General features: G+C 42.8%; 1 protein-coding gene across 2 annotated transcripts; it reads left to right on the forward strand.

Annotated features, from left to right (window-relative positions):
• Positions 1-14,033: 14,033 nt before the first annotated feature.
• FOXF2 (forkhead box F2) lies at positions 14,034-20,116 on the forward strand. Of its 2 annotated transcripts, none has more exons than XM_066372236.1 (2): positions 14,034-15,600; positions 19,272-20,116. In XM_066372236.1, the coding sequence occupies exons 1-2, from the start codon at positions 14,412-14,414 to the stop codon at positions 19,436-19,438; spliced, it is 1,356 nt and encodes a 451-aa protein (XP_066228333.1). In that variant the 5' UTR covers positions 14,034-14,411; the 3' UTR covers positions 19,439-20,116. The 2 variants fall into 2 exon arrangements, with proteins under 2 accessions (XP_066228333.1, XP_066228334.1); XM_066372237.1 differs by lacking the exon at positions 19,272-20,116 and adding an exon at positions 15,793-15,914.
• Positions 20,117-72,089: the final 51,973 nt, after the last annotated feature.

Consider the following 72,089-nt stretch of genomic DNA (forward strand, 5'->3'; position numbering starts at 1 on the left):
AAGAAACGATGACATCAGATCATTTACAGCAAAATGGTGGGATCTTGATAACATTATAAGGAGTGAAATAAGTAAATCAGAAAAAAACAAGAACTACATGATTCCATACATTGGTGGAACATAAAAATGAGACTAAGAGACATGGACAAGAATGTGGTGGTTACCAGGGGTGGGGGGAGGGAGGACAGGGGGAGAGTTAGGGGGAGGGGGAGGGGCACAGAGAACTAGATAGAGGGTGGCGAAGGACAATCTGACTTTGGGCGAGGGGTATGCAACATAATTTAATGACAAAATAACCTAGACATGTTTTCTTTGAATATATGTACCCTGATTTATTAATGTCATCCCATTACCATTAATAAAAATTTATTTAAAAAAAAAAAAAAAAAGAATACATTATAATAAATTTAAAGCACTCAAAATTACTTACTATTTTCACATCATTATGAATTTGTACATACTGATGTTATAAATTTCTTCCCTAGTCACACTGACCTGCTTCATACATCTGCCTTCTTTTCCTTTTGGTTAAATCCCTATGTCCATAAAATGCACAATAATTCAACTTCATTGTTTTTGTAGCTGATTTACAGATGGAAAGATTTTCAGGCTCTGATTTTTTCTGAGAGCTCTCTAACTGCAGAAGTTTTCCATAGGCAGAAACCACAAAACAAAAAGAACTTTATTAAATTCCACTTCTGCTGAGCTCTAGGCCAGATCTTCTCCACCTGATGGCAACATCCACCCTCTACCTACACAAGGCAGCAGGCCAAAGATGGGTGACGCTTAGACCAGCTTTCCAGGTGGAAAATGCTCCCTAAGGAGACTCTATCACTCCCTACCTACCTCTCTGACACCAGCCCAGACCCACAAATGTATTCTGTCTCCTTACCCAGGTGAGCATCACTGTCCGAAAGACCTACCTCCTCCTCTCCTCACTCAGCCTCCAACCCCAAATCCTGTCTGCCCAGTTGGCCTATTTAACTTTCCACATCCATTTCATTCTAAAACTTGGGTTCTGGAGGTTTAGTTTATATTTTACATCCCCAAACAGAATTTTCTTTCAACAGGAGAAGAAAATTTTAAGAGCCTCTATTTTGATGCATGAAAAGTTGATAAATGAAAACAACTCACTTTTTTTCCTAATTCTTTACATTTAACTCCAAAGACTGGAAAAGTGAGGAGACATGGATCTCCTCCAGTACATGGGTCTTTTTTAAAGCTGAGAACTAGTCACAGCTGAATGTTTCACTGAAATCGCTGCAATAGAACACCCCACCCCACCCGCACTCTGATTTGCTAGCTAATAACCAACAAATGTCAAACAAAAGGGACATTTGCTTTTTCCCAAAAATATATTCTCTAATTGGAAAAATAAAATCTGAATCTATCCTTGATAAGGAAAGTAAAGGTAGAATGTTTCAATAGGACAGCAAAGTTACATATTTAAAAAATATATACTCTGGTCATCAATCTGGGGATTAAAGTTTTGCTGCACAAGCCAGTAATGAAAAGCAGGAAGAAAAAGACCCCTGATAAACAAAGCTACCATATTTCTCTATGTATAAGACGCACCCTTTTAAAAAAAGTTTGGGGAACTAAAAACTGGGTGTGTCTTATACATTGGTTGTGGCATTTCAAATGCAACATAGATGGAACTGAGGATGAGGCAATATATGAAGACAGTGATTCGTCATCAGACATAGATGAGGACAAGCTAATGGATGGGAGTTTTGACAGTGATGAGGAGTTGTACGAATTTTATGATGAATAAAATTTGAGTTCAATAACTTTATGTAATACATTTTTTTTTCAAATTTCAGGTCCCAAAATTAGGATGCGTCCTATAGATAGGAGCGTCGTATACATGGGGGAAAACGATATTTTGTGCCAGATCGTTTTAAGAGTAAGAGTTTTATGAATGATTTATTTAAATTGCTATTACACTGCAAAGGTGTTTATGTACGTCAAATATGCCTATCGGAGGAAGTCAGCAGGTAGCTTCAGGCTCCTGAGGGAAAAAGCAAAGTTCGTTACCAATCGTCTGCTTACCGCGGAGAAGTTGTCGAACCCCAGGGGTCTAGAAAGGTCATTCAAGCCTCAGGTGGACTCGACTGTTTCTCCATTTTCCCGTCCTTGCGCTTTTCTTTCTTTAAAAACTTCTCATTTGGAATTGCATTTGAAGAGGTTCAAGAGGTCACTTCCCCTCACACTCTCCAGCTCGTGGCCCTGCGGAGCATCTGTGTCTGGACCCCCTCCTGGACGCCCTCCGAGTCGCGGTGAACCGCGGCGCCACCTGAAGTCTCGCGCGTCGTGCCCGGCGGCCGCTGCGGGGGCCAGTTTTGCCTTCGGAGAGGCCAGCCTGCCCTTCTTAGTCCGCCCTGCGCCCTTTCCCGACTCCAGGAGAGGCCCGCGTGGATCTCAAGGCGAAAAGCGGCTCTCTACTGCCTGCCTTTCTAAGCCGTGTTTGAAAACAGGTCCTAAGGGACTGGAACCTCACCAAGGATTACACAGGGAAGACTTCGAAGGCACTACTCTTTCGGCTTTCCATCCCCAGCTTTTTCATGTGTCGCCCTCTGTGCCCCACTTCCGTTTCACATCTACCCGTCCAGGACACCCTTCCACTCTGAGGGAGCAGTTGCGCACCACCGCCCAAAGCACCCATCACCCCTAAACAATTTAGCCCGCATTGAGCCATCGTGATGATGCTGTTAAAGCACAGAAACGTAGCGCTAAACGACGCCCAACGCGAGTCCCCAGGCCCGTTCTGCGCGCGAGCTAGGCCGGCCTCAGCGCCAGAAGGGCCCAGAAGCGCCCCGCAGCCAGTGCCTCCTGCTGCGCGTTCCTGCAGCGCGCACCTGCTTCCCCGATGCAGCTCCGGGCTCCAGCCTCAGGCCGGGGGTCCTACCTGAGACTGTTCATACTTTGTCCCAAATCTGTTTATAATTCTTAATTCTTAATTGAATCTTAAAACTAAAACAAAGCCCAGGAATTGGGCAGAGGCTAGAACACTCTCAAGGGACCCAATTATCCCTAGGCCCTTGGGGCCACAACTGGAAGTCACCTCAGAGAAAGTAGGTCGACGGTCAGAGGAATCTGCCTGATCAATGTCACCACCGACGTATCCTGCGCACCTTGCACGTGCTGCTAGCTGTTCTGCGTGCTTAGCGCATATTAATTCGTTTAATCCTGCCTGCCGCTTTACGGAACAGCTATTATCATCCCAATTATAGGAAGGATATTAAAATCCAGAAAAATAAAGTAACTTGTTCACAGTCATGTAACTAGTAAGTGCAAGGTGTTTGGGGGCGGGAAACTACAAAGAAAAAAATTAAATGGACAAAAAAAACATTTGTGACCTTAGTATTTCAAATCGCAGATTACATGTCAGAATCAGAGCTGCCCGAGGAGTGTGGGGTAGAGAGGTGGTGTCTGGCGCTGGCCCTTTGTATCCTGGAGAACTGGAGGCTGGGGGACACACACCCGCAGCCCGGGGCTCCTGGGGCGCTTTGGTTTGGGTGGACCGTGGAGCGTCTTTGCCTGCCTGTTCGCCTTCCGCAAGACGGTCCAGAGCCTGTACTTGTTGCAGACGGGAAATGGGCTGGTAAGGAGGCAATTTTTGTCTGAAACAAACGCTGGTGGCTGCTTTGCTTGCGGCCCACGTCCACGAGGAACTCACCAGGCTGCCACTAATGCAGCAGCACGAGGGTAAGTTTTTTCTGGCTCGCTTTCCTGCTTTCCTGCTGATCTTTCAAGGCCGAGAAACTCCTCGAGTAAAGAACAGCTGTCTGTGGCTCGACCCCCAGTGATGGAGCCCAGGTTCCACACAGCTCGGCCACCTGTGCCTGGCATTATTATGCAGGTGCTTCCCTGAGGCATACTTTGCTCGGGACAAGTGACGTTCTACTCTGCCAAGAGAACTCCTCTCCCAGCGTTCAACTAACACACACACACACACACACACACTGCCCCGGTCACGGTGCCCTGCATGAGCCCAGGGTACTGACCTACCGCTCTGAGGGCGAGCGTCCAGGCCCCGGTGATGCGAAATAGTCGGATCCCTCCAACCACTGCGAACCTCACCAAAGGAAACATACCCCCACGCCGCGAGAATTCGTGCTTCGTGGTGGTGCCATGCGGCCCTGCCCACAGCACAAACACGTGGGAGAGACCCCAGCCCAGCTGAGGTAGGCTTAAACTTATACACAATGGACACATTTTTTCCTTTTTAGGACAAAACCAACGTGCATATCAGAGACTGCTCACGGAAAGAAAGATCCCAGTAAGCGTGAAACTTAGAGTATCCTAAAACAAACAGTTGTTTTTGTTCAACTGGAAAAAAAACCAAACAGGATAAATATGTATAAGGCAATAAATGTTAGTGCTCTTTTTATAATTTTATTTCATCTTTTCAGTCACCATGGGAAGGGGCTTGTTATTATTTTTATTATTTTCATTTTACAAAAAAAAAAATAGATAGTGAAGCTCGAAGACTTACCTAAGGTTACCAGAAGCAAGTGTGTTGTCAAACAAAATCAATGGAGGGCTGCCTATGATCACTACATGACTATTCATCTAGCCAGGATTGCATTAAAGACCATGGAAATGCTAACAACTACCATAACATGTATTTTTTTTGGGGGGGGGGGGTGCAGAAAAATCTGACAAATCAATAAAATAATATTTGTACAGAGTCCTAGTGTGAACTGGTAGTTGAAGGTGTGGGCCAACCAAGCGCCTCTTGGTCCACTGTTCCACCCAGGACCCCCTCACTTCTCCAGCCTAGTTCAAAATCCTCCCACAGTCACTTTGTAACAACACAAAAAGTTCTTTCCTGGCTGGCAACTGCCTGGGTAAAAAATTTAGAAACTATTCTATGGTCCACAGGGATAAACACACACACACACACACACACACACACATATGTATAAATCTATTCAAAGGACACGAATGATCTTGTAACAATGTCATGTGCATGCAATGATCTGGTGTGCATGTACGAAGGCAGTGTGGCATCAGTTGGCCTTTGAGAGGAACATCCTTTTCACAGCTCACTGCTAAAGCACACACCTCTGGCCCCAGTGAGGGTGGGGGAGGGACAAAGCCAGAAAAAAGCCAAGAAACCGGGCTAGAAGTCACTTGGTGTGAAGAGGCAGCAGGATGGAGAATTCTGTTTGTAAAACATACATCCACAATAATGCTCCAGCCCAGCTTTGAACTTCCCCAAGGAAGTGTGCTTGTCTGCACCAAATGTAATTTTAGGTATGAGAGAGCTAGAACTGGAGGGCATGGGGAGGAGTAACAAGGTTCACTTTTAGAACATGATGTCTGGTTTTGCCCTAAAATATTTCAGCAAAAGAAGTAAAAATAAAAAAGAGATAAATGAAACAAGTATGGCAAAACCTTGATGATTGTTAAATTTAGGTGATGGGTCTATGAGGGAGGACTTATTGTACACCCTGTCCACTTATGTATACTGTGAAATTTTTCATAATTAAAAATATTTTAAACAGTAAAATTTCAGCATTGTCAGTTAAAATAGGTGTGTTTTATTGTGTGTAAATTATAACTAAGTCGTTAATTTTTAATTTTTTTCCCTACATAAAAGTCAATTGTGATGGAGAATACCTTATTGTCTCATAAAAGATAAAGTCCAGTTCCTTCTCACACCACGGCACAGAAGATGACCAGTAGGTGAAATCTTTGCCTCAAGTTTTAAATCTTGTGCCTCTGGCTTTCTTGAATCCCTCGCCTAACTGCCCTGTAATCTCTCCTCCACTTTATACCCACCAGCCCCGAAAGGAGCCTCAAAGTACCTTTTTTATCTTGCAGACTTGAAAAGGTCAAGTTTGGGTAGCTGCCTACAGTTTAGGGAGCTTTTCTGAAGTTCAGGAGAATGAGAAATAATAAAGCAAAAAGTTGTCTTCCTGTCACTGTAGACCCAGAAAACAAGTATGGTTTTGGAGCCACTTCACGATGAGACCATCGAGTTCCAGAAAGGCAACGGCTTCTCCAGGACACTTCGCTCCGCTCCAGAAACAGCCGGAACCATCCTCTCCTGGTGCTCATGGTCTATAGTTTTCGACTAGGACCCAAGGACGGCTCCACGTGTAACCCTGACGCTTGATTCGGGAACCACAACACTTGAATTGAATCCTCAATTTCTTCAGTAAGTTTGAATTTCTTCAAACATTCCTAAGCAATGTTTGCAAGGGATAGAGCTCATTTCAATAGAGACGAATTTCCTTTATGTTTTAATGAAGTAGGAGGCGCAGAAAAAGCAGACTATGTCCTAGGTGGCCAACAGAGTACGAGTTATTTAAAGAAATCTGTCCACCTGAGGACCAAACACTGGCCCGCCCAAGGACAGACCTGGGGCCTGCGCCGTGGGCGTGGAGAGCTTTAGACAGATGAAGGGGAGCTGCGGCGAGGGATCCGCGCGGGTCAGCCTCGCGGACTGCGATTCCCGAGAGCCTGGCGCCACTCAGCGGAAACGAGAAGAACTCTCGCTCCTCTCGCGCGAGCGCCCAAGGGAAAGGGCAGGCACAGCCCGCAAAAAAGAAAAATCCCGGGGCTCTGGTGTAGACGGGAGATGTCGCCCACTTGAACCACCGCAAAAAAAAAAAAAAAAAAAAAAATTGTTCCCGGCCTTCTCAGAGAGTTCACCGCTCTCCATCAATCAAGACACCATGACTAGGCTCCAAAAGTACGCGTCCATCAGGCCGAGTCTCCCCTTTCCCCCGATATGAAAATCACTTTCTCCCAAAATGCACGAAGAAGCATTTGGTGTGGACGTTCAACAAAAAGCCGGGGACATGCGTTTGGCTTTGCGTGATAGCAGGCACCGGAAGAGTCAAAGTAGAGGGGGAGGAGGGCTGCGTAAATCATTCAGAGGGATTTTTGGCCCAAGTCCCTGTTTCCGAAAGGTTGCGGGATGGCTTTGACGTTGATTATATAGCTGTTCTCTTTTCATGTGCGCGCCCTCCCCACCGCAGCCCGTCTGGTGTTCGAGGATTGTGTTTGAAAGGGAGGAAGCATTCTTGAAGTGGTGGGTGATGGATTGTCTAAACCCTTCTGGGACATTTTGGGCAGTGGTTTTTCGAGGCAGCTAATCAATAAGACTCCCCTGGAGAGAGGGAGAGAGAGGGAGGACGGCAGGATAACAAACAGTCCCACCTCTCAGTCTCGGCGGCCTCAGGCCTGGAAAGAAATCTTTGTGTGTGTGGGGGGGGGGGGGGGTAAGAACAGAGAGAGTGACCCCTGGGCAGGTGGAGACTTGCCTTTCCTGGAACCTAGCCTTTGGTTGCACCACGTGGGTGACACAGAGCATTTATTTGGGAAGTAAATGGGGACAGCATAAAGTATGCTGGGCTCCCAACACCAAGGTGTCAGGAGAGCGGGGGGGGGGGGGGGGGGGGAGTGGAGGTGCCAAAAGCAACTTCAGGCCACCTTGCTCCCCAAGGTGTTCAACTTTCCCCCCCTTTAGATTCCTACTCCCGCTCCTTAACCACGCTCTCTGCATGTGGTTTCCCGTGTTACAGATTTCTTTTCGAAGTCCCAGTCAAAAACCTGTCCACCTCTCCCAAATTAGAGGAGGAAGATGAGGAGGAGGGTGGAGGCATAAGGATGATCCAGCTTAAGCTATCCAGACAATCCGTGAGCTCAGAACCCCAGGGATCAAGACGTGGACACAGCCTCTGACTCTGCAAAGCTGTATTCCTTCTCGTGGAGAAACAGCTTTCAAAGACGGCCCACTCGGGTTCTTTCGGACCCAAACATGGTCCGAAACATGGATACCTCTGGGCCAGTCCCCCTAGGAGGAGGCTGCCCTGGTGTTGGAGCCCCCTAATTCGGAACCAGGCTTGGTAAGAGGGCAAGGCCAGCCTGGGAAGACAGCTTTGAGGCCTCATCAAGGACGCGGAGCCATCACTCCCCCCTTCCCCCGTCCCCGCAGCCTGGAAAGCCGCGGCGTCCGGTGCTGTCCTGGCCTCTTCTAATGTCCCAGCCCAGGTGCCGCAAGTCCCCAATCGCCTCCCCCACGCGCCGGCCCCGTGAGCCTTTCGCCTTGTAAGGTTGCAGGGGATTACACCAAGGGGCTGTCTTCCTTCCTCCCGCGACCGATAGTCAGACCGCAACCCAGAACGAAGACCAACTGCCAGCCTGCGGATGGGAGCGAGCCGAGGAGAAATGGGGGTTGGGTAGGAGGAAAGGCTCCCGAATGGTAGCTCCTCCAAGGCGGCGTCTGGGCGCCCCCAGGTCCCGAGTCGGGCTCCGGGCGCCAAGCACGTTTTATTTATCCCCACAGAGGATGCTGGAGGACAAAAGAAATATTTGGACGTCAGAGCTGATTTATATTTTTGGAAGAGCTACGTTTCCTTTTCCAAAGAGAAGCGAGCACGCTCCATATCCTGAGCTCAGCGGGGAGGACTGGAGGGGGGTTTTGATGCTCCAGGAAGTTCATCTATTGCTGTGCGACGCGCAGGGCCCGGTGGAGTTCGCTGCCTTAGGAGATATTTATTTATTTGGGGGGAGGGGAGGGCCGGGGAAGAGGAGAACAGCCAGACACCAGAAGAAAATTCGACCCAGGCTGAATCGGGACTTCTAGGGAGCCTCCCTGCCCGTGAACCCGAAGCAGGCAGACCTCTCCTCCCCTTACGCGGGCGTCCTCCGCATGGACTTGCGACCTGCGGACGCGCGTGGCTGGTGTATTACGCAGCGCTAGCCGCTCACTCTGGTTCAGTGCCCGCGGCTAACCGCTCCAGGTCCCGCACCCTCCCGGACTGAGCCCAGCCCCTTCGCCAGCCTTGCCCTGCGTCTAGGCCGGGCCCAGCCACCTTCCTCCGGCGAGGCAGGCGGAGACGGCGGGCACGAGGCTTCCTATGAAGCCAAGAAGTGGGTCGCAGAGGTGGGGTCGGGGAGGGAGCAGGGAAAGAAATGCTGAGTTCAAGGTAACCTAAGGCCCACTCGAAAAACCTGGCTCCACCGGTTTCTTTCTCAACAGCGGCGAGTTTCCTTCCAGCAGCACAAGAGGACCCAAAATTAACGTGCCGGGAGGGCACCAGCACCCACATTTGCTTCCGCCTTTTTTCTCCGGAGACTGAGAATGTGTACAGTACAGACTTTTCCAGTTCTCCTTGGCCACGGGGAGCCCACTGGTTCCTGCCCTCACGGGAGATGCACAGACGTCTATTCCACTATTCCAGCACGGTGTCATTTCTCTCCTTCCCGCGGCATCAGAGCTGCCTTTGAAAAGGAAGAATGCCCGTCCCTGCCCTAGAAACCTTCTTCTCAAGCTTCTGGCTCCCCACAAGTAAATGCAGCAGATTGTAGGCGAAGCCTAAGGTAGGTGCCCCGTCTGGCCCCTCCTGGGTCAGCTGTCAGAGCACCACAAAGTTGTGTCTCTCCACCAAAGGGAACAAAATCTGGGAAGTGCGGAGAAAGGGAAGAGAAGTGGCTTTCCCATGGGGCCCTGGTAATTGGACCCCTTTTACCTCCTCCTCAAACTCCTCAGACCTGACCAAGTGTGTGATCAACTCATGCCCACTCCACCTAGGCCCAGGAGATCTGGAGCTATCCGTGGACCTTTCAGGCTATAAAAAGAGCCCTGCCCGGGACACAGGCTTTTGGAGAGCGGAAGACTCTACCCAAATAAACATTTGGAACTGGGTGGCTGATGTTCAAACCTGGAGGCCTGGGAGGTTCTGGACCGAGGAAAGAGAACAGACGCAGAGAAGGATGCAGAAATTCACTGTTGCTCCTTCTTGCCAAGTTCCTCTCTGCCGCCCCAGCCTCGGAGCCTTCTACTTGGCCTCCTGGCCAGATTTTTTTTTTTTTTTATCGTAAACTAAAGTTTCTAGAGGAGACTCTGAGGCACGCAGGCTCGTGGTCATCGGTGATTTCCTCAAACACACTGACACCCCCTAGACCTCAGCACGGAGTCCCACGGTACCCCACGTAGAAAGTTCTCTCAGGAGCTGGAGAACTCTCCACATACATTTATTTTGTATCAAAATACAGGATGAATAAAATGGTTTCAAACTGAACTAGTAAGAGGCTTTGCTCCAGCCGGGCTAGTGGAAGGAAGGGAGGAGCAAGAAGATGGAGCAGTACCCCAGGAGGAGGCGAGGTCTTAAATGAAGTAAACCGCGTTGGCGCAGATGCGTCTCCGGTGGATTACTGGTTTAGTCTAAGCCCTTTCATAGAAAACCCACGAAGCAGAGGAAGCATGCTAAGAACACAACATGTAAACCGCAATAATGAAGAGATTTCCTAGAATAAGATGCCGTTTGCAGAACAAAATCGGAGAAAGGCAAGCTTCTCTAAGCTAACACTCCTCTACGCTAAAGCAGGGGCAGGGCTTTGGGGTCTGGGGCTGGCAGGGAACCTCCGACCCAGACAGGGACTGTCACTAAAAGGGGGAAGAGCACTGGCTTGGATAGGAGACCAGCTGCACCAAGGCTGTGCATTTCCAGTTAACCAAGGAGCGCTTGGGCTGCTCTCTATATTCATTTTAACGAGCCATATCTTTCTTTCCCCGTAAGAAAAATAAATCAAGATCTTTGTCGTTTGTAAAGCAGTGACAGTCTGGAAGAAGTCTCCACCAAAAGAGGGGACTCTGAGAGGAGAAGTGTCCTAAGCAAGGATGCTTTGTCTCTTGTTTCAGAGACAATCACAACTTCCCTTTTAAACAGTCTGCTAAACAGAAATTTGGATATCTTTGCCAGGGATAAAGAATTTGACACAATTCTTTACAGTACACATTCTTATCCAGGAGGTGTGTATAAATCGGTAATCAAAACAAAATTCAGAGAGGTTTTGCAGTGATGGAGTGGAAGCGGAAATAGAGTGGGACTCCAGGCCTGTGCTACAGATTAGCTTTGTCACTTGCTCAGGTGTGACTTTCCAAGAGTCATCTGGTTTCACTATACTTCAGTTTCCTTACCTCTTAAGGGGGGGGGGGGGGGCAGCAACACGTGACATGATGTAAACTGAAAGGCTTGTACCTGTGAAGTCTAAAAGGTACAAATGCAGAGTCCTTGTAGACCAGAAGGTTTCTGCCAAGGGCACAGTTTCCACAGGCAGAAGTGTGGCCTCCAAGACAAAGTTTTGGCAAAGAGCCCTTCTTGCTCAGAAAGTCACCAACCTTTTTAGCTTTCTGGAGTGCAGGGCAATAGTAAGACCCCTAAAAAGAGAGAAAAATTCCAAGTCAGCTGATCTGCTCCTGGCTGGGGCTCATACTGTCTCCAATGTCCATTGCCCTTCCAGGACTTGTCTAGCCTCCTGTAACATTCATCAAACTATAAGTGATATTTCTCGCAAGTTTAGAGAATTTATATAACATGGATATCCTGCCACTTGGATGGAGATGGGGACCTTTTAAAATCCCTGATAAATCAACCAGCTGAATTGGTAGAAACTAACAATTTGTAGACTATGGTTAAAAAAGAAGAAGAGTATCTGTGGACACCCTAATATTCCAGGAAAAAAGGAAGTATTCTGGGGGTAGGCACCAAAGTTTCTATCATATTCTCAAAAAGATTCATGACCCCTAAACTGTAACTACTAGTACAGAGGGTTATTTCTAGCCCTGCCTGGGTTTTAGGATTGCTGCTGTTTAGTCTCTTGAGTTCTAAAACCTTTTAGGACCTTAAATCCAATGTACATAGAATCCCCTCAGGTGCAGAAAATCACAGAGGGTCTAGTGACAGTAACATTCATTTGCTGAATTTTCTCTAAATTCATTACCCACCACCCTCATCTAAAAATGAAATAATTGCTTGCTTGCTTTCTATGCTTCTTAGCTGGGTCAGTTCTTCACCAACACACACACACACACACACACACACACACACACACACACAGCTCCTTTTAGATACTATCAGTCCTCATTCACTTCCTATTTTATTTATTTTTCAGACAAAGCATTGATTTAATGAACATACTGTATTTACTTTTATATTTAGTTATTTATATTTAAATTATTTCATACAAAATGACAAAAAGGGGATAAGAGAAAATACAATAAAATAAATAGGCATCCACCTCTTAAAAAAAAAAAAAGCTCACCAGTTACTCAGAAAAAAATTCTTAAAAGTGGAAACTACTGCAAATCCCCTACCCCAACTCAATCAAAACATCCCATCCGGAAAGAACGACTTGTTTCTTTTTTCTATTGGAAATGGGAGGTAAACTGAGTTCATTTTGTCCGTGTTTTCTTAGCTGACTCTCAGCTACAATCAAGCCATTTTCGGACACATTCCCATGTAGGTACCAGGGGTGCTCTGGAGGAAGCTGTCGACGCCTGTTCAACTAATTTAGGTTTTCTTTGTCTAATTACTGTGGAGCTTAGGGAAAAGGAGCCCAGCTCAAGGCAGTAAACTGACACTCAGTCTCTGTGTGTGGTATCCAGGCAGGGTTTGATGGAAAAAGCCTGCTTCCACTCAACATCAGGTCACTGTCTGGGGCCAGACCCAGCCCAACCCCCAGCTTTCCCCTCCCACCCTTCCCATTCCTCTGCGTCTGCAGTGCCACCAGCACACTCAACCAGGAGCAGGCCCCCAGGCATTCCAGGGGCACAGATAGCTAATGCCAGCTGCAAGAGGCCTGACTTGGTTCTGTTCCACCCAAGGCTCTTTGCTGCCTACCTTTCGCAGGATCTCAGAACAGTTTCCCCTTCTCTTGCCTCCGCCTCCAACATCTCCCAGATTTCCAAGCACCCATGTTTGCACCTTGGTCCTTTAGAGTAGACACAGAGATGAGTCTAACTCTTATTCCCATTTGGTCTTCTAGTCAGCAGCACCTCCCCTCTGCCCCCCCCCCCATCAGGTCCTGTGTGGCCCTGCCAGCTCTCAGGCCTCCAGCCCTCCACCTCCCACTTCCAGCCTCTGTTCCTGGTCAGACTACATTTCCTTGCACGTGCAATCCAATAACTAACTGTCCAGTCTCACTAGAAATAATCCCTCCCCAGGGCACACTTCACTCCCAGCCAGACTGTTACTCAGAGAGGAATAGCTACACTGGGCTGGAGTACTCTCCACAAAAGGTAGCTTCCCAATGGCACAATTTTGGTTTTGGTGGGCAACATTGAGACTGAGAATGTAAGTCGAGTAACAATCATATATCCTTTTAGGACTATCAAACAGCTTTCTCATTTATCTCACTCAACCCGGCCTTTTCTTTCTTTCTTTCTTTTTTTCTTTTTACAAAACGTTGAGTGGAAAAAATATGCAAAATTAATCCTATTCAACCGATTTCCAGAGTCTCTAAAACTTGGTTTAGCGTTCACTCTCTAAACCCCTCTTCTGAAAGTTCAGCAAAAGCCCATGATCGCCCCAGGCCATAATCCTGGGGTGCTGGGGGCCCAGGGTTCTCGCCCTTTGCTAACAATTGTCGTGGAGCCTGCAGGCTCTGTCAGAAAAAGAGAGAATTGGCAAGTTACCTTTGGGTATCTGGCACCCTGGCGTACTGAGGGCTGCAATGTCTAAATGATGTTGACAGATGGTGTCAGTGCGGGCACCCGGGGGAAGGCAGCTAAGGAAGCTCCCAGCGGCGGCGGCGGCACCAGCGGCAGCCCCACTCGGCCCAGGAGGGTCGAGGAGGAGGAGAAGGAGGAGAGCCGAAGGGGTGAGGGAAAGGGGTGGGGGTGGAGGAGGACAGGGAGCAGGAGGCTTTGAGAGGGAGGCATTTAGGGGGAGGAAAAGAAGGAGGTAGAGGAGGGGTCAGTCCACTCAACGGGGGTCGGCTGATGTCTGGAATAAGAGGTAGGGGTGCTGTAAGGCTTAGTTAGTCAGTGATCTCTTTCTTTTAAAGAGGGTGGGTGAGGGAGAAGGAAAGAGGCCAAGAGAGGAATTAAAAGACAGAGTGGGACCCTGAAGAGCAAGAAAGGAGATAAAAGACGGACCCTGCGGCCAGGTTGGGAAAGGGGGGGAGGTAGAGCTCCGAGGCGGAGCGTGCCCTCCTCGAGGCGGCGGCTCTAGGAGGGGACAGGGCGGGGTAGGGGTGGAGGGAGGGAGAGAGGGCGGCCGGGTGGAGCAGCGGGAGGGAGGAAGTCTGAGAGACAGAGCGAAGAGCGCTCTTGAAGGAAGACAACGGGCTTGTCCCCGGGGTCCCGGCTGCTTCCCCGCGCCCCGCCGCTTTGGCTCCGCGGCCTGGGGCTGTTGCGCAAGGCAAGGGCTCCAGGCTCAGGGGAGTGATGCGCCGGGCGTTGCCTCCCGCTCGCCGCCGCCGCCGCTGCCAAAAGCCCCAGCTGAGCTGAGGGAGGCGACGCCGAAGCGCTGGCTCGGAGTGGCCACGGCTACAGCCCCAGTGGCGGGCTAGGGCGCTCGCCGGGCTTCTGGGCCAACCCCGTTTCGGCGCCTTCGCTCCCGGCCCCAGACCCGCCCCCGCGGCCCGGCCTCTCTCCTGGGGCCCAGATGACCACCGAAGGCGGGCCACCGCCGCCCCCACCGCGCCCGCCGCCGGCTCTGCTCCGCCGCGCGTGCAGCCCGGCCCCCAGCGCGCTCCAGGCCGCCTTGATGAGTCCCCAGTCCGCCGCCGCCACCCTGGAGACCACCTCGTCATCGTCCTCATCGTCCTCATCCTCCACCTCCTCCTCCTCTTCGTCCTCCTCCTCCAACCGGGCCAGCGCCTCATCGACTCCCTGCAAAAGCGCGGGCAACGGCGGCACGGGCGCCGGCAGTGGGGGCGCCAAGAAGGCGAGCTCCGGACTGCGGCGGCCCGAGAAGCCGCCCTACTCGTACATCGCGCTCATCGTCATGGCCATCCAGAGCTCGCCCAGCAAGCGCCTGACGCTCAGCGAAATCTACCAGTTCCTGCAGGCGCGCTTCCCCTTCTTCCGCGGCGCCTACCAGGGCTGGAAGAACTCCGTGCGCCACAATCTCTCGCTCAACGAGTGCTTCATCAAGCTGCCCAAGGGGCTTGGGCGGCCCGGCAAGGGTCACTACTGGACCATCGACCCCGCCAGCGAGTTCATGTTCGAGGAGGGTTCGTTCCGCCGCCGACCGCGCGGCTTCAGGCGGAAGTGTCAGGCGCTCAAGCCCATGTACCACCGTGTGGTGAGTGGCTTGGGCTTCGGTGCTTCACTGCTGCCCCAGAGTTTCGACTTCCAGGCACCCCCGTCGGCACCGCTTGGCTGCCACGGGCAGGGTGGTTACGGCGGCCTTGACATGATGCCCGCGGGCTACGACGCTGGCGCAGGAGCCCCGAGCCACGCACACCCACACCACCACCACCACCACCACCACGTCCCGCATTTGTCGCCCAACCCGGGCTCTACCTACATGGCCAGCTGCCCCGTGCCCGCCGGGCCTGGGGGTGTAGGCACGGCTGGGGGCGGCGGCGGCGGTGGGGACTACGGCCCGGACAACAGCAGCAGCCCTGTGCCTTCGTCTCCTGCCCTGGCGAGCGCCATCGAGTGCCACTCGCCCTACACGAGCCCTGGGGCGCACTGGAGCTCGCCCGGCGCCTCGCCTTACCTCAAGCAGCCTGCTTCACTGACGCCAAGCAGCAATCCTACGGCCTCCGCAGGCCTGCACTCCAGCATGTCTTCCTACTCGCTGGAGCAGAGCTACCTGCACCAGAACGCCCGCGAGGAGCTGTCAGGTAACTCAGCGTGCCCGCTGGTGGCAATGCCTTTAGGCCTACGGGCTCCGTGGCGACTGCAACTTGCAATGGGTCGCCGAAGCCTAGGGGTCTGAAGGCACTGGGAGAAGTTGATGCTGGGGGGCTGGTATCATATTCACGGAGGAGAGAAGATTGGGGTCATATTGCCCTCCCCACACCCTTGGCCCACAGGTGCACCTGCAGAATTTGCATTCTTAGGAGGATGGTGCAAAGTCGCCAGCCTAGGGTCTCAGGGTGTTCCTATGGACTGCAGAGAGAAAGCAATGTAGCCTCAGGGGACCTTGGCCAAGGAGGTATGTCTGCTTCCTTCTGTCTTTTGTAAAGTTTGTTTTGCTGTGTTTTTGCCCCGAAAAAAGTCAGACACGTTCTGTATGCTGAGGGTGTGGGTGGTGAGGGGCTGCAACTAGGCAAGTGTCCAGAGGAGGGGAGGGAAGGAGGGATGGGTACCGGGATCTCTCACAGGTTGTTGAGTCTCCTGCCTCCCTACAGTAACTCACCTTGATGAAACTGAAGTCTTAGGGCAACAGGACTTGAGGTCCACATTATGCCTCCTTTGAGAAATGCCTGCCCTTTGGACACCACTTGTGTTGCTGATGTAAATTGTGTTGGTTGAGGATTATGAAAATTTATTAACTTGCCAAATCTTTCAGTTGCAGGAGATGGACAGTGTAGAGGAGAACTTTGAATGTGTAGCCGGGTTTATCAAGAAAGTGGGGATAAACTCTTATATGAAGTTCCTCTGGGGCACCCACGGCCACAGATTATAATCGGGCTGGTCTCCCAATAGTGCTCTAGTTTACCTTTGTCGTCCCCCCTCCCCATTAGAAAATGGTTCGCAGAATAATGCATACATTATATGTCCCTGAATTGGTGTGCCTCACGAGCACTAGGGGAGAAGGAAAGTCCAGAAATGGGCAAAAGATATCAGTTCCTTGGACGGTGAAATTTCCCAAATAGGTTTTTTAAATACGGGTCTCAGAGGTTAACTAAACAAAGACAGTCTGGGCAAGACCACACCGGAGAGGATTTTAGCCTGACTTAACCCACTGAAAGCAGAGTCTTGTTCAATTTTATGGGAATTTCTACAAGTAACCAATACAGACGACCCTCCTCCCACCCCTCTTTTTTTTTTTTTTTTTTTTTCTAATCCCGGCGGACTGGCTTTCAATCACCGCCCACCCCAGGCGGAGCCCACTAGTCCTCCCGCCCGCCCACCCGCTGCTCTCCTGGCCTTGCAGGCTGTGCGCTCTCCGCTCTCCTGGCCCTGGTAGGCTCTACTCAGCCTGATCCCAGGTTCTGAGGCTTCGCAGCCTCTGTGAAGGAGTGCCCTAAAAATTGAAAACAAAAATCACGCAGGAAAGAGACTTCTAATCCTTTTTGTGGCCGCCCTCTCTTCACCCCACATACCAGGCGCACGCACAAGTCCCAGAAATGCGGGGATCTGGAAACACTACGCTTTGTCTTGGAGAGAACGCAGCGGGCTGGCCTCAGCGGCGGCCTTCCCCAGGAGCCTCGCACAACCTCAGGGCCGAGTCTGGGAACGCTGAGGAGGCCGTGGCTCGGCCCAAGCCAGAGCGGCACACTCTGTGCCTTCTTCTCTGATACTCTGGCTCCCGTGCCTCTCGACCATCACTCCCTACCCCAGTTCTAGTTGGCATCTCGCAGGCGGGCCGGGTTCGCGGCGCCCCGCGAGACCTGGTTAAGAGTGAGTGTACCGCCTTCCAGGCCCCGGCCTACTGAGGGTCCAGGGCGCAGCGGGGAGGTCAAGCAGAGCTGAGTCTATGAGCCAAACTGCGCGAGTGCGCGCGCGGACACACACACACACACACACACACACACACACACACACACACACACTGACTCCCCCACTCCCCTAGAAGGCCCCACGCAAGTCCCGCCCTCCCACTCGGTACAGGGCGTCCAAGGCCTGTGTGCTCAGAGAGGCCCCGAGTCCTTCCTTAAATTCTGTGAGCCTTCCAAAAAAGAGCTCGGGCCTTTACCGTCTTGCATCGACCGCGGCCCTGCGCGAGTTGTGAGCGTTCGCTCCGTGTCCAGCGGGGACAGCTATTAGGGGATCCACCGCAACGTGCTGTAACTTGCTGGGCGAGCGCACGTGTGTGCAGCACCACAAACACACATCGCGGACGCATGGGCCAGTTGTTGCTTTGTGAGAGCATTGCAGCGCATGTCTGGCAACGTTAGGTGTTATTAGGCAAGAACCGTAGGCCAAATCACCCGCTATTTAGCGTTGGGATGCAGCCAGGTCAGGGCCGGCGCGACGCAAGCCGGACACACGCGCTGCAGGCGACAGGTATGGTTTTAACACACTCAAAAACTAAATCAGGTCTGCACCAGTGTACAGCTTACAGTCGCCACACAGCACGGGTGACTAGAAAGACTCAGGCCTGACCCAAACTGGCACGGAGGGAGGCCAGGTTCGGGGAGAAGCCCAGGTGCCAGAGCGCGCTGGACACCCCTGGCGGATTGCGCCCCAGGGTTCGCAGGCGCGGAAAAATCAAAAACGAAGGAAGGAGGCTGATCAGCGCCCGGTGGCCACCTGACTCCGGCTCTCGGCTAAGGAGCGGCCCCAGGGAAGAGAGGTACAGGCCTTCTCTCTCTGTCTTCCCTGCGGGGTTCTCTGCTCTGCCAGACACCTCGATGTGCAGAATAGTCTGCAGCTGAGCTCTTATCGAAGAGCGTTCTCTGCTCCCTGGAGTCTTGGCTTTTCTACAGGAAGCATAAGAAGTTCAGGACCTGCGAAGGCGCACGCTTTCTTTCTTGGCCCTTTTATAGCCCTGGGACTTTCTGGCCCCCTCCTTTTAGGCTCAGGAAATATCCCTGCTGTGAGCTGCTACTCTGACCGGGCCAGTTAGTTGGAAAATAAGGTGTGAGGACGACAGTGGTGTTTTGGGGTTTGAGGATTTGGGCTTTGGAAAGAGCCTTGTGCTCAGGAACCTGGAAAAAGAACCTAGGTCAAATGGTTCCGGTGTCCCTGCTCCTCTTGTAATTGAATCACCGGTCTGGACTTCCTGGAATAGCAGAATTAAGATACAAAAGAACCTGATTTAGAGGAAGCCCTATGTTTGTGAGGACATCAACACAAAACATAATTATCCCAGAGTTGTCCTGTGACTTATAGTTTAAAATTTGGATTAACTTCCAGAGCTGGGTTTCCTCTACCAGGTTTATAGCAATAGACCAACCCCCCTTTTTTTCCTGAGTCAAAAATAAGACACCAATTAAATTAAAATTTTAAAAATAATAAGCTCTCCTGACCAGGCGGTGGTGCAGTAGACAGAGCATCAGACTGGGATGCCGAGGACCCAGGTTCGAGACACCGAGGTCACCAGCTTGAGCGCAGGTTCATCTGGTTTCACCAGCTTGGACCCAAGGTCGCTGGCTCGAGCAAGGGGTCACTCGGTCTGCTGAAGGCCCGCGGTCAAGGCACATAAGAGAAAGCAGTCAATGAACTAAGGTGTCGCAACTAAAAACTGATGATTGATGCTTCTCATCTCTCCATTCCTGTCTGTCTGTCCCTCTCTATCCCTCTCTCTGTCTCTGTAAAATAATAATAATAATAATAATAAGTTCCATCTTCACGTGAACAAACTTGTTCTTGAAAAGAGTTTTTATTTTCTTTTTTTTTTCAGTGGGACTGCCTCGATATCAGCACCACTCTACCCCAGTGTGTGACAGAAAAGATTTCGTCCTCAACTTTAACAGCATTTCTTCTTTCCATCCCTCTGCTAGCGGGCCATATTATCACCACCACCATCACCAAAGCGTCTGTCAGGATATTAAGCCCTGTGTGATGTGAATGGAGGGAAAGAGGCTATGCCAAGGCCACTTTCTTAAGGGTTGGGGGGACTGAGGTGGACTCACATAAAGTGCACCCCATAGCAGTAAGTAGCACGTCAGTCACTTAGAATCAGCAGGCCAATGTTGTTGCTCACTGACACTTGTCTACCATTGGTAGAAGAACAAGCCCTGACATGGTAATGCCCTGTGTTCAGGCTCCCATGCCAGGGGAAAGTTAACTGAGAACTAACTTCTTAGCAGAGATGGTAAAAAGTTGCCACATGAAAAACAAACATGTTACTCTGGGATCTTCATTGCTTTAAGTAATCAGGGTCTGAAAAACACAGACAAATTTTCTGCATGCTTTTCTTTGTCTATGAAAATTTGTGTGCTTTTCAAAAAGGCATTGCTAAACTCAAGATTTCAAGAAAGCTGCATCTTGTTGCCTAGCTGAGGAGAGAGCTCTGTTTCTCCAAACACTACATTTGGATACAGGTGACAACATTATTAAGAAAGTATTTAGAAACAATGTGTCTAGTTTAAGGACGTGGTTTTCAGTATTGTGATAATACAACATTTTTTACAAGGTTATTTTCTACCACCATATTTTAAAGATATTTTTATTATCTCATGTATACTCACACTTTGCTTGTATTTTAAAAGGAAGATATATTTGCACTTATGTATACTTTTACAGTTTGCCAAACTATTTTGATGTAAAAAATTTTTAATAAAATGTATATAACAAATAGTCATTTTAGGGACCTATTTCCTCTGCGGCATCCTGAAATTGCCAGGTTGTCTCCACCAGCCAGCAGTGCAACTCTACACTTTTTGCCCCCAAGTTGTATAATTGACGTGGTGTGGGGTCTGTTCCCTGAGTAACACAGGCCAGGTTTTGATTGTGGATCTCTGAAAAGAGAAAGAGAAGAAGGAACATGTTCTGCTATTTCTTTTTTTCCTTCACTGTAGCTCTTTCTGGCCAAACAAAAACCAGAAGGTGAAAGGAACTTAAAAGAAAACCAGGCAAGATAATGAAAGGCAAAGAGTTCCTTCTATCTGAAGAAATGAACAGTGTATTTTGTTCTCTTCCGTGCGCTTAGGGAAAATTTTGCCATTTGCTCTTTCCTCTGACCCACCAGCTCTGAGCAGGCCGCAAGGATTAGGTGCCAAAAAACATGAGCTGCTTGCCCTTTGTGAGTCAAATGTTTGCATGGATGCTGACCCTATTTTGTTAACAGGTGGTGATCAGATCACAGAGTCCAAAAGGGGAGGCTGCAGGAGTAACAGTGGGCAATCTCCAGCCGTACAGTAACAGAACCTGGCCCTCACAAGATGTTCTGGGCCAGCTCTCTGTCCCTACCCAAGTCAGAGCCTGGTTGGCCCTTCTTGGCTTTGGGACCCACTAAGTCCCACATTTCTCTCCCTTGTGCTCTATAAGCCCTCCTTCCTTTTTGAAGGGATTTGACATTTTCCCTCTGGGTTACCTTCCCAGCCTTTGTTCTTATCTTGCTTAGCCTCCCAAAGCAAGGGCTAGTGAAGTTATGAATGACAAAGAGAAAACAGGCCCACGGGCAGGAGGACTCGCTCTTCCCCCACCACCCTGTCTGACCACCCCTTCAAACTCAGGGGTAGCAGTGGCAACCATAGGTCTCAGCAGGAGTAGAGTTCTCTTCCACAATCACGCTTCCATTTTCTTATTTGACTCCAGGCTGAGTTTTTGTTTTGTTTTTGTTTTTGCTTTTGAAAATTGTCCTTTGTTCTTTTGTTCCCTAAGAAGTCTTTCTGCCAATTAATTAGCAGGCACTTAATACCCCTCATTCCATATCTCACACACATGCTTTGGTATTCCAAATGAATTTCATTCTAAAGACAAGTCTTCTTAGTCAAATCTCTGTCTTAAAAGTCTTAGCTATATTCTTAATTCTTATGCTTTATTTCTATAGTTCCAAAAATTAAACAGTGATTTAAACATTTTTTGTGTCTCTATTATCATCTTTGCAGTCACACAGGGCTTTTTTTTCTTCTTTTATACTGAGCTACTCAAGGCCTGCTATAAATTATGCAGTCAGTTTCAGAGTTCGCTCCGACCACAGTGCTGTGTTTACATTCCTTTCGAGGCTGCCGGCATGGTCGTAATTTATATCCTAAACACTTGAACGTAACTTGTTTATACAGAGAATGACAGGACCTCAAAGACAGAAAACGCTGCGTCTCTCAGTGACGGCATTGGAAAAGCCAGCGCGCCCCCTAGTGGTGTGAAGAGACCCACAGCTTCTCCCACTCCCCCTGCATGCTGTGATTCAGGGTTCTTTCGTGACCGTTTTGTGGTGTTGTTTCCCTAACCCCATGAGGTGAGGATGTTGATCTTATTTACAGATCAGCACTAGATCATAGCTATCAGGAGTTCGACCGATGTTTTCCAATTTCTGTATATTGCAGATGTTTTCCCTAACATTACATGTAAGAACTTTGCATCTGATGTTGCAGACACAGGCATAAGGTGATCTTCACTCTGAAGCATGGGGTTCTCAAACTTGAGTGGGCATCAGAATCATTTGGAGGGCTTTGTTAAGTATGGGCTGCCGGGCCTACTCTCGGTTTCTGATTCAGTCCATATGGCGCAGAACTCAAGGGTTAGTAATCCAGCAAGTCCCCAAGTGGTGCTGATGTTGGTCCAGGGACCACACTTTGAAAATCACAGGTGTAGAAAGGCAGTTTGAATTACAAATATTTTTAGGTTCAGATGAGTAGGTATTAAGGCTTATTTATTAATTGGTTAAGCAAAGGTCTAAAAAGGTTTTTCGAAAATAACTTGTCCACCCAAACACTTCTCTGTGGTTGATTACTGGTCCCTGGAGACATATAAGGCCTAATTTTGAAAACAGCATCAGAAAACAGAACCTCTCTATTTTTATTCAAAGCAGTGAAGCTTTTTTTTTTTAATTCCACTAAACTCTGCAAAGAGAAGTCAGGTGGAATCACTGAAGTTTGCCTGCCTCAGTTGAACAATCAGTTTAGGTACTTTCACATAACAATAGTGTCAATATTCTTGGAGGTGGCTATTACAGTAAATGGAGAAAGAAAATTGTTTTAATAGTTATGAAGTCTTTTGAGGGTAGAACAAAGAGAAGGCAAAGAAAGGGGACTGCAGTCTCAGCGTATACAAATAATAATCCCTAGATACAAATGGGTCAGGCAGAAACACAAAGAGGGGGCAGAGAGAAGAGAGGTACAAAGAGAAGGAGGGAGGAGAAGTGGGGGAAAGGAGAGAGAAAGAGAGTGAGGGAGAGATAAGTACAGATGAATAAAAAAAGACAGGAGAAAGGGAGACGGATGAAGAAGGGAGAGAGGGAAAGAGTGGTAGGAAGAAAGGAAGAGGAAAAGAGAGAGAGAGGAGAAAGAGATCTAGAGAAGAGGTATCAAAAAAATATCTCAAGAGTTCCTGTCCGAAAGTGAGAAAAGCAGTCTTTGAAGTTGAGCTGGCATCCTCTGAGGCCACAGTTATCTCTCCAAGTCTCCAGTGCCAGGCATTGGCTGAAAGCTCACGTATTTTCGTTTTACTTGGCATCTGCTTGGATTCTGGGGAAGTAAGAGAATTCTCTAGTTGTGCATGCTCAAATTTTTTGATCTGCTGCAGCAACTTCCAGAGAATTGAGGAAATAATCTTAATGACATTTTAGAAAGTGGAAGTCTGATTTTGGGAGAAAATCTTCTGGCTCATAATATTTGCCACTGTACTGTATTAAATAGAATTAGTACCTCCTTCTTGAATGAAAAACTCTCTTGTTCATTCATCTATACCTAATTACTGTGCATCAAGGTGATTAATTCAAAACAGGCACCAACTTATTTAGAATGGAAATATATTTTAATATATTTTATCAGAACGGAAATACATTCTACCAAACCTGCCTTCATGAAACACTATCTGAGCAAGGAAAAACACCACAGATGTAGACATTGGGCCAGGGAGGGCCACGGCACACAGTCATCAAGATCATTTAGAAAAAAAAAGAAAAACTCCTGGAAGTTCCTTTGGAGTTCAGAGCGTCCTGAGTCCACAGCAACTCTGCTGATAAATATTCAGCTCTTCAGTTCCTAGTTCTTAGAGGAGGCGTCCATAGCAGAGCTGAATCACCAGTCCCCTTGGCATAAATTTGTGCAAAAGATGAGAGGAGGTCTGAGGAGCATCTGGGAGGCCAGTGCCTTCAGTGGCATTCCCTCTGGAAGGGCTCCATCCTACCCTTCCAGCCTGGGAGCAGCTGTCTCACAGATGAAAAGACACCTAACAAGCCTTGGCCAGAGCCAGGCAGGAACTCCCTTTCCCAAACAGCACCATGTCACCTTCCAGAACTTTGAATTTGACTGAGTCTGGGCTCTAGGGTATGTGGAATGGAAGACTGCCTTCCTCTCCTCCTGATGATCACTGGGGGTTGCCATTTCACCTCCTACTCCCCAAAGTCAAGCTCTCATCTACAGAGAAAGTTTATTCTCATCTCCCACTCTTGTCATTAGGTGCTCTAGCCACTGTCATTTGCACTTTACCCAGGACCTCCCCACCCTCATTGCCGGTGCTGTCCTCCTCATGACCTATGAAGCTATTACTGTCACCTCTGCTTCATTGTGGAGGAGATGGAGCCAAGGCTTAAGGAAAGCTCCAGTCAGAGGGCTCATGAGGCCACCCATGCCTGTCCCCTTGTTTAAGTGGTCTTTTTGAAAGCTAGATTTTGTTTCCTTCAGCTAAAAAAAACACTCTAGAACCAGCATGTAGGTATGCCCTAGCGCAGTCAGCTTGTGTTCTCATGAGCAAAGCTTCTGAGGTCCCACTCCTCAGTTCCCCCTGGGAGGCCTGTTGTTCCTGAAACTGCATCAGACGTGGGCCCAGCATCCAGGATCATACCCCCAAAGATGAGGAAGGACAGGGAAAACCATTTCCCTTTTGAGATGTGGAAGACTTGTGTGATGCCCACAGTGTTATGAATATTGAGAAGCAGCTCTCTGCTAACTGGCAGGCAAGACCTGTCAGTTCTTCAAATAGTTTCACAAGGTTCACATTGATAAGTCCATTTTCTCGATGAGCAAATGTGTTCACCACCACACAGCTAGTGACTGAAGGGGGTTGAAACCCCAACCCAAATCCATCGGACTTCACACACCTGAACTGGGCAGTTGGGAGAGGACAGGGTGGCAGCTGAAGTGGGAGAGGTTTTGCTGAAAGAGTAGGCATGCCCCATGTGCCAAGGCATTCACGACAGCATCCTGGCAATTCAGGAGATGCACATGGCATATATCACGGTATCTGTCCAAGAAACTTGTAAATCACCTAATGCACAGTCCACACCATTGAAACATCCCCACAGGCCTGGAGGAGACAAGGTCTACCAGGCCCCTTGGAGAGGGCTAGGGTCCAGTGTTTGCTAGGACTATAGTTTTCCTGAAGATCTGTGTGCCCCTGAAGACCAGGCATTCTCCCAAGCGGGTGCTCCTGGTTGATCTTGCAAGATTCTGTTTCTCAGACCAGGTGGAGACTGAGTCACTGAAAGGATTTTAATTTGGAAAACAAGATCACAAAAGAAAAAGAGAAACCACAATTCTGTTAGCAATTACATGCAGAACAAGGATGAAGTTACAACTTTCATTTTTCTTCCCCCTACCTCAGTACTGACGTTAGAGGAGGCTTTTCAGAATTTCTGAGCAAGCTTTGTTCTCACGGAAGAGAGTCAACTGCGAGAAGGAGGTGAAAGTTTGGTTCTGGGTCTTCTATTTTCTTTACCATCAAAGCCCAAGTGACATGTTAAATTTTATTGAACTACTGGGGCAGGAGAGAGCATGAGGAGGCTTTTTAGAACAAATTAGGCAACAAGGATTCTCTCTGGGAAATAGGCATTAAAAATCTGACAGCAAGTGTGTCTTGGTGGAAAATAACTGATAAGAGAAATTGAAGTCCTTGAAGCCACACCAGCTTTTATTTTGGACTATAGAGGAAGGGTGGGAGATCCCAGCCCTCCTTGGACTGTGGCTGGAAGACCACCCAGCATTCTTGCCTCTGTAATTTTTAAAAGCATCCTTTGAATCTCCGGGCAGATGCTCAGCACGGGGTCGGCAACAGACTTTGTTGTCCTGTCTTCCGGCTAGTCCTCTTCCTACTCAAGCTGCCTCTGTCACTGCCTTGCTTGATACTTACAAATCTGGCTTGAGGCAGATGATGGGGCCACAGGAGGAGAAACCTTCAGGGTGTCTTGTTTGGTTTGGAAATATTTAAATGTCTGCTGCATTTCCTCCCAGAGAGGAAAAGTCAGGAGGCCTGGTGGGAGAGCCCTGCAGGGACCCCAGCTCCTCTGTCCCTGCCCTGGGACCGAATCCCCAGTGCACTCCCATCCTCAGAACCATGAGAAACTCAAGACCAACCCAGACTTCCTCCACAACCTGTTTATAGTCCAGTGACTTAGCTTGTCATTCTTTTTAAGCCAGTGTAGCAACTGTCCATGATTACAGAAAACTTCTCAGCTCCCAGAAAAATTGTCAGTGCCCTATTAACCGCCACTGCGGGACACATGTTCTCCATAAATTTAAGTGTTAGTGGCCACCACAGATGAACATAGGCTTTTAGAATGAAGAGCCTGTAATTAAGACATAATCTCTTCTGCTTTTGTGATATATTAAGCAGCAAATGGCTGCAAGGATTGATTAAATCCTTTAGCTTCCCGCCTGACCTATGGTGATGCAGTGGATAAAGCGTCAACTTGGAAATACTGAGGTTGCTGATTCAAAACCCTGGCTTGCCTGGTCAAGGCACATATGGGAGTTGATGCTTCCTGCTCCTCCCCCTTCTCTCTTTCTCTCTTTCTCTCTCTCTCTCCCCCCTCCTCTCTAAAAATAAATAAATAAATAAATAAATAAATAAATAAATAAATAAATAAATTCTTTAGCTTCCCTTTGGCACAGACGCACCCCATAGAGCCGTGGAACGTCCCTGCCCTCCAAAGGTGCCTGTGACCCTCCCCTCTTCACAGCCCATGGCCGGTGAGTTTACAGCAAATGACACACTTCTCCTGGGCAGATCTGAAATCTGTACTAAGGCCCACCTTCAGAGCACAGCCAGACTGTCAGAGGAATGTGGGAAAGCAGGATATGACACTGACTAACTGATATGCAGTGGGCTTCACTAAATCAAATTATTGATTGATGCAAGAGCTTGTGATAAAAGGAGACTTTGATTGTATAAACACACAGCTCAGCGTCGAAGCTTCCTGCACCAGGCCCATGCCTGGCTTTCCAGGGGTGCTGAGCTCAGCCTGGTTTTACATGGTGTCGGGAGTTTTCTGAGGCTTGCTGTTGACAGGTTCAAAGATGGAACACTTTTCCTTTATACCTCTCTATCTTTAGGAGGGAAATCCAATCATTTTATGTTTCTCTCTCCAGGCAGTCAACATGGGCTGAGGCTGATCATCAAGTAGGTGTATTTGCCCCTTCTCGACAGTTCAGAGTCTCTACACTGAGGTTCCTACCAGAGATGATAACCTTAATCTCTGCTGTTCAAGTCTTAGCAAAAAACCTAGTTTTTAAGAAACAACATTTATAAGAAATTAGCCAAAGATTTGCAGTCCATCTATTCTACATTCCATCCTTCACTCATCAAACCACCAGAGAGCATAGAACTTGGGAAATAATTTTTTACACATATAGAGTTGCTCCTCTGTGTCATATCTGGGGATTTATCCACACTGAGGGACCTTACAGGGAACAACTGTTTGATTCTTACTAGTATCAGAGGCAGAGTAAATGGTGGACGCACCTGGTATATGCCCTGGGCCCTGACTTCTGAAGGGCCCCGCAAAATCCTAACTTTAGACTTTTTTCTAATGACACCAAGTTTGGTTTCATATGTGCAATTTTAACATTAATAGTACATAATATTTTTTATTTATTTAAAAATATGGTTAACATGTATTTTTATTTTTCCTGTCTCTCTCTTTTTAAGGGGCCCAATATTTTCTTCTGCACCCAGGGCCTCAACTGACCCTAATCTGCCTCTGACTAGTATGCTTATTGGAGAAGGGTTTTTAAGAATACACCCTGGCAGCGTTGGTGTATAGTGGTGAGCATAGCTGCCTTCCAAGAATATGCCCTGCTCCATTGTGGCATCCTATAAGCTTCGATTTAAGCACCAGGTTCTAACCAAGGACTACACATCACGCAAGTGATGATCACATCTCACCCTTAGCTCTGGGCACAGAAAATTTCTGAACTCAAGCCCTCCCATGCCCTTCCATAGCTCTAGAGCTTTGATGTGCCTTTCATGTTCTTGACGCCCCCTCATTTTTCCTCAACCCCAACTTTCTCTTTCCTGTTACGTACAATGTAGGGCAAAAGTAGGTCTACAGTTGTGAGTACATACATAAAACAGTTTATTCTTGCATTATAATGTACTGTATGATTTTCCATAGGAACAACTATAAATCTGCTTTTGCCCCACCCTCTATATGTCTGCAAGTTCCTTCAACCTTTCTTTCTTTATTTTTCCTTTTTATTTTGGAAAGCTCTGGTTTAATTTTTAGTTTTTTTATTTTATTTTGTTTTAAATATTATTATATTTTTAGTGAACACATACACATCACAGACATGCAGCAGATCCATTAGTATAGAGGATGAAAACTAACCCCTCCTGCTCTGCCCTCTACCTGGCAGAAGTGATCACTGTCTTCATTCTCTTGGTGTCTCTCAGAGACCACCTAACACACATACAAAAGCATAAACATGAAAATGACTTTAGCTTCCTTATTATAATTTCGATATGTAGTAAGACTTAGTAAAAATATTCCATTGATTGTTTCCATTTAATTCTACTGTACTTATGTATAAGGCCTTAGAGATCTTGCGGAGAAGATCTATATATTTTCATAAAAATACAGATATACAAACACAAATCATGACTTTTTTCTTGTGTAGGAATTGATAAATTTTTTTCTACCCAAAGAAAAGTCAAATCTGGAAAGAGAGGAGAGGAGCTTGAAGCAAAGGAATTCAAACAGACCCTGTAACCTACTGCAGTGGAAGGCAGATTCATCCATCAAAAAGCAACTCCGTGCGTCTCTGAAAGGTTGGTTAAGCTTCCAGTCCTGGAAGGAAGTACAAGGACATTTGCAGCTGGTGTGTTTCCTCAGTCTGCTGGTCTTTCAGCCTCAGGGAGTTGCTGTGTCCATGTGGTCAAAGGGGAATGCACTATAGGAGGGAAACCTCACGTCATAAGATTTTAGAGCTTCAAACACAATCTTGTGGCTTTGGGATTTTTGACCAGAATCATAAAAATAAATATACTTTATTGATCTGTAGATGCAGATCAATAAAATGATCTGTGTTATAAAATGACAGTCTCAAGAGGGTTTGGGAGCGTGCCGTGACAAGTGCTGGGCCTGGGCTCTGAGTCATCACTGGGACCATTCAGGTGAGCTCACTCTACTCTTTCAGAAAATAACAAATCCACCCAGGTTTAAGGAGAGAGGATCTCCAGGCTTTGTTTCAGTGGCCAAGTATCCAGGGTTGTCTGCCTGCAAGTAGCGACAGGTCACTATTGTTCTAACTGTGCTCTAACCTACTACAACAGATCATTCTGTGTAGGAGCTTACAGGCGGCACTCAGGAGGCAGTAAGGAGGAGAACCCAAGCAGCCAGTTCACATAAATTATCTCATTTAGTCCTCGGTTAGCCTTATGAGTTAGGTCTTCCATTAGAGGCTAGGACTGGTGAAGTGAATCAACCCAAGGCGATATGGCAAGTTAGTCAAGAACAGAGAGGAAACCGGCTTCTCTCTGCTTTGATTTTGAAAGTGTGCACATTGCTCTCTAGGGGTCCTGAGAGGGGACACAGGTTTTCCTGACTTACCAGTCACTTTTGAGATCTTTTTTCTTTTTTTCTTTTTTTTTTTTTGTATTTTTGCGAAGTGAGAAGCTGGGGTGGGGGTGGGGTGCAGACAGACAGACTCCCGCATGCGCCTGACTGGGATCCACCCAGCATGCCCACCAAGAGGCGATGCTCTGTTCCTGCCAGAGCCATCTTGCGCCTGAGGCAGAGGCCAGGGAGCCATCCTCAGTGCCCGGGCCAACTTTGCTCCCATGGAGCCTTGGCTGCGGGAGGGGAAGAGAGAGACAGAGAGAAAGGAGAGAAGGAAGAGTGGAGAAGCAGATGGATGCTTCTCCTGTGTGCTCTGGCTGGAAATTGAACCTGGGACTTCCACACACCTGGCTGACTCTCTACCACTGCGCCAACCGGCCAGGGCAACCTTGAGATCTTTACAGATGAAATCTCAAACATTCTGGCATAATCAAAAGATCTCAGAGGGTCTACAGCAGTGGTTTACAACTGGGGACAATTTTGCCCCCCAAGGGACAGTTGGCGATCTTTGAAGACAGTTTTCATTATCATGCTGCAGGGGAGTATGCACTATTGGCATCTAGTGGATAGATTCTAGGATATAGAGACACACTCTACAGTGCACAGGACAGCCCCACAAAAAGGCTTATTTGCCACAAGATACCACACAATTGATGAGGTTAAAAACTCTGGTCTATTGACATAAAAAAAGTCAAACTTTATAACTGTTTTAATATTTTTAAAGAAGTGTTCTAGATCTTTAAAAAGAGTTGCTTTTCTGTCGTCACCTTGTATCCCCAAATTAAATTTTCTGGGTTTTGTTTTTGTTGTTGTTGTTGTTTTGGTGACTGGTGTACTCCTGTTAGTTCCTATCATGGGAGATCTTACTGCCCAAGTAAGTGTATTCTCAATACAATCGAGAAACCTTCCTTGTTTTACACAGATCTGCACAAGATGACTATGGATACCATCAGGCCAGGTCGGCACTGCACAGCCAGAGAGAGGATGGGCTACAAGCAAGACAGCAGGGCACTTTTTGTGCATGAAGCAAATTAACTTTGAAACTATCTAACAAATGATAGCAATTGTTAGGGACTCTTAATAAAATGATTTTCCCAGAATGTCCTGGGTTTATCATGGATGTCAACATCACTTCTCAGTGGCAGCTAGTTGATCAAAATTCCACCTCTGTCTCAAACACTATGCAGTTTGGGCTGAACAAACCCCAGGGTACCCAAGAGGAGCCCCAGCACGGTGACGGCTCATCCTCCCCAAGATGAAAAAGGAGATGTTTGTAACATGGCTGCTTCCCTCACGCTTTCCTCCAGGGCATTCTTACGTCTGGCAATACCAGAAACCACAAGTCACACACAGAATAACTCAACTAACTAACAAAGAAAGGAGCAAGAAAGCCCCTGGCAATCTAAATTATCATTTCATTTCTCTTCTTACTTTTCCATGGTAAAATTTTTACTAATTCTAAAAGTGCTATTTGACTGAAAAGAACCCACACAGATTTATTATTAAACCTATAACAAATTGGTCAAAACCTCTTGTTTTTCTTCACTGTAATAAAGACATCTTTGAAATAACATGAATTAAAATTTGACAAAAGAAAACAAGTCACTTATAATACAACATTTTCAGGGATTTAAACACTAAACACAGAAGGAGAGGGGCGGAGGGAGCCTGCAAACAGGAGTGGGCATGACCTATCAAAAGCTCTCAGCTGTGTTCAGTTTGGACCTACAGGGTACATTGATTTTCACAAATCCAGGTTATTTTATACAATCTCCCAATTTTTAAATATTGGCTCATACCTTTTAAAGCACTGTGACAGCTAAATAAAACACATCTACAGGTTAAATTCAAATGACAGCCCACCAGCTGGAAATCTTTCATATATAATTTTGCATACAAGTAAGTGTGAACAAAAGCCATTGGTTTGAGTTTATATATTTCAATAATTTTATAATCAGAACACATTGGAAGAAACAGTCTCAATAATATTAATGGGTCCTAGGCCTCTGAACTTATTAAAAGGCTATCAAAATAATGTAGCTACAGAAAAGATATTGGTGAAACTCCTTATATATTTCTATCAGAAAAGCATGTCTTGATCCACTACAGTTGCCTGCATGAAATTTAGAACTCACTTTACCAAGAGAAATCTATTAGTAACATAAGTGTAAATCAACTGGGGATGAAATTGAGAAGATTCTTGGACAAGCAATGAAGTCACTATGACATCCTAGGGCTCAGACTCCTGGTGCCAACATGACTGGAAAGAACACCTTTGAAGGATTATGCAATTCTTAACAATAAAAAAACGTGCCTTTTCAATGCTCAAACCAAAGGAATTAAGTTGTAGCTCATATTATGTGAGTGTAACTGTGGAGTGTTGTAGACCCAATTCTGCAAAAAGATTTCTATCTTTACAGTAAGGGGAAAAGGCTGGCCATTTCAAGTACAGACATCAGAGGTACCTGCCATAACCTGGAGTTATAAGTTTATTTATTCATAATTCAAAGGCTAATGTTTATCCATTTATTACACTTGAGCATCCAAGACCCTACCCTCATAGAGTATATGGCCTGGTGGAGGATTCCTAAACTAAACACGGTTATCCAAATGCCTATATAATTGTAAAAAAGTGGTAAGTGCAATGAAGATGCTAATCAGCTTATGGAAATGATAGTGGTCATGTCTGCATAAGCAATTTGAAAATATATGGGAATCCATGGCTTGGTAGCTCAGTTGATTAGAGTGTTGTCCATATATACCAAAGTTGCAAGTTTGAATCCTGATTAGGACACATACAAGAGTCAACCAATGAATGCATAAATAAGTGGAAAAACAAATCAATGTCTCTTTCTCTCCCTCCTTCTCTCTTTTCTTCTCTCTCTAAAATCACTAAATAAAAAGAAAAAGAAAATACATGGGGGAAAAAAATCAAGACAATTATCAGCGTTATAATTTGCACCCAATTTACAGCCCAGAACTCTTGCCTAAAGCAGTTAAAGTCATAAAGGTTCTTTAGAGATAAAAGTTTAAAAGTATGAAGCTGTGAAGGTGAAAGTATTAGAGAAATATTTAGACACTGTAATTAAAAGCAAGTATACCCTTTAAAAGGAGTAATGCATTACCACATCGAGACAGTTAGGATGCCCTCAGATTGTATCAGGGACAGTCACTCCTCATAGCAATGACCTTGCACATTGAGTGTGAGGAGACAGAGTCATTCTTACCTCTAGCCTCAGTAAACCCAAACACAGACTGGTATTCTATTAATATAATAGACTGTGAGTCCCTGAGGGAGGCTATGCAGATCATCCCCTGTCCTAGGATGAGAAAACCTCCATCCCATCCCTAGATGATTTATTAAGTACCTGCTCTTCTGAGGCAATTTTATCCTGAGCTCACAATCCACCATCACCAAAAAAAGATTTGCTGTTGAGGACACACAGACAACCTTGATAGGTAAAATAGGAGCATCCCCAAATGAAGATTTATTTTTGTTTCCTGCTATGCAAGCTTTGAGTAAGGAATTGTCCATAAGGTGCTCCCCGGTGTGAGACCAGCCAGGTGTCTTGAGGGTAACTCCTGTCACATGAAAGACTAAACTGCAAAGTTCTTTCTGTACTGTCCTTCCATCTTCTCTGTGGATGGAGGTGAGAATCAGGCTGTGTGGTTCACACAGGCAGCACAGATCTTTTTTCTTTTCCTTGTAAAGTCATTTTATTTAGGTTGCCAACAAACCAAAGCAGAGAGAAGGGGTGACCACAATTTAGCCGTCCACTTGTGAGCTGAGAACCCCAAGTCTCTAACTCCAGCTAGCAGGACAGTAGGCAAGGATGAGGTCTGGAGTTGGGGTCCCTTGGGCCACCTTGGCCCCCAATCCAGCCTGTCAGGTGCCCAGACCAGTGGAGCCCTGGGGACGGGATGCAAGGGCCCCTCCTCTCTGAAGCAGAGAAAATCCCATAGCAGACGCAGGAAAGAAAAGAGAGGCCAAGGAGACCACACAAGAGCACAAGAGTAGTCAGGAAGTGCCGAGCCCACAGATGGCCTGGGGAGGTGGACTTTGTAAGTTCATTGGGCCAGCGGGGGGCACGGTGTCACATCTCCTCATCCTCATCATCCCCAAAGCAGCTGTTGGCTTCAACTTCACGTTACCATCCTCATAGCAGTCATCCTGGTGGGTGCCAGGGGCCTTGGACTTCACACAGTACTGGCCAGTGTGGTGGGTACCGCCAATGCCCTGCTGCACTCCACCTGGGTCCCTGGGACCTGTTTCCTGGCAATGTGCACTCCCGGTCCTGGCCTTGAACTCTTTCCTTTTCCTGGACATCATAGAGGCGTCCACTTTCACAGATCTTAAACGTTTTCTCCCTTAGCTGTTTTATTGCCAATCACAATATGGGGTCTAGCAAGGCTGCCAGAAGGCTTGCAAATTTCCACTTCTTGAGGTGGACAGTCCAACTGATAGAGCTGGAGAAGGTGGAGATTGAAATGTAAAACATGGACAGCTGCCTCCACAGATTCTTGCTCATGTTTTGAGCATCTGCAGTGTGCAAGCCCCTTCCACAAAGCTGGGCAGAGGGGGCACCTATGGTGGGGACACATGGGAGGAGAAGACTCCACTGCTTCTGTTCCCTTATCAGAACAATGGGAAGGAAACAGGCTGCTGTGAAGACAAAGAAAGAGTATTCAGTAAATGATCATTTACTCTGCTAATTCAGATCATTCATAGTAGGTGCTCAATAAATTTAGTCATGATTATAATTTCTTGCTCACCATTCACTGGCTACTTTTCTTTGGGCTTTTCCTCATCAAAAGCAGAGAAGAGACCTGACCTGTGGTGGTTCAGTGGATAAAGTGTCGACCTGGAACGCTGAGGTTGCCAGTTTGAAACCCTGCACTTGTCTGGTCAAGGCACATATGGAAGTTGATGCTTCCTGCTCCTCCCCCCTTTCTCTCTCTCTAACTCTCTCTCCTCTCTAAAATGAATTTTTTTAAAAAGCAGAGAAGAGAGTAGGTCAAGTGATTTCTAAATTTCTTTCTGGCTCTGAGACTCTAAAACTAATAAACAAGAACCTATTTTCAGAGCTTTCAGAACAGAAGTTTCTTCTGAAATTATTGGGCCCCAAATAAAGGTCTCAAGTTCCAGACTAAAATAGGGGAGTGTGGTTCAAATAACCCATTTGATGCGAAGATTCCGTACAACCTCAGACTCCCGTGGGATCATAAGTGTCTTAGCCCATGCAGGTGACAGAAGGCATCTCCTTTCAGCTGGCAAGAAAAATGAGTAATTCACAAGTTATTACATTTATATAGATAATTTTTACCTTTCTACTAGTCACCATTATTGAACACTTATATGTGCTAAATGCCTGAGTAGGTGTTTTATATACATTTTTTTTAAATTTTCCAAATAACTCAGTCAGGCAGATTTTGATGGATAAGGAAAAACAAGGCTCAGAATGGTCAAGTAACTTACCCAAGGTTACAGAGCTATTATCTCCATGCCAGTGGTGCAGCTTGGAGGTGTACCCAAGCCTATGAGGCTTCAAAACCCATTTTCTTTTCATCGCATTATGTGCTCCAAGTATTTGTTGATTGTTTTTACAAGAGGAGCTTTCATTAATGTGCGTAAAACAACAGTATCCTGACCACTTTCATCAGACCACCCCAGGGAGCCCATGTGACTGAGGGGTCAGACTGCAGACTCTGCATGAGCTGCAGAGTCTGCTCAGACCAGGTCACAGGGAGGCAGTCAGGGGTCAGCAGGGACACAGTCTTTTGGGGAATCATTGCCCATAGTGGTAAACAGGAAGGCCGTTGATGCTGACTGTAGAGTGAAGAAAAGCCACTCTCAAATTTCTACCACATGTGCTTTCTCATGGTTGGAAAAACCAAGCCCAACAGTGTCATCCACCACGAAAGAGAAAGGCGCCCCGAGGCCTTGGAAGATGGGCCACCCATGAGAAGTCTAATCAGAATCAGGCTTCCCAGCACTGGGGAGGACAGGGTGCACCAAGATGAGACAGTCACCACTGTAAAATGCCTTCCAAACCTCTAAGCAGAAGTTCTAGTCAATTGCTTTAACAGGGAGAGGGGTGTTTAGGGGCATTCGACAGCACTCAGGGAACCTGCACCTGGGGCGTGAAGCACGGTGACTTCTCCTCATTACTCCAAATCCAGCTTTCCTTCCCAAATGCCCAGCTTCCTGTTTTGCACCACTATTCATCCTCCCAACCCAGAGTCTTAGGCAACACCTAAGACTGTTCCAGAGCACCAGTTCTGTAGCTGACACTGCTCCCACCTAGAGGCAGGTGGAACTGAGTGAGGCTCAGGGTGGTAACTAAGTTGCTCATGGACACAGAGAAAACAGGTGTTGAAATTGAGCTTTCAGGCCTTGACTGCAGGACACACTCTGTTCTCTCACCTTTATACCAAAGAAGAGTAGTTATAGACCAAAGCTAAACAATTAAAAAAAAAAAAACAAAGATAGTCCGAAAGCAAAGGTGTGCCCAGGGCTTGAGCCAGAGCTTCTCTGAAATTCCTGTGAGGTGGGCATCTGGCACCAGGTGGGATTGCGAAACAGGGTGGCAACCGAGCCATTTGGGGGGTTTGCTTTTAAGAAAAGGAACATTCTTCTTGCTCTGTGCTCTTTCTTATCCCTGTTACTACTGTGCATAGCCTCCTGGGGCTTCCTCCACTCCTACCTATCCTGTCCACTCCAGCAATGTCCTCAGAAGCCCATGCCACCACCTTCTCTGTGGGGGTCCTCATACTTTCACTCCCTTTCCACCACCTCATCTTGTCATATCTCACTTCTCAATCACAAAGCCCTGCTCTCTTGTCATGCTCTTCCCCACCTCCATCTTTGTGTGGATGCTGTTTTCCACAGTGGCTGCACCAGTCTGCATTTGCACCAGCAGTGCAGCAGGGTTCCCATTTCCCACATCCTCACCAACACTCGTTTGTTCATTTATTGATAATAGCCATTCTGACAGCTGTGAGGATAACTCATTGTGGTTTTAATTTGCATTTTTCTGATGATTAGTAACATTAAACAACTTTTTTTTCAAGTTATAAATAATTTTTTTTTATAAATTTTTATTAATTTTAATGGGGTAACATCAATAAATCAGGATACATATGTTTAAAGAAAACATCTCCAGCTTATCTTGTCATTCAATTATGTTGCATACCCATCACCCAAAGTCAGATTGTCCTCTCTCACCTTCTATCTGGTTTTCTTTGTGCCCTCCCCCTGGTAACCACCACACTCTTGTCCATGTCTCTCAGTCTCGTTTTTATGTCCCACCAATATATGGAATCATGTAGTTCTTAGTTTTTTCTGATTTACTTATCAAGATCCCACCATTTTGTTGTAAATGATCCGATGTCATCATTTCTTATGGCTGAGTAGTATTCCATAGTATATATGTACCACATCTTCTTTATCCAGTCATGTATTGAAGGGGTTTTTGGTTGTTTCCATGTCTTGGCCACTGTGAACAATGCTGCAATGAACATGAGACTACGTGTGTCTTTACGTATCAATGTCTCTGAGTTTTCGGGGTGTATACTCAGTAGAGGGATTTCTGGGTCATAAGGTAGTTCTATTTTCAGTTTTTTGAGGAACCACCATACTTTCCTCCATAATGGTTGTACTACTTTACATTCCCACCAACAGTGAATGAGGGTTCCTTTTTCTCCATAGCCTCTCCAACACTTGCTATTACCTGTCTTGTTGATAATAGCTAATCTAACAGGGGTGAGGTGGTATCTCATTGTACTTTTGATTTCCATTTCTCTAATAACTAATGAAGATGAACATCTTTTCATATATCTGTTAGCCATTTGTATTTCTTCCTGGGAGAAGTGTCTGTTCATGTCCTCTTCTCATTTTTTTATTGGATTGTTTGTTTGTTTGTTGTTGAATTTTATGAGTTCTTTGTAAACTTTGGATATTAGGCCCTTATCTGAGCTGTTGTTTGAAAATATCATTTCCCATTTAGTTGGCTGTCTGTTTATTTTGTTGTCAGTTTCTCTTGCTGAGCAAAAACTTCTTAGTCTGATGTGGGCCCATTCATTTATCTTTGCCTTCACTTCTCTTGCCTTTGGAGTCAAATTCAGAAAATGCTCTTTAAAACCAAGGTCCATGAATTTAGTACCTATGTTTTCTTCTATGTACTTTAGTGTTTCAGGTCTTATGTTTAGGTCTTTGATCCATTTTGAATTAATTTTAGTACAAGGGGATAAACTGTAGTTGAGTTTTATTCTTTTGCTTGTGGCTTTCCAGTTTTTCCAGCACCATTTATTTGTTGAAGAGGCTTTCTTTTCTCCATTGTGTGTTGGTGGACCCTTTATCAAAAATTATTTGACCATATATATGTGATTTTATTTCTGGACTTTCTATTTTGTTCCATTGGTCTGAGTGTCTATTTTTCTGCCAATACCATGCTGTTTTGATTGTCATGGCTCTATAATATAGTTTGAAGTCGGGTATTGTAATGCCCCCAGCTACATTCTTTTTCCTTAGGATTGCTTTGGCTATTCAGGGTTTTTTATAGTTTCCTATACATCTGATAATTTTTTGTTCCATTTCTTTAAAAAATGTCATTAGAATTTTGATGGGAATTGCATTAAATTTGTATATTGCTTTGGGTAATATGGCCATTTTGATTATATTTATTCTTCCTATCCAAGAACTAGGAATATTTTTCCACTTCATTGTATCTTTTTCGATTTCCCTTAACAATGCTTTGTAGTTTTCATTATATAGGTCCTTTACATTCCTTGTTATGTTTATTCCTAGGTATTTTATTTTTTTGTTGCAATTGTGAAGGGGATTATTTTTTTGAGTTTGTTTTCTAATGTTTCATTGTTGGTATATAGAAAGGCTATGGACTTTTGTATATTAATTTTGTATCCTGTGCCCTTACTGTATTGGTTTATTGTTTCTAGTAGTCTTTTTGTGGGTTCTTTGGGGTTTTCGATGTATAGGATCATATCATCTGCAAAAAGTGAAACTTTTACTTCTTCTTTTCCATATGGATGCTTTTTATTTCTTTACCTTGTCTGGTTGCTCAGGCCAGAACTTCTAGCACCACGTTAAATAAGAGTGGAAAGAATGGACAACCCTGTCTTGTTCCTGATTTAAGGTGAAAAGTCCTCAGTTTTATGCCATTTAATATGATGTTGGCTGATGGTTTATCATATATGACCTTTATCATGTTGAGATATTTTCCTTCTATACCCATTTTGTTGAGTGTCTTAAACATAAAGTTGTGTTGTATGTTATCAATTTTCTTTTCTGCATCTATTGATAAGATCGTGTGGTTTTTGTTCTTTGTTTTGTTGATATGGGGTATTATGTTAACCGTTTTACATATGTTGAAACATCCTTGAGATTCTGGGGTGAATCTCACTTGATCATGATGTATTATTTTTTTAATATGTTGTTGTATTCGATTTGCCAGTATTTTGTTTAGTATTTTAGCATCTGTATTCATTAGAGATATTGGTCTGTAGTTTGTGTGTGTGTGTGTGTGTGTGTGTGTGTGTGTGTGTGTGTGTGTGTGCGCGCGCGCGCCATCCTTGCCAGGTTTCGGTATGAGGGTTATGTTGGCCTCATTAAATGTGTTTGGAAGTATTGCTTCTTCTTCAATTTTTTGGAAGACTTTGAGTAGAATAGGAACCAAGTCTTCTTTGAATATTTGATAGAATTCACTAGTATAGCTGTCTGGGCCTGGACTTTTATTTTTGGGGAGGTTTTTAATAGTTTTTTCTATTTCCTCCCTGCTAATTGGTCTGTTTAGGCTTTGTATACTTCTTCATGACTCAGTCTAGGAAGGTTGTATTGTTCTAGGAATTTATTCATTTCTTCTAGATTGTTGAATTTGGTGGCATATAGTTTTTCATAGTATTCTACAATAATTCTTTGTATATCCATGATGTCTGTGGTGATTTCTCCTCTTTCATTTTGGATTTTGTTTATATGAGTCCTTTCTCTTTTTTCCTTGGTGAGTCTTGCCAAGGGTTTGTCAATTTTGTTGATCTTTTCAAAGAACCAGGTCTTTGTTTTATTAATTTTTTCTATAGTTTTTCTGTTCTCTATTTCATTTATTTCTGCTCTGATTTTTATTATTTCCTTTCTTCAGCTGGTTTTGGGTTGTCTTTGTTCTTCTTTTTCTAGTTCCTTAAGGTGTGAAGTTAAGTAGTTCACTTGGGCTCTCTCTTGTTTGTTCATATAGGCCTGAAGTGATACGAACTTCCCTCTTATCACTGCTTTTGCTGCATCCCAGAGATTCTGATACGTTGTATTGTCATTTTCATTTGTCTGTATATATCTTTTGATCTCTGTGCTTATTTCTTCTTTGACCCATTCATTTTTTAAAAGTATGTTGTTTAGTTTCCACATTTTTGTGGGGCTTTTTCCTTCTTTTTTGCAGTTGAATTCTAGTTTCAAGGCTTTATGATCAGAAAATATGCTTGGTACAATTTCGATTTTTCTGAATTTGCTGATGTTATTTTTGTGGCCCAACATATGGTCAATTCTTGAGAATGTTCCATGTACACTAGAGAAAAATGTATACTCTGTCGCTTTGGAATGAAGTGTCCTGTAGATGTCTATCATATCCAGGTGCTCTAGTGTTTTGTTTATGTCCAATATATCTTTATTGATTCTCTGTTTGGATGACCGATCTAGAGCCGTCAGCAGTGTATTGAGGTGTCCAAGTATGATTGTATTTTTGTCAGTTTTTATTTTTAGGTCAATAAGTAGCTGTCTTATATATTTTGGTGCTCCTTGGTTTGGTGCATATATATTAAGGATTGTTATGTCTTCTTGATTCAGTGTCCCCTTAATCATTATGAAATGACCATTTTTGTCTCTGAGTAATTTTTCTGTCTTGTAGTCAGCATTGTTAGATTTGAGTATTGCTACACCTGCTTTTTTTGGATGCTACTTGCTTGGAGTATTGTTTTTCAGCCTTTCACTTTGAATTTGTTCTTATCCTTGTTGCTTAGATATGTTTCTTGTAGGCAGCATACAATTAGATTTTCTTTTTTATTCCATTCTGCTACTCTGTGTCTTTTTATTGGTGAGTTTAATCCATTTACATTTAGTGTAATTATTGACACTTGTGTGTTTCCATTTGCCATTTTAAAAATTGCTTTCCGTTAGTTTTGTATCTTGTTTGATTCTTCTCTTTTGTTTTTCTATCATTTATTTTTGTTTGATTGTATTCCATACTTCTTTCCTCTGTTGCTACCCTTTTTTTTTATTTTTTTTACAGAGACAGAGAGAGTGTCAGAGAGAGGGATAGACAGGGACAGACAGACAGGAACAGAGAGAGATGAGAAGCATCAATCATCAGTTTTTCGTTGTGTGTTGCGACACCTTAGTTGTTCATTGATTGCTTTCTCATATGTGCCTTGACCGTAGGCCTTCAGCAGACCGAGTAACCCCTTGCTTGAGCCAGCGACCTTGGGTCCAAGCTGTTGAACTTTTGCTCAAACCAGATGAGCTCATGCTCAGGCTCATGACCTTGGGTCCTCTAACCTGGGACCTTTCGCATTCCAGTCCAATGCTCTATCCACTGTGCCACTGCCTGGTCAGGCTGTTGCTACCTTTTTTAAGTCATGTTCTTCTGTGGTGGTTTTTTCAGGGGTGGTTACCATTAAGTAAAGTAAAGGGTACCTACCATGTTCATTGTAGTACACTATATTATGAGTGCTTCTGCACTCCATCGTCCTTTGCTACTTTTAATCTCCGTCCTCTCCCCTATTTTTTTTTTTTTTGTTGTCACAGTTTAAATTTGGTTTTATTGTGTTCTTGGTGGAGCTTTTACTTGTGGTTTGGTTTTGTTTTGTTCTTTGTATCTGGTTGGAAAACCTCCTTTAGTATTTCCTGGAGTGGGGGTTTTCTGATGATAAATTCCCTCATTTTTTTCTGGTCTGTGATTGTTTTTATTTCTCCTTCATATTTGAAGGATAGCTTTGATGGATATAGTATTCTTGGCTGACAGTTCCTCTCTTTCAGAACCTTAAACATTGGGGTCCACTCTCTTCTAGCTTGTAGATTTTCTGCTGAGAAATCTGATGATAATCTAATAGGTCTTCCTTTATATGTTGTATTCTTCTTTTTCCTGGCTGCCTTGAGAATTTTTTCTTTGTCATTGGTTTGTGCCAATTTCATTATGATGTGCCTTGGAGTAGGTTTGTTGAGTTTAAGAAAACTTGGTGTTCTGTTTGCTTCTTGAATTTGAGACTTTAGTTCTTTCCACAGGCTTGGGAAGTTCTCATCTATTATTTGTTTGAGTATGTTCTCCATTCCATTTTCTCTCTCTTCTCCTTATGATATACCTATTATTTTTCTGTTAGTCTTTTTGGTGGAGTCAGACTATTCCTGTTGAGCTTTCTCATTTTTTTATTTTTGAGTCTCTCTCTTCTTCTCTCTTGTTGCTTGTCTTCTATGTCACTAATCCTACCTTCTATCTGGCCTGTTCTATTAGCTAAGCTTGTTACCTCATGTTTCAGTTCATGGATTGAGTTTTCATCTCTGTTTGATTTGTTTTTATCATTTTAATTTCCTTTGTAATATATTCTTTGTGTTCATTGAGTTGTTTTTTGAGCTCCCTAAATTGCCTTTCTGTGTTTTCTTGTATATCTCTGAGTATTTTTAGGATTTTAGGATTTCTATTTTAAATTCTCCGTCATTTAGCTCCAAGGTTTCCAATATATTAAATTTTTTCTCCATAGATTTTTCCTCATTTATCTATGCTACATCTCTTTGTTTTGTATCCATGATATTTGATTTCCTTTTCCTCAGTGGCATCTGAGGGTGGTTTTGTTGATAGCACTTCATGTTCAGTGTGTGGGACTTCCAGATGCTCCAAGGATAGATTTTTCTGTCACTGGTTGAAGAACTTGTTGAAATTTTGGGGAGAGGTATCAGGAGCGCTCCTCACGGCGCCATTTCTCTGATGTCACTTAACATTAAACATCTTTTCTTATGTCTATTGGCCATCTGTATGTCCTTTTTAAAGAAATGTCTATTTGATTCTTTGCCCATTTTTAAACTCGGTTGTTTGAGGTATTTTTCTCTTTTTTTGATGTTGAGTTTTATAAATTCTTTATAAATTTTGGATATTAACCCTTTATCAGATATACCATTGGGAAATATGTTCTTCTATTCAGTGGGTTGTCTCTTTATTTTGATGATGGCTTTCTTTGCTGTGAAAAAACTTTTTAGTTTGATGTAGTCCCATTTGTTTATTTATTTTTTGTTTATTTTATCCAAGAAGATATATCAGAAAAATATATTGCTATGAAAAAAGTCCAAGATTTTACTATGCTTTCTTCTAAGATTTTTATGTTTTCAAGTCTAACAAAGTCTTTAATCCATTTTGAGTTTATTCTTGTGTATGGTGAAATAAAGTGGTATAGTTTCATTTAATTGCATATATCTGTCCAATTTTTTAACACCTTTTATTGAATAGACTATATTTATCTCATTGCATGTTCTTGTCACCTTGTCCAAATGTTAATTGACCATATGTGTGTAGGTTATTTCTGGGCTCTCTATTCTGCTCTATTGATCTATGTGTCTGTTTTTATGTCAGTACCATGATGTTTTGATTACTATAACCTTATAGTATAGTTTAATATCAGGTATCATGATTCCTCCAATTTTGTTTTTCTTTCTCAAGATTCCTGTGGCTATTCAGGGTCTTTTGTGGTTCCATATAATTTTTTGGAATATTTGTTCTAGTACTATGAAATACACTATTGATATCTCTATAGGAATTACATTGACAATTGATTGCTTTGGGTAGCATGGGCATTTTAACGGTGTTAATTCTTCCTATTCATGAACAAGGTATATGCTTCCACATATTTGGATCTTCAACTTCTTTCTTCAATGACTTATAATTTTCTGAGTATAGGTTTTTTACATCCTTAGTTAAATTTATTCTTAGGTATTTTTAATAAAATTGTAAAAGTATAATTTTGTTAGTTTTCTCACAGTTCATTACTACTGTATATATATATGCATCAGATTTCTGGATATTTATTTTGTATTCTACTACTTCAATAAATTCATTTCTTAGTTCTAGTAGGTTTGTGATGGAATCTTTTGAATTCTATATAAAGGTTATCATGTCATCTGCAAATAATGACAGTTTTACTTCTTCCTTTCCAATTTGGATGCCTGACATTTCTTCTTCCTCTCTGATTGCTGTGGCTAGGACTTCCAGTACTATATTGAATAAGATTGGTGAAAGTAAACATCCCTGTCTTGTTCCTGATCTTAAAGGAAATGCTTGTGTATGATGAGTGTATAATGTTGGCTGTGGGTTTGTCATATATGACCTTTATTATATTGAGGTATGTTCATTCCTTCTATTCCCACTTTACTGAGAGGTTTTTTTTTTTAATCATAAAAAGAATAGATTTTACCAAATGCTTTTCTGCATCTATTGATATGATCACGTGGTTTTTATTTTTCATTTTGTTTATGTGGCATATCAGGTTTATTGATTTGCAGATATTGTACAAACCTTGCATCCTTAGAATAAATCCCACTTGATTATGGTGTATATGTGATGTTTTTAATGTATTGCTGAATCCAGTTTGCTAATATTTTGTTAATGAATTTAGCCTGTTTATCAGGGATATTGGCCAATAATTTTTCTTTTTTTGTAGTGTCTTTATACAGTTTTGGAATTAGTAAAATGCTCTCCATGTAAAATTAGCTTGGGAATATTCCCTATTCTTGAACTCTTTTGGAATAGTTTGAATAGGATAGGCATTAATTCTTTCAGTGTTTGGTACAATTTATCTGTGAAGCCATCCAGTCCAGGACATTTTTTTTTAATTTTTAATTTTTAATTTTTAATTTTTTTTAATTTTTTTTTATTTATTCATTTTAGAGAGGAGAGGGAGAAACAGAGAAAGAGAGAGAGAGAGAGAAGAGACAGAGAGAGAGAAGGGGGGAGGAGCTGGAAGCATCAACTCCCATATGTGCCTTGACCAGGCAAGCCCAGGGTTTCGAACCGGTAACCTCAGCATTTTCAGGTCGACGCTTTATCCACTGCGCCACCACAGGTCAGGCTCCAGGACATTTTTGTTGACAGTTTTTAAATTACTGCTTCAGTTTCATTAGTTGCAATTTGTTTATTTAGATTTTGTGATTCTTTCTGATTCAGTTTTAAAAGGTTGTATGTTTCTAAGAATTTATTCATTTTATCAATATTGTCCAATTTGTTGGTGTATAGTTGTTTGTAATATTTTATTGCCATTTTTTGTATTGCTTTGGAGTCAGTTGTTACTTCTGTGATTTTATTTCTGATTTTATTTAGTTGGGTCCTCATTCCTTTTTTCTTGATGAGTCTGGTTAAACGTTTGTCAATCTTAGTGGATCAGGCATCAACCTGGAGCACTGAGGTCGCTGGTTCAAAATCCTGGGCTTACCTGGTCAAGGTACATATGAAATTGATGTTTCCTGCTCTTCCCCCCTTTCTCTCTCTCTCTCTCTCTCCTCTAAAAATGAATAAATAAATAAAAATAATTTTTAAAAAAGTTTGTCAATTTTGTTTATCTTTTCAAAGAACCAGCTCTTGGTTTCATTGATCTTTTGTAATTTTTTTTAGAATCTATTTTGTTCAATTTTGCTCTTAGCTTTCTTATTTCTTTTCTTCTACTCACTTTGGGCTTTGTCTGTTTTTCTTTTTCTAGTTTTTTTAAGCATAAAGTTAAATTGTTTATTTGAGATTTTTCTTGTTTTTTTGAGGTAGGCCTGTAATGCTATGAATTTCCCTCTTAGGACTACTTTTGCTGTTCCCATAGATATGAAAATGTTTTTATTTTCATTTGTCTCAGGGTATCTTTTGATTTGTTCCATGATCTCATTGTTAGCCTATTCATTGATTAGTCACATGTTATTTAACTTCTATGTCTCTGAGTGTTTTTCAGTATTTTCTTGTGATTGGTTTTTTTTTTATGCCATTATGGTCAGAGAAGATGCTTGACATGATTTCAGTCTTCTTAAATTTATGGTGACTTGTTTTGTGTCCTAACATGTGGTCTGTTCTAGAAATTGTTCCATGTGAACTTGAAAAGAATGTATATTCTGCTTCTTTGGGGTAAAATTCTCTGAGGATATCAATTAAACCTATCTCATCTAGTGTGTCATTTAGGGCCACCATTTCCCTGCTGATTTTCTGTTTGAAAGTTCTCTCCTTTGATGTCAATTAGATATTAAAATCCCCTACTATGTCTATATTTCTGTCGATTTCTCTTTTTATGTTCATCAAGATTTGATTTACATGTTTAGGTGCTCCTATGTTGGGTGCATAAATATTTACAGGGGTTATATCCACTTATTGGATTGCTCCATTTATCAATATGCAGTGTCCTTATTTGCCCTTTACTAAAGCCTTTGTTTTAAAGTTTATTTTTTGTTAGATACAAGTATTGTTAACCCTGTTTTTTAATTTCCATTTGCATGAAATATCTTTTTTCATCCTTTTAATTCTAATCTTTGTGTATCTTTCATTCTGAGGTAGGTCTCTTATAAAACATGTGCACATGCACGCACACACACAGGTCTTTGTTTCTTATCCATTCAGCTACCCTATATCTTTTGATTGGAGCATTTAAACCATTTACATTTAAAGTGGTTATTAATAGATATGTATTTATTGCCATTTTATTCTTTCAACTATGTACCTCTGTTTTTCTTTTTTCTTACAAATGACCTTTTAATATTCCTTATAATATCGGTTTGGTGGTAACAAACCCCTTCAACTTTTTTTTTGTCTAGGAAGCTTTTTACATCCAATTTTACATGATGGACTTTTTGGATAAAGTAATCTTGGTTTTAGGTTCTTTCTTTCCATTACTTTGAATATATCATGCCAACCATTTCTGGCCTGAAATACTTTTGTTGAGAAATCAGCTTACAGTCTTATGGGAGAATTATTTGTAGGTAACTAACTGTTTTTCTCTTGCTGCTTTTAGCATTCTCTCTTTGTCTTTAACCTTAGCCATTTAATTATGATGTGTCTTGCTGTGGGCCTTTTTGGGTTCTTCTTGTTTGGGATTTTCTCTGCTTCCCAGACTTATGTGTGTTTTTTCTTCACTGGTTAAGAAAGCTTTCAGTCATTATTTTTTCAAATTGGTTCTCAATCCTATGCTCTCTCTGTTCTCTTTCTGGTACCCCTATGATGTGGAATATTTTGTGCTTCATATTGTCTTAACTATTCTCATATTTTAAAATTCTTTTCTCTTTTTGTTGCTCTGATTGGTTGTTGTCTGCCACCTTGTCATCCTACTTGCTCATTTGATCCTCTACTTCATCCAACCTTTTGTTTATTCCTTCTAGTGTAGTCTTCATTTCAGTACTGTATTCTTCACTTACGAATGGTTATTTTTTTTATGGTTTCTATGTCTTTTTTCATGTTGTAGTTCTGACTAAGTTTCTTGAGTATTGTCACAACCATTTTTTTGAACTGTATAACTGATAAGTTACTGGCCTTCATATCATTTAGCTCTTTTTCTGGAGATTTCTTTTATTCTTTCATTTGCAGCATGTTTCTTTGTTTTTCTCATTATGGAGTCCTCATTGTGGGGGGTTTTTCCCTCTGTATAAAGTAGATCTTCTACATCTTCCAGTCTTGGTAGAGTGGTCTTATGTCATAGGTGTCCTGTGGGATATAATGACACTATCTTCTTGATCATCTGAGCTGGGTGTTTCTAGAATGTTTCTTGTGTGGGTTATGTTGGCCCTCCTGTTGTAGTTGAATCTTATTACACTTGATCTTAGCCAAAAGGCTGAGAAGCGATGTAGTTGATTTTTTATTGCTATTGACCCATTTGCGCATGGGGTCTACCCTCAGGCTGCTGACTATGAGGATCAACCTTAACCACAGTATATGACCTACTATACAAGTGCTAACAACATGAAACAGAATTCACCTTAGCAGAGTTTGGTGCCTGCCAAGATCTTCCTTTTGATGTCACTTGTGAAGCTAATTGGATTTTGCTCTTTCGCTCTGATTTTTTTTTTAAACTGGTCATTGTGTGTTAGTTCTGGGGCCTTTGGGAGGGACTCTGGTGCAGGCTAATATCAGGTGTTTTCTTTGGCCATGGGAAACCTGTTTAGAGCTAAAAAGTGATTCACAGTTTGTGGGTGTCTCTGTTGGGCGTGGGTGTGTGGGAGAATCACCAAGCTGTACACCAAGACTAGATTTTACCAGCATCAAGCCCATGGGAAGGTCATCAAAAGTCTCAAATCACCCCAAGATTTGCTTTCACCTGCTTTGCCTGCTGGATGCCTCTTAAGTTCAGTCACTGAAAGAGCCTCTGGCAGTATTTAAGTTGCATAAAGTGGGTTCTCAGTGAGTCACCAAGTAGTGGTGAGTGGTGTTACAGGTGCAGACTTGGTGCCAGAGCTGGGTCTGAGGCCACCACTCACCTAAAGTCTCAGGGCATACCAAGTCTAGCTGCCTCCCACCAGGTGCCTGCAGACCTTTCTGGTGTGGTGGAGTTTCAGTCATCAAGTGAGGGCAAGTTAGGCTTCTCAGGCAAAGTGACATAAAAGCAGGGGCCTGAAAGGGTGAGGGAGCCAGCCCAGAAATAGGACATTCCGGAGGAAGGAGCACTCAGAACAAAGCCCTTGAGCAGCAGCATGCTTGCCACGGAGAAGAAGGAGTGAAGGTTTATGTTTTCTAGGGACAGAAGTGGGGCCAATAGAATGAGAGCTGAGTGACGGTGGAAAGCTGAGGGAGGGAGGCAAAGGTGGGACCAAGTTAAAGTTGTGTTGGGATTTGGAGGGCAGGAAGAGAATTTTAACTCTTATATATGTCAGAGTTCTTTACTAGGGAGATGATCCATTATCTTGCTTGGAAACAAACAACACCAAACAACATGGCTTAGACCAACAATATATTACTTTCCACAGTTCTGAAGGCTGCCTGAGTCACTGGGGTCTGCACTCAGCTGGTGTCTCAGTCAGGGCAGGTCAAACCGCCTCATGCATAGGTATGGTGCTTTGTGCTGACCCCCTTCTGCATGGGAGCTCTCATGACTCAGTTTTTCTAAGCCATGGCTTCCTTACAGGCAGCAGGAGCATTATGAAAGGGTCATGGTGGAAGTGTAAGGCCCTTGCAGGCCTAGGTTTTAAAGTTCAGACATCACTGGTGCTACAATCCATCATCAAAGCAAGTCATAGGGCCAGCCCAGATTCAGAAAATGGATAAGCAAGACCTATTGCAAAGCAGTATAACCATGTTTCCTTTTGAAAAATGTTTATTTTATTGATTTTAGAGAGAGAGGTTGGAATGGAGGGGGGGACAGAAATCATTTCCTGTATGTGCCCCAACCAGGGATTGAACCAGCAACCTCTGCACTTCCAGATGATGCTGTAATCAAGTGAGCTGTCTAGACAGCGCATGTGACCACATTTTCAATCTACTACCAGAGATGTATCAGATATTGGATGGTTGCTGTTTGCAGTCTGTTCCAGAGAGCTGTAATGGCAGCACACAGTCTCCTCAGAACTGGGTTAGATATAACCTGAGATCAGGCCATCTTTGCACCCAGACATATTCTTGTGGCAAATTTTGCCCAGGAACTTTTTTTTTCTAGCCTTTCATGATCAAAGAGTCACTCTCTGCCTGGGGCTTCTTGAAGAACCAGGGTTTTTCTAAACCTACTTTTTCCTTTAGGTTTTGACATCTTGTATTTTGCTATTTTCCCTCAAGCATGGGGGCCTATGCTGTGTTGCAGAAGTGATTCTGAATGTTTGAGTTGGAAGTCTGGAGAAAACCTCACTGCTAAGATAGACATCAGAGTTGTGTGATTTCTGGAAGGGGCTTTGCTGCTTCCTAAGGAAAGGACTCACTGAGACTTCTGTTTGATCTGCTTCAGGGAAGCCTGAAAGGGAGAAAAAAGAACTTGTGTTTTGACTGCCATCTAGTGGTAGTGCCTTTACCTGGACAGATTAAATTTAGGATGATATAAATCAAATTAGATTATGAAAATTAATTGTTTCCATGTCTTGGTTATTATGAATTACACTGAAATAAACATCAGAGTATGTATATCTTTACAAATAAATATTTTCAAATTTTAGGGGTAGATACCTAGAAGAGGGATTGCTTTCAGCTTTATTCTTAATTTTTTGAGGAACCTCCATACTATTTTCCATAGCAGCTGAACCAATTTACACTCCCAAAAACAGTGTATGAGGTTTCCTTTTTCTCTACATCTTCTCCAATACCTGTTACCATTTGTCTTTTTGATAAAAGCCATTCTAACAGGTGGGTGGTGGAAACGACCTAAATGCCCTTTGATAGTGGATTACATAATGAAGATGTGGTAGAAATATACTATGGAGAGACCTGAAGATGGCAGCAGAGTAGACAGATGCACAGACTCCCAGCTCACTCCACCAAACTGGATTACAAATTAATTTAGGAACAATAAGCATGAAAAACCAACTCTGGATTACAAGAACAGCTCTCAAACACCAAGGAGAAAAGAAGAAGCCACACCAAAACTTATAGGGAGCGCCTGAATCTCCCCTGCTTACAGGAACGGGGGGGGGGGTGAGGCTGAGAGCCCAGAAGGGCTCTCACTACAAGGAAAAGAACAGAAAATATTGCTCATAGCCACTTGCCTAGTGACCAGGAAATGAGGTGTGTTGAAAGGGCTGGCTTGTCTTCCATAAAGAAAGGGAAGACAGAGAGAAACAGATGGTGAGGGGAAGAGGAATGTATGGGACAATCTGAGATGCTGACTCATCCAGTGCTGGAGGTGGCCATAGCTGGGGGAGGGGCTGATCCTTCCACAAAACAAAAGACTAAAGTGCTTCTGGGTCACAGATCTCCAGACATCTCTTTAGCTATAATCAGCACAACAAGACACAGCTTAAAACAAGAAGTGGGGAGGAGGGGCAGTAATTCAGGTCTCCATGGAAATCTGAGATACACCTCCCCCTACTGAAACTGAGAAAACACCCTGCCACAGAGAGAGTAATTGGCAGATCAGAACTTCAGAGTCTTAGGTTACACCCACCACATTCCTGGATACAGTTTCAAATAAGCCCCCTGCTGAGATCATTAACAAAACTATCACCTGTTAAGAAAACAAACAAATCAAGACTTCAAAGTGGCCCAAATCCGAAAGTGGATTACAAATAATAGCTGATGCCAACCCAAGAAGACCTAGAAATAACACAATTGAAAACTTGAGACAGACAACACCAAGTCTAGACTCAACCAGCTATACAAATAATACACCCAAACACAGACATAATGAGAAGACAGAGAAGTGTAATCCAAATAAAACCACAAGAGAAACCTCTGGGAAATGAACTGAGTAATATGAAAATAACCAAACTTCCAGATGCAGAGTTCAAAATAATGATTGTAAGGATGCATAGGGATCTTAGAACAACAATGGATGGGCATTACAAACACCTAAATAAAGAAATAGCAAGTATAAAAAAGAATATAGAAATATTAAAAAAGAATCAGTTGGAGATAACAAATACAATATCAGAAATGAAGAGCACATGGAAGGAATTAAAAACAGGATGGATGGAGTTGAGGATCAAATCACCGAGTCGGAGGACAACTGGAATGAAGGCATGGAAGCAGAGAAGAAAAGAGAAAAAAGGCTTAAAAAGTCTGAGAAAACTCTTAGAGAGCTCTGTGACAACATGAAGAGAAATAACATCCGCATAATAGGGGTTCCGGAAGAAGAAGAGAAAGAACAAGGGATAGAGACTATGTTCAATCATATCATAGCTGAAAACTTCCCTAAATTAATGCAGGAGAAACTCTCACAAGTTCAAGAGGCACAGAGAACTCTATTAAAGAGAAACCCAAAGAAACCTACACCAAGATACATCAAATTAAAATACCAAAGCTAAGTGATAAAGAGAAAATATTAAAAGCTGCTAGAGAAAAAAAGGTTATCACCAGCAAAGGAGTTCACATAAGATAACATCAGACTTCTCAACAGAAACACTTGAGGCCAGAAGGGAATGGCAAGAAATATTCAAAGTAATGCAGAACAAGAATCTACAACCAAGACTACTTTATCCAGCAAGGCTATCATTTAAAATTGAAGGAGAAATAAAGAGCTTCCCAGACAAAAAAAAAAACTCAAGGAATTCATTACAAGCAAACCAATGCTGCAGGAAATGTTAAGGGGCCTGTTGTAAACACATCAAAGTGGGAAAAGAATATAGCAAAAGAGGAATAGAGCTTCAAAGAATAAAATGGCAATAAACAACTATATATCAATAATAACTTTAAATGTAAATGGATTAAATGATCCAACCAAAAGACATAGGGTAGCTTCTTGGAAAAGTAACAGGACCCATACATACACTGTCTACAAGAGAAACACCTTAAAACTAAAAATGCACATAGACTGAAGGAAAAAGCATAGAAAAAATATTTTGTGCAAATGAAAATGAAAACAAAGCAGGGTAGCAATACTTATATCACACAAAATGGACTTTAAAACAAAGGCTATAGTAAGAGATAAAGAAGGGAACTATATAATGATAAAGGGAGCAATCCAACAGGAAGATATAACTATTATAAATATCTATGCACCTAATATAGAAGCACCTAAATATATCAAGCAAACTTTAATGGATATAAAGGGTGAGATCAACAATAATACTATAATAGTAGGAAATTTCGATACCCTACTAACATCAGTAGATAAATCCTCAAGAAAGAAAATTAACAAAGAAACAGCAGACTTAAAGGACGCACTAGATCAACTCAATTTAATAGATATATTCAGAATCTTTCACCCTAAAGCAGCAGAATATATATTCTTTTCAAGCGCTCATGGTACATTCTCTAGGATAGACCACATGTTAGGACACAAAACAAGTCTCAACAAATTTAAGAAGGTTGAAGTCATATCAAACACTTTCTCTGATCACAATGGCATGAAACTAGAAATCAACCACAACAGAAAAACTCAAAAATTCTCAAACACATGGAAATTAAATAGCAGGTTCTTAAATAATAAATGGATTAAGAATGACATCAAGAAGAAATAAAAAAATTTCTAGAAATAAATGATAATGAGTATACAACAACTGAAAATTTATGGGACACAGCAAAAGCAGTACTGAGAGGGAAGTTTATAGCACTACAGGCACAGTTTAAGAAGCTAGAAAAAGCTCAAATAAACAACCTAACCCAGCATCTAAAAGAACTAGAAAAAGAACAGCAAGTAAAGCCCAAACGTAGTAGAAGGAAGAAAATAATAAAGATCAGAGCAGAAATAAATGACATAGAGGCTAAAGAAACAATACAGAGGATCAATGAAACCAGGAGCTGGTTCTTTGAAAGGGTAAACAAGATTGATGAACCTTTAACCAGACTCACCAAGAAAAAAAGAGAAAGGACTCAAATCAATAAAATCAGAAATGAGAGTGAAGAAATAACAACTGACACAACAGAAATACAAAATATTGTAAGAAAATACTATGAAGAACTGTATACCAAAAACCTAGACAACCTAGATGAAATGGACAAATTCCTTGAAACATACAATCTTCCAAAAATCAGTCTGGAAGAATCAGAAAACCTAAACAGACCGATTACAACTAATTAGATCGAAACAGTTATCAAAAAACTCCCAACAAAGAAAAGTCCTGGGCCAGATGGCTTCATAAGTGAATTCTACCAAATATTCAAAGAAGAACTAACTCCTATCTTTCTCAAGCTATTTCAAAAAATTCAAGAGGAAGGAAGACTTCCAAGCTCCTTTTATGAGGCAGCATAATTTTGATTCCAAAACCAGGCAAAGACAACACAAAGAAAGAAAATTATAGGCCAATATCCCTGATGAATTTAGATGCTAATATCCTCAACAAAATATTAGCAAACCAGATCCAACAATATACGGAAAAAATCATACACCGTGATCAACTGGGATTTATTCTGGGGAGGCAAGGCTGGTACAGTATTCGTATTCGCAAATCAATCAATGTGATTCATCACATAAACAAAAGGAAGGAGAAAAACCACATGATAATAATAGATGCAGAAAAAGCATTTGATAAAATCCAGCACCCATTTATGATAAAAACTCTAAGCAAAGTGGGAATACAAGGAGCATACCTCCACATGATAAAGGCCATTTATGACAAACCCACAGCCAACATCATACTCAATGGGAAAAAATGAAAAGCAATCCCCTTAAGTTCAGGAACAAGGCAGGGGTGCCCCCTTTCACCACTCTTATTTAACATAGTCCTGGAAGTCCTAGCCACAACAATCAGACAAGAAGAAGAAATAAAAGGCATTCAAGTTGGAAAAGAAGAAGTGAAACTATCATTATTTGCAGATGATATGTTATTGTATATAGGAAACCCTAAAGTCTCAGTCAAAAAACTACTTGACCTGATAAATGAATTAAGCAAAGTAGCAGGATATAAAATTAATACTCAGAAATCAGAGGCATTTTTATACACCATCAATGAACAGTGAGAAAGAGAAATTAAGGGAAAAATCCCCTTTACTATTGCAACCAAAAAAATAAATTACCTAGGAGTAAATTTAACCAAGGAGACTAAAGACTTGTACTCGAAAAATTATAAAACATTGATAAAAAAAACAAATATACTATGGAATAATACTCAGCCATAAAAAAGATGAAATACCGCTATTTGTGACAATATGAGTGTGCCCTCAGAGTACTGTGTTAGTGCTAAGTTAAATGTCAGATGGAAGAGAACAAGAATCAAATTATTTCACTCATGCATAAGATATCAAACAAACAGCAACAAACAAAAAATTCATAGACACAACAGTATGATGGTTACTAGAGGAAAAGAAGGTCCAAAAGGATAAAGAGGGTAAAATACTCCATCATCAAATAAATGGTGATGGAGAGGAATAAACTTTGAGGGTGATCACACATGCAATGTACAGATGATTATTATAGAATTGTAAACTTGAAATTATATAATGTTATTAACCAAATTTTACCCCCATAAGTTTAATTAGAAAAGAATATGAGAATTAGATTTAGAATTTAAATTTAGTTTTAATTTAAAAGTGGTAAGGAAGAGGTTGAAAACCTCAGACCTGGAATCTGCTACTGGGTTTGAGCCCCAGTTCTGTGATGTAAGAGCTGTGTGACCTTCGCATATAACTTAACATCTCTTGGGAAAACATCTGTGTTAGGCTTGCTCACTTATACTTCGCATGTGGCAGAGCCACGTGTGTGTAGCTTATGTAGGGCTATAGGTGCTTGCCCTCAGGGCAGATTGCTTGCCTGCCACTGCGAGAAACCATTTGATGGATTGCTCAGGTGCTGCTGTGAGGGGTGATTTTGCTTTTCATTTGCCTGCTGCCTTGAGAGGTGTTTTTTTCCCTGCCTATTTGCTCCCCTGCCTTTGGGACACTCTAATAAATGGAAATGACCCTACTCTTTCTGGCTCTGCAGTTCCTCTACTATCTGCCTGAATCCAATATGAACCTGTCTGGCCTTGGCCATCAGCATTACATCTGGCGTAGTGAGCAGGGTTAGGATAAGATCGGTATGAAACCAGCGACAACCTTAAAGGATGAAATAAAGAATGGCCACTGTTTGCAAGCTTATGCTTCCCTGTGGCTGTCCTTTTAGGGGCTATGAGCTGGATGCCTTTTTACAGCCCCGTAAGAAGAAACCAAAAGCTCTGTGCGAGAGGCTGTGTGAGGTCAAAAGCTCTAAGATGAGCTGCAGACTGAGCACCAACAATGACATGAACTGCAATGGCTGCTGGAGAAGGAGACTGACTGCTTTTAAAAGCTTCAGTGTAAAATGCAAGCTGAACACCAACAGCACCTGGAACTGGAATGGCCTTTTGAGAAGGAATTGTGAGTTCAAGAACTCCAGTTTGCACTGGAGGCCAAATGTTGGCAGTGGCAGTTGTTAGAGACACAGCTGCAGGTTCAAGAGCTTGAGTTTCAGCTCCAGGCCAACGGCCAGCAGCCACAAGAGCTGAAGCAGTCACTGAAGGAGTGCTGACAGAGGGTCTCCAAGTCAGTGTTCATACTCATTTCTGACTCCTCTGAGAAGTAAGTGGAGGAGATTTGGGCTGAAACTGCCATCAGCAGACCCAAAGCCCAGCCAGTAGTCACCCAGAAGGTAAAAAAACCCAGCAGCCAAAATTGCCTCAGGGGCAGGCACAACCTGGTTTGCAAGTAATTGAGCATTCTGTGGTCCAGCCCTACACTCAGACAGAGTTGATGGAGTTAGGGGGCAAAATTCAGGCAGAAACTCACCAGGCCCCTGGCAGGTTGGTTGCTGCAATTGTGGGACATAGGGGTGGATGGCATCACACTCTCCAGTACAGAGGAGGAGAAATTAGCTGCCATGCACTCTTTCTGGGGGCAGCATCTTCATAACCGCCATGGCAACCCAGGAAACCATACCCTAATAGAGTGGGTGATGGCCGCCATTTGTACAGTCTGTCAGAATGCTGGAGACTTGCCAGGGGCAGTGAGTCGGTGGCAGTTGTATACTGAGCTGCAGCAGGTCCTCCAGGAACTAGGTATGAAGAACGCTGCTTCCAACCTGAGGTCCTCTGGGCCAGACGAGGAAATATTTATGGCAGGAATGAGAGACCTTATTCTCTGTAGCACCCCATCAGTCCTTTTTGAGTTACTAGTGGCTCTCTTGAGCCCCTATGTGGGGCAGCCCATCAACACTGTTACAAAGACAGTGGCAGATTTGGGGGAAGTGAAGGAAGCATGGAACCATAAGGCTGCTGCCCATGCTGTCCGCCAGCTAACAAAAGAAACAGGTCTGTACAGGTTATTTGAACACGGATGTGAGTATATGTGATTGTGGCTGGGGAAGATAAAGAGAAATTGGATGGAGGGTGTAATAGAGTCCCGTTAGAGCTTTGGTGGCAGCTTAAGCTGGAACAGAGGTTCTAGCTACTGAAAAAGTGGGGGAAGAAGGCAGCACTAGCAGCTGCCAAGAAATGGCTAGTGTTGGGTTGCATGGCAGCAGGATTATATGATGGAGACAGCTGTGGAAGAGGAGGACCCCCAAGACCTGTTGTTGCAGTTTGAATGGGGGAAGGCCGAAGGACCCTTCTAATGGAAACAGGCAGGGACTGGTGGCACCATGTGGAATTGGCAATCCACTGGTTCCCTTCTAGTGTATAGCAGGTGTTGGCCTTAGAAGATAATGTGAGCTTTTGCAGCATCTATGAGAACTGTCAAGGTGGCACAGGCCTTAAATGTGTTTGGCCCTACCAGGTTCTGTGAGCTTGCTGAGGGTTAGGATGGGGTGTATGGCAACAGACAGAGCACTTATGAAAAGGTGCTGAGGTCCGTTATCAAAGAGCTGTGTGGCTAGTTGCCTGTAGTGGACTTTCACCTTGGGTGGTTTGCAGACAGCTGAGCTGTCTATTGTGGACTGATTAATGAGCAGTTCAATGGACTCTTGAAAGAAGGACTGCAATAGGATGGGGGCATGGGCCCCCTGCTGGGTGGACACAGCACTGGTGTCTACAAGAGACCCTGATGGTGGGTGCCATAGAACCTGTGGAGGCCCTTCTGTGTTGTGGACCATTAATGGCAAAAAGCCATTATAGATTCGAGGCTTAGCGAAAGGCTAAGTTCTCCCCCCCTCCATCTCCATATTTGGCTTTGATGCTGAGTATTTGCACCCACTCCACTTGCTTCCTTGGGTTGCGGGAAGCAATATACATGCCCTTCCTCTGACTCTTTGTTTGTTTCAGATGTTTGTAAATTTCACGAATGTATTCTGTTTTTGCCTTGGGTGAGTTCCTGTCTTAGCCTTTGATGTGAAACTTTGTGTCAGGGTCCTTGATTTGCATATGTCTATATAATAAAGCAAACTGAGGCTATGGGGCACTCAGATACTGCCAGGCAGTTTGAAGAGTCCTCCCGGTCCCATCGTTTTTGTTTTGACAAAGTGTGTTTCCTTAATTCCGCACCGTTATTAGGAGCCGCGCTGGTCTACGGCAAGTGGCGCCCGAACAGGGACTTGAGTATGACTACGAGGAAACTAAAACTGAAGGAAGATGACAGAACTCCCCAAAGTGAAGTGCGCCCAGTGAGTAAAGAAAGTTTTTGGGGAAAGTGTAGTTGGGAGTAAAAGAATATAGGACATATAGGGTAAAAAATAAGGGACCTTTATGTAGAAATGTTTCCATATGAAGACAAATCATTGTCTGAAGAGTATCAGGGTGAGCTGAAAACAGAGGGATGTGAAAACGAGGATAACTTGGAGTCTGAGGATGACAGGGGGGATGAAAAATCCACGGCTATGGCTGCCTTAGCCGCGGGGCCTCTGCTGCCCTCAGCTCCTTCCTACATTCAACCCTCTGCACCTCCATTCCCTTATTGGGCTGATTGCGGAGTCTATAGCTCAAAATCTGGGAAATCCCCCCTCCAACAATCTATAGACCAGGCTCGAAATGTAGGGGAAACAATAGATGATGGCTTTACCCATTTTCCTGTTGTAGAAAGACAGGATGATACAGGGAGACTAGTGCGAGAATATAAACCTGTACGTTTTAGAGCTCTGAAAGAGTTTAAACTTGCTTGTGTTCAGTATGGGCCTACTGCCCCATTTTCTTTTTTTTTTTTTTTTTTTTAATAAATTTTTATTAATGGTAATGGGATGACATTAATAAATCAGGGTACATATATTCAAAGAAAACATGTCTAGGTTATTTTGTCATTAAATTATGTTGCATACCCCTCACCCAAAGTCAGATTGTCCTCCGCCACCCTCTATCTAGTTCTCTGTGCCTCTCCCCCTCCCCCTAACTCTCTCCCTCCCTCCCTCCCATGTCCTCCCTCCCCCCACCCCTGGTAACCACCACACTCTTGTCCATGTCTCTTAGTCTCGTTTTTATGTTCCACCAATGTATGGAATCATATAGTTCTTGTTTTTTTCTGATTTACTTATTTCACTCCTTATAATGTTATCAAGTTCCCACCATTTTGCTATAAATGATCTGATGTCATCATTTCTTATGGCTGAGTAGTATTCCATAGTGTATATGTGCCACATCTTCTTTATCCAGTCTTCTATTGAAGGGCTTTTTGGTTGTTTCCATGTCTTGGCCACTGTGAACAGTGCTGCAGTGAACATGGGGCTACATGTGTCTTTACATATCACTGTTTCTGAAGTTTTGGGGTATATACACAGTAGAGGGATTGCTGGGTCATAAGGTAGTTCTATTTTCAGTTTTTTGAGGAACCACCATACTTTCCTCCATAATGGTTGTACTACTTTACAGTCCCACCAACAGTAATGAGGGTTCCTTTTTCTCCACAGCCTCTCCAACATTTGCTATTACCCGTCTTGTTGATAATAGCTAATCTAACAGGGGTGAGGTGGTATCTCATTGTAGTTTTGATTTGCATTTCTCTAATAACTAATGAATCTGAGCATCTTTTCATATATTTGTTGGCCATTTGTATCTCTTCCTGGGAGAAGTGTCTGTTCATGTCCTCTTCCCATTTTTTTATTGGATTGTTTGTTTGTTTGTTGTTGAGTTTTATGAGTTCTTTGTAAATTTTGGATATTAGGCCCTTATCTGAGCTGTTGTTTGAAAATATCATTTCCCATTTAGTTGGCTGTCTGTTTATTTTGATATCAGTTTCTCTTGCTGAGCAAAAACTTTTTATTCTGATGTAGTCCCATTCATTTATCTTTGCCTTCACTTCTCTTGCCATTGGAGTCAAGTTCATAAAATGTTCTTTAAAACCCAGGTCCATGAGTTTAGTACCTATGTCTTCTTCTATGTACTTTATTGTTTCAGGTCTTATATTTAGGTCTTTGATCCATTTTGAATTAATTTTAGTACACGGGGACAGGCTGTAGTCGAGTTTCATTCTTTTGCATGTGGCTTTCCAGTTTTCCCAACACCATTTTTTGAAGAGGCTTTCTTTTTCCATTGTGTGTTGTTGGCCCCTTTATCAAAGATTATTTGACCATATATATGTGGTTTTATTTCTGGGCTTTCTATTCTGTTCCATTGGTCTGAGTGTCTATTTTTCTGCCAATACCATGCTGTTTTGATTATCGTGGCCCTATAATATAGTTTAAAGTCAGGTATTGTAATGCCCCCAGCTTCATTCTTTTTCCTTAGGATTGTTTTGGCTATTCTGGGTTTTTTTTAGTTCCATATAAATCTGATGATTTTTTGTTCCATTTCTTTAAAAAATCTCATAGGAATTTTGATGGGAATTGCATTAAATTTGTATATTGCTTTGGGTAATATGGCCATTTTGATTATATTTATTCTTCCTATCCAAGAACAAGGAATATTTTTTTATCTCATTGTATCTTTTTCGATTTCCCTTAACAATGCTTTGTAATTTTCATTATAAAGGTCCTTTAATTCTTTGTTATGTTTATTCCTAGGTATTTTATTTTTTTTGTTGCAATCGTGAAGGGGATTATTTTTTTGAGTTCGTTTTCTAATATTTCATTGTTGGCATATAGAAAGGCTATGGACTTTTGTATGTTAATTTTGTATCCTGCGACCTTACTGTATTGGTTTACTGTTTCTAATAATCTTTTTGTGGAGTCCTTCGGGTTTTCGATGTATAGGATCATATCATCAGCAAAAAGTGATACCTTTACTTCTTCTATTCTGATATGGATGCCTTTTATATCTTTGTCTTGTCTGATTGCTCTGGCCAGAACTTCTAGCACCACGTTAAATAAGAGTGGAGAGAGTGGACAACCCTGTCTTTTTCCTGACTTAAGGTAGAAAGTCCTCAGTTTTATGCCGTTTAATATTATGTTGGCTGATGGTTTATCATCTATGGCCTTTATCATGTTGAGATATTTTCCTTCTATACCCATTTTGTTGAGAGTCTTAAACATTAAATTGTATTGTATTTTATCAAAAGCCTTTTCTGCATCTATTGATAAGATCATGTGGTTTTTGTTCTTTGTTTTGTTGATATGGTGTATTACGTTAACCGTTTTGCGTATGTTGAACCATCCTTGAGATTCTGGGATGAATCCCACTTGATCATGATGTATTATTTTTTTAATATGTTGTTGTATTCGGTTTGCCAGTATTTTGTTTAGTATTTTAGCATCTGTATTCATTAGATATATTGGTCTGTAGTTTTCTTTCTTTGTGCCATCCTTGCCAGGTTTTGGTATGAGGGTTATGTTGGCCTCATAAAATGTGTTTGGAAGTATTGCTTCTTCTTCAATTTTTTGGAAGACTTTGAGTAGAATAGGAACCAAGTCTTCTTTGAATGTTTGATAGAATTCACTAGTATAACCGTCTGGGCCTGGACTTTTATTTTTGGGGAGGTTTTTAATAGTTTTTTCTATTTCCTCCCTGCTGATTGGTCTGTTTAGGCTTTCTGCTTCTTCATGACTCAATCTAGGAAGGTTGTTTTGTTCTAGGAAATTATCCATTTCTTCTAGATTGTTGTATTTGGTGGCATATAATTTTTCATAGTATTCTACAATAATTCTTTGTATATCTATGATGTCTGTGGTGATCTCTCCTCTTTCATTTTGGATTTTATTTATTTGAGTCCTGTGCCTTTTTTCCTTGGTGAGTCTTGCCAAGGGTTTGTCAATTTTGTTGATCTTTTCAAAGAACCAGCTCCTTGTTTTATTGATTTTTTCTATAGTTTTTCTGTTCTCTATTTCATTTATTTCTGCTCTCATTTTTATTATCTCCTTTCTTCGGCTGGTTTTGGGTTGTCTTTGTTCTTCTTTTTCTAGTTCCTTAAGGTGTGAAGTTAAGTGGTTTACTTCGGCTCTCTCTTGTTTGTTCATATAGGCCTGAAGTGATATGAACTTCCCTCTTATTACTGCTTTTGCTGCATCCCAGAGATTCTGATATGTCGTATTTTCATTTTCATTTGTCTGTATATATCTTTTGATCTCTGTGCTTATTTCTTCTTTGACCCATTCATTTTTTAAAAGTATGTTGTTTAGTTTCCACATTTTTGTGGGTTTTCCCCCTCTTTTTTGCAGTTGAATTCTAGTTTCAAGGCTTTATGATCAGAAAATATGCTTGGTACAATTTCAATTTTTCTAAATTTGCTGATATTGTCTTTGTGGCCCAACATATGGTCAATTCTTGAGAATGTTCCATGTACACTAGAGAAAAATGTATACTCTGTCGCTTTGGGATTTAGTGTCCTGTAGATGTCTATCATATCCAGGTGTTCTAGTATTTCGTTTAAGGCCACTATATCTTTATTGATTCTCTGTTTGTATGACTGATCTAGAGCCATCAGCGGTGTATTGAGGTCTCCAAGTATGATTGTATTTTTGTTAGTTTTTGTTTTAAAATCAATAAGTAGCTGTCTTATATATTTTGGTGCTCCTTGGTTTGGTGCATATATATTAAGGATTGTTATGTCTTCTTGATTCAACTTCCCCTTAATCATTATGAAATGACCATTTTTGTCTCTGAGTACTTTTTCTGTCTTGTAGTCAGCATTATTAGATATGAGTATTGCTACACCTGCTTTTTTTTGGGTGTTGTTTGCTTGGAGTATTGTTTTCCAGCCTTTCACTTTGAATTTGTTTTTATCCTTGTTGCTTAGATGTGTTTCTTGTAGGCAGCATATAGTTGGATTTTCTTTTTTAATCCATTCTGCTACTCTGTGTCTTTTTATTGGTAAGTTTAATCCATTTACATTTAGTGTAGTTATTGACACTTGTGGGTTCCCTATTGCCATTTTATAAATTGCTTTCTGTTAGTTTTGTATCTTGTTTGATTCTTCTCTTTTGTTTTTCTATCATTTGTTTTTGTTTGTTTGTGTTCCATACTTCTTTCCTCTGTTGCTACCTTTTTAAAGTCAAGTGTTTTTGTGGTGGTTTTTTCAAGGGTGGTTACCATTAAGTAATGAAAAGGGTACCTACCATATTCATTGTAGTACCCTATCCTATGAGTATTTCTGCACTTCATCGTCCTTTACTACTGTTAATCTCCATCCTCTCCCCCCTTTTTTTCTTTTGTTGTCACAGTTTAAGTTTGGTTTTATTGTGTTCTTGGTGGAGCTGTTACTTGTGGTGTTGTTTTCTTTTGTTCTTTGAATCTGGTTGGAAAACCCCCTTTAGTATTTCCTGGACTGGGGGCTTTCTGCTGATAAATTCTCCCATCTTTTCTGTATTTGTGAATGTTTTTATATCTCCTTCGTACTTGAAGGATAGCTTTGATGGGTATAGTATTCTTGGCTGAAAGTTCCTCTCTTTCAGGGCTTTAAATATTGGGGTCCACTCTCTTCTAGCTTGTAGAGTTTCTGCTGAGAAATCTGATGATAATCTAATAGGCCTTCCTTTATATGTTGTACTCTTCTTTTCCCTGGCTGCCTTGAGAATTTTTTCTTTGTCATTGGTTTGTGTCATCTTTATTATGATGTGCCTTGGAGTGGGTTTGTTGGGGTTAAGAAAACTCGGTGTTCTGTTTGCTTCTTGAATTTGAGGCTTTAGTTCTTTCCACGGGTTTGGGAAGTTCTCGTCTATTATTTGTTTGAGTATGTTCTCCATTCCATTTTCTTTCTCTTCTCCCTCTGATATACCTATTATTCTCTTGTTATTCTTTCTGATGGAGTCAGACAATTCCTGTAGGGCTTTCTCATTTTTTATTATTTTTAAGTCTCTTTCTTCTTCTCTCTGTTGTGCCTCAAGTTGTTTGTCTTCTATTTCACTAATCCTATCTTCAATCTGGGCTGTTCTGTTAGCTAAGCTTGTTTCCTCGTTTTTCAGCTTGTGAATTGAGTTTTTCATTTCTGTTTGATTTGTTTTTATAGTTTCAATTTCCTTGGTAATATATTCTTTGTGTTCATTGAGTTGTTTTCTGATCTCCCTTTATTGCCTTTCTGTGTTTTCTTGTATATCTCTGAGTATTTTTAAGATTTCTATTTTAAATTCTCTGTCATTTAGCTCCAAGGCTTCCAATATGTTAAGTCTTTTCTCCATAGATTTTTCCACATCTATTTGTGTTACCTCTCTTTCTTTTATATCCATAATATTCGATTTCCTCTTTCTTATTGGCATCTGAGGGTGATCTTGTTGATAGCACTAATTAGAATTAATAAAGAGTAAAAAGTAAAAAAAAAAAAAAAAAGGTAAAACACCCCACACAAAAAAAAACAGTAATAATTTATTATTTCCCCCTTTTTTCTTTCTTCTTTTTCCCTCCTCTCCCCTCCTCAGGGAAATATCGTGATGACCTGTGAATTATATTATGCTAAATGGAACAAAAACTGCCTATAATGGAGGGCCTGATTTGGGGTGAAGAGTTCAAGGGGCAAAAAAAGGGAGTAGGGACCTACTAAATGCAAAAAAAAAATAAAAATAAATAAAAAAAGGAAGAAAATCTTAGACAAGCATAAGATGATTTGCTTGTAAGTGATGGTCGACTAAGAGATATAATGAGAGGGATAAGAGGGAACCAGAAAAAAGGAGGAAAAAAAAAGAATAATAAAGAAGAAAAAAATAAAAATAATAAATAAAAATCTGTTGTATAAAGTGGAGCGAAGACTAAATACAATGGAGACCTTGGGTTGGGAGGAATGCTAGTGAATTAAAAAGCAACGTAAAAAGTACCCAAAATGCCACAAAAATAAACAAACAAACAAGAAAAAAACAAAAACAAAAGCGAAAAAGAAAAAGAAAGCCAAAAAAAACCCTTGAGTCCCAAATTAACTAATTTGTTCGTGATTGAGGGTTAAATGGGAGGAAAGTAAAACGAGAAAAGAAAAAACGAATAGAAAGGAAAAAATAAGAAAAAGAGAAAAACGAAGGAAGAAAAGAAAAGGAAGAGAAAAAAACAAAATAAAGCAAAACAAAAAAAAAACAAAAGAGGAGAGGGTGAGAGTTAAGTGTTTTGGAGTATAACCTTAAAGGAAGGTGAGGATGAAGAAGAGAAATAAAATGTAACACTAATGGGTAGTGTAGTTCAAGAAAAGGGAAGCATAAGATGAGCAGAGAATAGAAGGACCGAGGTGGAGGAAATAGAAATAATAATAATAAAGGCAATAAGATAGAAGAAACAAACAACAACAACAAAAAAATTAGTGGAACAAGTTGTAAAGTCTGTGGATTTTTCTTGATTTTGAGAGGTTAACTTCTTCCTTTTTCTTTTCTCTCCCTTTTCCTGGTCGGTGACTCTGTACCCCAGGCTCTGCCCCTGTGTCACACTTAGGTAGGGATTTGCAGTTGATGGGATTCTATGGCAATGTCATATAATTGGCTTTAGTCTTGCTGGTAGTCAAGGCTTGTTGGCGTTTGCAGGGTCCAACGATGAGAGAGTTTGCTTTCCTGGAGTCTCTCTCCTAGTCCCCCCTTCCTGAATTAGCAGCCTGGTGATCCAGCTATAAGGCTGCAACTGCTTCTGCCTGGGGAGTAAGAGGCTCAAAGAGCTGGGAAATCCCCACTCTATCCCCACTCAGCGCAAGGCTTTGGGAAAGGCTCTGGCAGTCAGAGCCTCCAGTGTAATCAGGCAGGCAGGAGTGGGAGTCAATTGTTGTCAAGGTGACTGTTTAGCACCTAGCATTCAGTTGGACCACTCAACCCAGGCTTTCCACACTTTGTAGCCTGTTTTGGCTGGGAAGAAGAGGCACTAGTCTCTGCTTGCGACTAGTGTAGTATAGATCTTATTATCTGCCAAGTCCCTCTTGTTAGCGTTTATCCCTGAATATGGAGGCTCTATCAATCAGAAGTTGCCCCCGCCCCTTTAGCGAGAGGCACTAAAAAATATCACGCCTCTTGTCTTGGATCGCTGAACTGAGAGAGATCTTATCAATTAGAACCCGTGGGTGTGCAGATTTCATGGGTTAAGCTAATTTCAGTGATTGGGTCCGCAGCTGTGCTCCCGAAGGTATTTCAGGCTGCCTGCGCGCCCCTCCCCCAATGCTTGATTGTTAGCTTGAATGGCTGGGTGAGGTGCCTTGCCCACGGAGAGAATCTCCCAAGTAGGGAAGACCGCCTTGGCGCCTCTCCCACTCGTCCTGCTGCTGGCGGCTGGGGCGCACTGGGCGCAGGGTAATGGGGCACCCTGGGTTTGTGGGCCAGTAGGGCGCTCTGGGCGCGTGGATTGCCCAGGGCACACGCGCGAATGGGGTGTTCCGGGCACCGGTGGCTGGGGTCTCTCACTCGCAGTGCGCGGGCCGCTGGGAACGTTAGCGTTGCTCGCTCTGCAACCGGACCGGGTGCGCGCCGGCGGCTGCTCTCCGCTCCCGAGTGTGGGCTGACTCACCACAGGTGCACTCCCTCCGCGGCTTGAATGAACGTCCCTGCGGTAGCTTCCTCTACACCCTCGTTTCTCAGATTCAAGTGATAACAGTCCTTTCACTTTCAGTTTGTGTGGAACTCCGGAATGCTCCGAGGATAAATTTTTCTGTTTCTAGTTGATAAATTTGTTGTGATTTTGGGGAGATCTGTCGGACGCGCTGCTCACGGCGCCATTTCCGTGACGTCACTCTATTACTGCCCCTTTTTCACTTGGTTTATCAGATATTATTAGTACAAAGGCTCTTCCCCCAAATGACTGGAAGGTGCATTTATTCTATTTTTGTTAAAAGTTAACAAGGTCAGGAATTTCTTGCAATCTTTGAAGTGAAAATATTGTAGAGTGTGCTTATCATTTGCTTGAAGATCAATTGTAAATAATATAAAAAGAAAGGGGGGGGCAGTCATGTCCTGGAGCTCCTGCGGGTCTACTCTATCATGCTTTTTACTTCAAACAATTTCTTTTGAATGCTGATGTACAAGAGATGCCAAATTTTTTTGTCCTGCAAACTTCTACCCTCTTTTATTTGATTCCAGCTAATAACACTGTTTTGTCTTTTTCCAAATAGCTTCAGATATATAGGCAGATAGGGATCCTCTAGCCCCTCAGCGAGATCTTCTGAGCATGTCTTTTAAGGTACCAAGAGGCAGAAAAAGCCCAAAGGAGATCAGGTAAAATACTAGCTCTTGGCATACGCCCTCAAAGGCTCCAATGCTCCAACTGGAACTTCATCAGGGCCCTGCTTCAATAGTGGAAAGGATGGTCATTTGAGCCAAAGCCTGCCAGGCTTACATGCTTTTGCTGTGAGGAAGAAGGGACACTGGAAGGTAGGCTTCCCCCTTGCTCCTCTAAGGGAGGGTTCAGTCTCTTCCAGCCCTGCTCCAGCCACCTGTGACCTAACCTTGCCCAGAATACTGGGATTTGCCACTGAAGGCTAAAAGGTGCCCAGGGCCATCGGCCCCATCTATGACCCCCATCTATGAGCCTGGGGTATTTCTTCCAAGTAGCCGGGAGACTGGTCTCATTTACACAAAGGCCACTTAACTATGTCTTGACTGAATATTCAGGTTTTTTATTCTTCCCTCGAAGATCTCTGTGGGTATTGATAGTCCTGTTTTCTGCTGCTTTGTTTAATATATAGTCTTTCCTTTATTCCTCCTGCCTCAATGCCCCACTCATATTTTAGGCTGGAACCTACTCCTAATTTAGAGCTCCCTTTTTCCTTTCTTGCCAACTTACAAATTTACCTCTGCCACCCAGCTTAGTGTATCCCAAGGTTCTCCTCACCACCCCATGGCTGTAAAGCTCCAGTATAGGACCCCTGGGTTCATCTTTCCAGTTTAAAGAAAATGGAAGCTCCATCTTCATGCGTGCTGCAGATGGCTTTTCCAGTCTACCTGAGTCATCACCAGCTAGAAGCAGCGGTCATTGGGACTTTGATGCTAGCTGCAGAGTGTGGAAGTGTGATAGCAATTCCAGTGCAATGGACTTTTCCTGAATGTGGACTTTTCCTGGACTCCTGCTCCTGTGACAGTTTTTGATGGACTTAACTGGGGTTGGGTTGCATTTGCAGAGATTTGGAATGGTGTTGGTGCCAACTTGGACTTGGTGAACATGTTAAGGACATTACTCTTTTATATTGATAGATTCTTGTTGTGTTAGCTTAAAGAGTTTGCTTAAAGGCTTTAATCACTGTGATGTATTAGTATTCTTGTTTTGGGTATCTGTTAGCATTGGCTATACTAATTTTGTGTTTGTTCTGTATTTTTTCCATCTGCCTCCAAATTAGAATCTGGGAAACTAGGAAATCAGATAAGTGCAAATCTCAGCACACAAATTAAAAATAAAAAAGAAAAGGGGGATATGTTGTGGACCGTTAATGGCAAAAAGCCATTATAGATTCGAGGCTTAGCGAAAGGCTAAGTTCTCCCCCCCTCCATCTCCATATTTGGCTTTGATGCTGAGTATTTGCACCCACTCCACTTGCTTCCTTGGGTTGCGGGAAGCAATATACATGCCCTTCCTCTGACTCTTTGTTTGTTTCAGATGTTTGTAAATTTCATTAATGTACCCTGTTTTTGCCTTGGGAGAGTTTCTGTCTTAGCCTTTGATGTGCAACTTTGTGTCAGGGTCCTTGATTTGCATATGTCTATATAATAAAGCGAACTGAGGCTATGGGGCATTCAGATACTGCCAGGCAGTTTGAAGAGTCCTCCCGGTCCCATCGTTTTTGTTTTGACAAAGTGTGTTTCCTTAATTCCGCACTGTTATTAGGAGCCGCGCAGTCCGTGGCACTTCTGCACCAGGAAGCTGCTCCCATCCAGTTGCAGAGACACACCAAGGACACTTTAAGGACATGGCCCTGGATTGTACACCCACCTGTGATGGGTGGCCTTATTGGTACTGTGGGGTAGGAGGCTAGAGGTAGGCCTCCAGTTAACTCCCTGAGCAGGGTGCTCAGGGAAACATTGTGAAGGGCACCTTGGTAATTATTGTCATTTTGGTATAACTTGTGCCTTTGTAAATCAGTTGCTGTAGTCTGTACTGTTTCTATTTCTACTTGTACCTCACTCCTCACACAGAAGATATCTATCATATAGATTGTGAGGTAACCAACAATCTAAAGGGGTAGAATGTAGGGAAAACAGCTATGTTAGGTTTGCTCACTTGTACTTTGCATGATTGTGTGCATGCACGTGGTAGAGTCATGTGTATGTAACTTATGTAAGGCTATGGGTGCTTTCCCTCAGCTCGGATAGCTTGCCCACTGCTATGAGGGGCCGTTTTGCTGTTTGTTTGCCTGCTGCCATGAGAAGTGGTTTTTCCCTGCCTGTTTGCTCCCCTGCCATTTGGAGAATGTAAAAACAGGAACAGTCCAATGCTTTCCAGCTCTGCAGTTTCTCTACCATCTGCCCAAATCCAATGGGAACCTGCCTGGCCTCGGCCACCGGCATTACAACCTCACTGTACCTCAGTGCTCTCCTCTATAAAGTGCATTGGTAAACAGTACCTGCTTCATGGGTTGCTGTACAGAATAATGACTTACTATGCACTAAAGCAATTAGAACATTGTGTGCACATAGTGCTAAACAAGTGTTGGCTATTATTGTTAACCATCTTGATAGTCTGGATAGGGCTTCTGGCTGAAATACAAACTTTGGCTGGCATACTACAGTAATCATGAATCAGGGTCATGGTGCACAAGGCATTCAGCCGGTAATAGCTGAAATCAGGTCATCAGTTAAGGGGGCAAGGAGGAAAACAAAGACAGTGAAATTACACAGGGTGATTACCAGCCATATTTGTATGTTTAAAGCCCTGTTTCCTACATTATCTTCATTAATAATGAGGAGGAAAAAGGAAAGAAGCTTTTGATGAAAAAAGACCTGTGTTGAAGGGATATCCACTTCCTGTTTATCTTCCCCTCCCCTATTGGATTGTGGTGTGTGCAGTGGTCAAATATATTAGATGCATGAGTGTATTACATTGTTAGAGAGCCTGTGACCACAAAGAGTTGTTTTCTGGGAACACCAGCTGAATACTTGAAACTAAACAGAGTTGGCCTCTTTTAACCCACCTGATTCCCCAAATCTTCATTACCTGCTTATATGTCTCCTCTTTTAAATAAACAAACAAAAAAACCTACATAATTTTAATTATTTATGAGTTGTGGTTGCTGTTACTGATTTTAGGACTACGCTTTTTAAAAAAAAAAAATGTACATAAAAGATTGGCTTTCCTTCCTTGGGCCGAAATACTTGTTCTATCACACAATTAAAGCAGAATAGAGTCTTTTTGTTTTCTTCTTTTCCAAGTGAAAGGAGGGGAGATAGAGAAAAACTCCTGCATGTGCCCAACTGGGATCCACCAAGCAACCCGTCTGGGGCAGATGCTCTACCCATCTGGGGCCATGCTTGCAACCAAGCTATTTTTAGTGTCTGAGGTGGAGGCTCCACAGAGCTGTCCTCAGAGCCAATGTGCTCAAATCAATCAAACCATAGCTGTGGAAAGGGAAGAAAGAGGGAGAGAGCAGAAGAAGGGTGAGGAGGAGGGGGAGGAGTGAAGAAGCAGATAGTCATTTCTCCTGTGTGCCTTGATTGGCAATCAAACCTGAGACATCCACACACCAAGCTGATGCTCTACCACTGAGCCAACTGTCCAGAGCCAAAATAGAGTCTTTTAATATAGGAATAAAATAACTCCACTGTGTTTCTATTATCCAGTTTCACTCTTTAGGGCATGGGTATCTGAAGTACCCAGCTACCTCTGATTTAATCATTTCACCTGTCTCTATGTTTTTAAATGTGTACAGAATCAACCTGTGCAAGAACTGGCTCAAATCACTCATACCTATTGCTACAAATGTCCGCTAGAGATTACCATAATCAAATGCTGGTATCTGTCCACTTGGCCAAAAACAAAAGGCTCTTATTTGCATCAACATTAATATGTATTAGACTGTTGTTCTTTGCATGGGACCAACCACAAAATGAACTTGCTGCTGGTAGGACAGAGGAGAGAATGTTTCAGGATTCTACATACATATCCCCAAAAACATCTTCTGAAAACTCTCAAGGGATGACCTCTTCAATAACTGCTAAGTTTAGGGAAACAAGAGAATCTATTCATTTCTCTTCCACCTGAGTAATAAACTTTGGGAATTAAAGAATTAATGAATATGTCCCCAAATCTGGCTCTACCTGATGATCTGGACAATCACACTATTGCTCTCTCAGGATAATAGTACTACCTGCCCTCCAGATAGAATATTAAGTACATTGTATCATCAAAGACTTTGCAAACATTATTTTATATGATCTTCACATATTTTGGCTTAAAGCCCAGAGAGTTTAGGCAAACCTCAAGCTTCACAGTTGGTAAGTGAAAGAAGCAGAAGTCCAAGCTCTTCAAGCTTTCAGAAAAAGTCTCTGTAGAAAACTTTAGAAAACGGAAGCTCAGACATTACCCTCTGATGTGAAAACATTCCTTTCTCCTTCATATATTAGTTACCAAGTGCAGAAAGGCCTCACTCCTGTTGGCCTCACCTTTCTTAGCAGGTCTTGACCAGAGTGTATAGTCTGACTGTGAGCACACAGAATTTCAAGAGTGAGAAGCTAAAATACTGAAAACCAGAACTATTTATCAGAATAAAAACTCGCCAATAGCCACTGCATAGTCACACACAATTCACTGAAGCATGGTCTATGTATATTGCACAGATAAGAGAAGATGTTCTTTAAAATTACATGTCTTAACTTAGGACTATTAAAAAGTGTGCTGTAATATTCAGGACTTAGCAGTTTATTCTTATGGACAAAAAAAACAGAATTTATGCCAGCATGTTTCTTATTTTTAAATAATGTGTCCCTTGATGCCATCTTTGGGTGCTCACATATAAAGAATTTGATGCCAAGAAACAGCGTCTACTGAGAGCAGGTGATCATGAGGATAACTCTGCTTTCAGGTGGGGCCCCGTGACCAGGTGGGCACTAAGGAGCAGAGGAAGTCCACAGCACTAGATAACACAGCAAAGTCTTCCACCTCTTGTCCATCAGTCCAGAATTATTTTCATGAGGACAGATAGCCAAGATCAACCACAGGAATAAAACAGGGGCAGATAAGATGTTGAGAAAATGATAGGAACACACACTTTGCAAACAACTGGATTCAAGAGAACATGTGTAGTATAAACATTGGGGGAATGCCATCTGCCTACTCCAAACATGAAGTTAAAAGAGGAAGAAAGCAGTGTCTTGTGTTATTAAAAAGTTGGGGTGCTGTAGGGTGGGAAGAATGATCTTTTTCCAGCTTTATTGATATATAATTGACATGTAACATTATGTAAGTATAAGGTATACAATGTATTCATATATATACATATAAATGATTACCACAATAGCATTAGTAAACACCTTAATCACTTCATACAATTACTTACCTTTTTTGGTGTTAAGAACATTTAAGGTCTACTTTCTTAGTAATTTTCAAGTATATAATACAGTATTAACTATAATCACTATGCTGTACACAGAAGCCCAGAAATTATTCATCTTATAAATGCTATCTCTCTGTCTCTCTTTTTAGTTGTTCTTGGGTTTTCAGAGCAATAGGGACAAGGGAAGTTTCCTTTTGTAGCACAACATCGCCATCTTATGGACAAAACTTGTATGGTGCAAAGTTTCTCTAAAGTGAGTATTTCCTAACAGCCTCTGCCAGGAGCTTTTTGTGTTGACCTAAACAGTCCAACTCTGCATCTTCAATGTCCACTATTTCCAGAGGTGGTCCAGAGAGAACTCTTCCAATTTTAAAGTCAAACATTTAAGGAAAAAACCTGAACCTCATGGCATGTCCACCAAGTTCTTAAGATTAAAAAGTCTTTTTGGAATTTTGAATTTCAGATGGGTGTCTGATCACTAGCATTAGTTTCACACTGAAAACTCCCACTGAAGTGTACTCCACAGAAACATTCATTCCTG

Source organism: Saccopteryx leptura, chromosome 3, assembly GCF_036850995.1.
Source record: "Saccopteryx leptura isolate mSacLep1 chromosome 3, mSacLep1_pri_phased_curated, whole genome shotgun sequence".
NCBI lineage: Eukaryota > Metazoa > Chordata > Mammalia > Chiroptera > Emballonuridae > Saccopteryx > Saccopteryx leptura.

Bases quoted from the DNA above. Each gene is read 5' to 3' on its own strand.
- FOXF2 (XM_066372236.1), top strand. From the start codon at position 14,412: ATGACCACCGAAGGCGGGCCACCGCCGCCCCCACCGCGCCCGCCGCCG. The intron at 15,601-19,271 runs GTAACTCAGCGT...TTTTTTTTTCAG, and splicing joins CGCCCGCGAGGAGCTGTCAG to TGGGACTGCCTCGATATCAG.